Source organism: Ranitomeya imitator, chromosome 1 (genome assembly GCF_032444005.1).
Source record: "Ranitomeya imitator isolate aRanImi1 chromosome 1, aRanImi1.pri, whole genome shotgun sequence".
NCBI lineage: Eukaryota > Metazoa > Chordata > Amphibia > Anura > Dendrobatidae > Ranitomeya > Ranitomeya imitator.
In genome coordinates, this window is record NC_091282.1 from 1,248,585,697 (window position 1) to 1,248,646,644 (window position 60,948).

General features: G+C 42.2%; 1 protein-coding gene across 1 annotated transcript; it reads right to left on the minus strand.

The window, feature by feature from the left end:
* Positions 1–6,280: 6,280 nt before the first annotated feature.
* Positions 6,281–60,347, minus strand: LOC138657428 (vomeronasal type-2 receptor 26-like). The gene is made up of 6 exons (XM_069745217.1): positions 60,241–60,347; positions 58,462–58,732; positions 58,306–58,384; positions 54,747–54,907; positions 14,021–14,144; positions 6,281–7,342 (listed from the first exon to the last, which is right to left on the minus strand). Exons 1-6 carry the CDS (start codon positions 60,345–60,347, stop codon positions 6,423–6,425), a joined length of 1,662 nt encoding a protein of 553 aa, XP_069601318.1. The 3' UTR covers positions 6,281–6,422.
* Positions 60,348–60,948: the final 601 nt, after the last annotated feature.

The following is a 60,948-nucleotide window of genomic DNA, read 5'->3' on the forward strand; positions in this document are numbered from 1 at the left end:
CGCGAAAGTCGCGTACCGCATGGCCGACCCCGCACAGGGGTCGGATCGGGTTTCATGAAACCCGACTTTGCCAAAAGTCGGCGACTTTTGAAAATGAACGACCCGTTTCGCTCGACCCTAGTCACGACTGGTACAGGAGGAGAGAGGACCCTGCCTGCAAGGGTTCACAGTCTATAAGGGCTGGATGGGGATACAATAGGCAAGGGTAGAACTGGTCATGCAGCAGTTTGATTGATCGGTGGTTACTGCAGATTGTAGGTGTTTCAGAAAAGGTAGGTCTTCAGTAGTGTTGAGCATTCCGATACCGCAAGTATCGGGTATCGGCCGATACTTGCGGTATCGGAATTCCGATACCGAGATCCGATACTTTTGTGGTATCGGGTATCGGTATCGGATCCATAGGGATGTGTAAAATAAAGAATTAAAATAAAAAATATTGATATATTCACCTCTCCGGCGACCCCTGGACATCACGCTGGTAACCGGCTGGCTTCTTTGTTTAAAATGAGCGCCTTTAGGACCTGCGAATGACGTTGCGGCTTCTGATTGGTCGCGTGCCGCTCAAGTGACCGCCACGCGACCAATCAGAAGCCGCGACGTCATTCTCATTCACTAAACTCCTAATTCTAGGAATTAAGGACCTGCGAATGACGTCGCGGCTTCTGATTGGTCGCGTGGCGGTCACATGAGCGGCACGCGACCAATCAGAAGCCGCGACGTCATTCGCAGGTCCTAAAGGCGCTCATTTTAAACAAAGAAGCCTGCCGGTTACCAGCGTGATGTCCAGGGGCCGCCGGAGAGGTGAATATATCAATATTTTTTATTTTAATTCTTTATTTTACACATTAATATGGATCCCAGGGCCTGAAGGAGAGTTTCCTCTCCTTCAGACCCTGGGAACCATCAGGATACCTTCCGATACTTGGTGTCCCATTGACTTGTATTGGTATCGGATATCAGTATCGGCGATATCCGATATTTTTCGGGTATCGGCCGATACTATCCGATACCGATACTTTCAAGTATCGTACGGTATCGCTCAACACTAGTCTTCAGGTTCTTTTTGAAGGTTTCCATGTAGGCGAGAGTATGACATGTTGGGGTAGAGACTTCCAGAGTAGGGATGATGCGTGAGAGAAATCTTGTATGCGATTGTGGGAAGAGGAGATAATAGGGGAGTATAGAAGGAGATATTGTGATCATTGGAGGTTGCGTGCAGGTAAGTTCCCGGAGACGAGGTCACAGGTGTATGGAGGAGACAGGTTGTGGATGGCTTTGTATGTCATGGTTAGGGTTTTGAAATGGAGTCTTTGGGTAATGGGGAGTGACTGCAGGGATTGACAGAGGGGAATAGTGGGGTGACAGGTGGATTAGTCAGGCAGCAGAGTTTAGAATAGATTGGAGTGGTGTGAAAATGTTAGAGGGGAGGCCACAGAGCCGGAGGTTGTAGTAGTCAAGGTGTGAGACGATGAGGGCATGGACTAGGGCTTTTGAAAATTCTTGGTTTAGGAATGTACGGATCCGGAAAATATTTTTGAGTTGAAGTTATTATTATTACTATTATTTATTATTATAGCGCCATTTATTCCATGGTGCTTTACATGTCAGGAGGGGTATACATAATAAAAACAAGTACAGTAATCTTGAACAATACAAGTCATAACTGGTACAGGAGGAGAGAGGACCCTGCCCGCGAGGGCTCACAATCTACAAGTTGGCAGTAAGTGGAAATTGCTTGGATATGTGGTTTGAAGAAGAGATCAGTTTCAAGGATGACCCCAAGGCAGCAAGCTTTTGAGACTGGGGAGAGTGAGCAGCCATTTACTTTAATGGATAGGTCTGTTGGGGGAGTGTAGTGAGATGGGGAAAGATGATGAATTATGTTTTGTCCATTTTCAATTTTAGAAATCTAGCGTAGATGAAGGATGAAATATCAGACATACATTGTGGGATTCTCATTAGTAGGGAAGTGATATCTGGTCCAGAGATGTAGATCTGTGTGTCATCAATATAGTGATACTGAAAGCCGTGAAATTCTATGAGCTGTCTGAGGCTGAAGGTGTAGATGAAGAAGAGCAGAGGCCCTAGGACTGTACCTTGCAGGACTCCGACAGATAGGGGGCGAGGTGAGGAGGTGGTGTGTGAGTGGGAGACGCTGAATACTCAGTCTGTTAGGTATGACGAGATCCAAGATAGGGCCAAGTCTGTGATGTCAAGAGATGAGAGGGTTTGTAATAATAGGGAATGTTCCACTATGTCAAAGGCAGAGGACAGGTCTAGGAGTAGAAGGCTTGGTTTTTGCAGTTAATAGGTCATTGGTGACATTAGTTAGGGCAGTTTCAGTGGAGTGATGCGACCTGAAGCCAGAATATAAACGGTCAAAGAGGGAGCAAGAAGAGAGATGGGAGGACAGTTCAAGATGGACATGTTGTTCCAGTAGTTTTGAGGCATAGGGGAGAGGTGATACGGGGCGATAGCTAGATGCAGAGGATGGATCAAGGGAGGGCTTTTTGAGGATAGGTGTGATTGAGGCATGTTTAACGCTTGAGGAGAAAACACCAGTTGTTAGTGATAGGTGGAAGTGATTGGTTAGGGTTGGGATGAAGACTGTGGTGAGGTTTGGGATGAAGTGGGATGGATCAGGTCATGGGCATAGGTGGTGAGATGTGAGATGTGATGTTGAGAGTAGAGTGGAGAGTCCATGTTCTGTAATGGTGGAGAAGTTGGCTTAGGAGGGGAAGGCTGAGTAGTTAGGAGAAAGGGCTCTGGGGGTTGTCGACCAAAACTGTCTCTGATGTTATCAATGTTCTGCTTGAAAAATGAGGCAAAGGGTTCAGCTGAGATGAGCAGAGAGGGAGGGGGGTGCTTGGGGACGGAGGAGAGGATTGTAAGTGTTGAATAACTGTATAGAGCTGTGAGACAGGGAGGATATTAGAGATGAGACATAGGTTTGTTTTGCTGCAGCAAGTGTGGTTTTGAAATTAGTGAGGGACTGTTTGAATGCGGTGAAGTGCTAGTTGGAGTGGGATCTTTTCCATCTCCGCTCAGCAACCCTGGTAACCAGTCTCAGTTCTTTGGTCAGGCTAGTATGTGAGGGCTGTCTGTTAATTTTGTGAGCTTTGTTATGTGTGAGATGGGCAACTGATTCCAGAGCTACAGCTATTATGGTGTTATATAGAGCGGCAGCAGCATCCGCTGTGTGGAGCTTATGTCTGAAAGAGGAAGGAAGGATTCAGACAGTGAGAGTAGATCGAGGTGTTTAATATTTCTGCGAGGGTGTGCGAATTCATGGAGTGCAAATTGTGGTCAAGGAGTGGAGAGGGAAGATAATATAAGCAGGTTGTGGTCAAGAAGTGGTAAAGGTGAGTTAGAGAGGTTAGAGCAGAGGCGGGTGAAGATGAGGTCCAATGTGTGGCCATATTTGTGAGTGGCTGCCGAAGAACATTGAGTGAGGCCGAAGGAGGAAGAGAGAAATATTAGTTTCGTTGCAGCTGAGAGGGAAGTGTCAATGGGTATGTTGAAGTCACCCATGATGATAGTGGGGATGTCAGCGGAAAGTAAATTAACTAGCTGTTAGAATCTGTTTAGTTTGTGACTAGCAGCCATTTTCTTGTGGTGTTCTGGCTGCTGGTCTTTTTCCTCTGGTGCTGGGTTGGTCTTGGGTCAGGTGTTTGTATCACTCTTTATTAACCAGCTCCTGCTTCCCAGTCCTTGCTGGACAACAGTGTTAATTTGGACCATTCTGTGTCCATTAACTGATCCACATTTCTGCATTGATGTTAATTTATTTTCTTAACCTAAACCACATTTCGGAGGGTTTCAGCCTTCAAAAAAATAATTTATACAACCAAAGGATGAATTTAACATCAAGTTATAAGCTTTTATTTACATAATATGGATAAGCGCCATAACTTCTGTCAGGGAGTGTACTTATGCTGGCTAACAGATGTAAATCATTCAGCTGCGTCAAGAAAATCTCCGAGCACTAAAAAATACTCGGAGGACCCCCGAACATGCTCGGGAAATCTCGAGTAATGAGTATGTTCGCTCATCACTATTCTCCAGCCTTTCGTCAAAAAATGCTTTCCATTACAGACAGATATTTCAAGATTTGACAAAACAGTGAGAGCAACTGCTGAAATGTTTCTGCATCCAAGTTTTTATGTTTTCATGGATAATTCAGTCACTTGGTTTGGTTCCATATCAAAGATATGTATTTATGTTGCAATTACTGGCCAAACTTTATACAGTTGACAGGCAGAGATGAGTCTCATTGGTTGCTGCCAATTCTGAGCTGATGGCACTAGTCATATTTCAATTTCAAAGGGAAGTAATAAATATAATGCGCCTTTCAAATGTTACAATACATTTTCTAAGCCAACCACTACAACTACGGTTCTCCACATTCCCAATATTTTAGTGTCCTCAAAGCTGAAAAATGGAAGCAAATGCATATGTATCATTCATTCAATATCATAAAGGAGGCATATGACTGTCTTCAAATATATTATACAACAGGACAATGACCCCAAAGATACAGCCAATGTCATAAAGGTCTATCAACTTTGGAAAAAAGAACAAATAGTCCCAGAAGTGATGATATGGCTCCCACATGACCTCAATATCATAAAATCTGTCTGGGATTACATGACGAAACAAAAGCATTTTCACAAGCCAACGTCCACAGAAGATTTGTGGCTAGTTCTCACAATTATATGGAACAAGCTTCCAGCCGCATTCCTCCAAAAATTGTGATGGTTTTATGCAGTTTGGAAGGCAAAGTGTGGTCACACCCAAATGTTGAAATTATTTCAATTTCTCATTTGTTCACACACCTCAAAATGTTTTTAATTGACAAAAAATAAATGATAAACACTTGTATTTTTGAATGCATTCTTACGTTACAACATTTTTTCACAGCTATATAAAACAAATACACAGCAATGAACACATCAATTTACTCAGCTTCTCATGCTCAAAAATACACTATTTATGGATTGCACAGCATTTTCCATTAAAATAATGTCACGATTAATTTTTAGATTTGTGGCAGCTCTGGTTCCTATCAAGAACCCTGCTGCAGACTTTCAGTAGGAGACTGTGCACGAGATACAGATGGACAGAGGATGAGAGGGGAGCGCTGCATTGAGTTTACCTGCCAGAGCGCAGGACCTGAAACGAGTGACCACTGGGGGAGTGGCCGGAGGCAGAGCCAGACGCCGAGACCGGTGAAACTGGAGAGAGGTCTGAACATGCCAAAGATTGAGACGCTGAGAGTGGTCAAGACGTAGCAAAGCCAGAACAGATGTATCACTGACAAGAATCCCCAGACGAAGGCGGGTAAATAAAGTCCTCCCCAAACCGAAAGGAGGCCATACAAAATTATCTCTGAGAGGACAGGGAAGGAATGCTCCCCACAACCATGACAGTACTCCCCTCTTAACAGGGGGCCACTGGACCTTCAGGCTTCTCAGGATGTCTGGCATGAAAAGCCTGAACCAACCAGTCGGCATGCACTGAACTGGCCGAGACCCAAATCCGATCTTCTAGGCCATACCCCTTCCAGTGCACCAAATACTGCAGATTCCTGTGCACCCATCGAGAATCAACGATGTGTCCCACTTCATATTCCAGATAGCCCTCCTCCAATGCAGGAGGACTGACAGGCGAGGAGTCCTCCTCAACCGCTCCCAATGGTTTCAGAAGGGACCTGTGAAAAACAGACATTTTGAAAGAGGCAGGAAGTTGTAACCTAAAAGTTTATATATGATTATTTGAAATTTGTAATTGATTCACAGATGTATCTAATTGCTTTATTTGAAATTTCATATCTACCAAAGATGAATAAACAAGTCAATGTTGAACAAAGCAAAAAGTCAAACAATGTGTGATTAAATTTGCACAAATCTTCTGAAATTTTACACATCTCAAAGAATCGTGTAAAAAATAGAAAGCAAGAAAAACACTACAGAACCTGTACACATAGGCCATGATTCCTAAAGGGCAATGTTTTTTACAGCAGTTTTGATGAGGGATCATTGTGAAGTCATAGGTGCCTGAAATATAAAGATACACATGCCTCTTAATAAATCAGGACCATCTTAAAAGAGGATTTGTCTCACCACAAATGTTAGGGACTGCAGTAAGATTTCTAGAATAAAATATTCCACAAATTGTCAAATGAGCACAGAAATTTTGCATGCATAAACATTTAGCATCTTTTCAAAGTGTTTTATGGCAGAATTCTAGCTTAAACACTTTGATAAATCTACCAAAGGTGTATGGCATTGCAGCGGTGAAGAATGGTCACCATCTAGTTACCCATAGCCATGTAAGTTGGGGTTAATTTGACATGACTGAGGTCGCATTAATATTAAAAAGCTTCACAGGAGTTCAATACAGTCCTTCTTAAAACGCAGATCTTATTTTACTTTTCTTTTGTCATGTACGTGCCTTGCTAAATTACTTTTTGTGTTTAATTCTGATTTTAACACAATAATATAACATTTAGGGTAAAATATGCAGCCTAAAATTCCAACACATGATGATATTATGGAAAATATTTCTACAAGAACAGTATTTTTCCCAGTAACACTCATGTAGGATGGGATGAAAGCCACCCAGACACTGCAGACCACCAGCATGCTGAATGTGATGTTCTTAGCTTCATTAAAACTATCGGGTAAATTTCTGGCCAAGAATGCAATAACAAAACTGATGGCAGCGAGTAGTCCCATATAACCCAGGTGTATCGAAAAAGCCAACATTGACCCTTCATTACACTGAAATATGATTTTGTCCTGATATAAGTGAGTGTTCATCTCTGGGAATGGAGGAGAAGTAGATAACCAAATGATACTGAGTAACACTTGGATAAATGAGCAGAAGAAGACCACACAGTTCGTAATCCTCACGCCAATCAATCTTCTCCAGGAACTTCCAGGTTTGGTGGCTTTGAAGGCCATGTAGACCATGATGGTTTTAGCCAAAATAGAAGAAATAGCTACAGAGAAGATGATCCCAAACGAAGTCTGACGAAGCATGCAGGTGACATGTGTAGGACGATCCAAAAACAAAAATACACAGAGGAAACTCAACATGATGGAAACCAGGAGAATGAGGCTCAGGGTATGGTTATTGGCTCTGACAATTGGAGTGTCTCGAAACAAAATAAAGATGATCAAGATTAGTGTAGATTTAACAAAGAGTAATATAGAAATTATAGAGACAGCAAGAACTGTAGTGTCATCTGTGTAGGACAGAAACTCAATAAGTTTTGGGACACACTTATTCATATCATTTGGCCATAGATCTTCAGAACATCTTTGACATGTTAGGCTGTCTGCAAAAAAAACAAATGTGTGAAAATACACCTCTGCTTTACGGAACAATAAAAAAAGGATATAACAAACGCAAGCAATAATTCTTATTATATAAGATGGATTGGCTACAATCTATGCTGGCATCAATCAAGGCTTTTAACACATTGGATGCTGCTGTATAAAAGTGAAAGCAGCATTTTGATGACTACCAATATAATGGGCACAATCAAAATAATAAAATTAATGGGGACTTCCTCTAATCCTATCTTCACCCCCCTTAAATGCAATCTTGAGATGATGACACATGCCCTGCCAATAAAAAAAAACATGTACTGACCCCACGGTCTGCCAGCTGCAATGGCCTGTTACATCCTTTCTTGAGAAGGGTCTAACAGGTCAAGTGCTATTTTAACACTGAAAAGTCTAATGTACTGCAATACACTGTAGATCACAGGACCAGCAATCAGAATTTGAAATGTTTAAGTTTTACAATGGGACTAAGTAAAAAAATAACATAAAGTTCAACGATGTTTGAAAACATTTCAAAAGGTATAATTATATTTTATAATTTTATAATATACAGAAAAAAACATTATAATTAGTAAAAATGTTTCAGAATTAAAAATGCAAATTTTATGCAAAAACAAAAAAAAAAATAGTATACACAGTTGCTATCACTGTGTGTGGAACAACCTCAGCAAATAAACCTGTTATATTACTAATCCCATGCTGTGAGCATTGTATAAAATTAAAAAATGCCAAAAATGTAGAATTGTCATATTGAATCAAAAAAAAATGTAATGAAGAGATAATAAAAATTGATCTTAAAAACTCATAAAGCTAGCTCTCATTGTTTTCTGTCGGTTTCTAAATAAAACGGTTTTAGCCCTAAGTGCCACATATTTTAATTAAAAAACTAATCTTTTTGCAAATATATTGCTCTTAGTGCTCAAACCAAAAATTAAACTATATAAAATGTTGTATCCTTTTTTATCTTTCTTGTCGACCCAAGAATAAAGTTGTCTTAGATCTTTTACTAGACAGTAAACATTGTAAAAATAATAAATGCAATAAATTCTTGAAATGCAGGCTTTTGTTTATTCTGCTTCTCAAAAATACGAATGAGTTTAAAGGGAACCTGTCACCCCCCCGGGCGTTTTTAAGTAAAAGAACTTGTGCAGCACTAATGCTGCATTCTGCCAAAGTGGCTCTTTTAGTTCGGGGCCCTTCCACTGCTGAAAGAATCGTTTTTTATAATTTGTCCCTCATACCTCTAGTTTGTCAGGTGGGCAGGTCTTTCCCCCCTGACACAGACGCCTCACAGCCATCAATCATTTCCTCCTTTCTTCTGGGTGCCGCCTCCTCAGCGTTTAGTTATTTACAAGGCGCCTGCGCTGTAATCTTTTTTCTTGGGCATGCGCAGTTAGCGCTGCCCATTCACTGACATAACATGATGTCTTCCTTTTTGCGCCTGGGTGGACGCGCGGCCCAAGATCCTGCCCCGCAGTCTTTTCCAATTTATTCACACTGCGGGGCTGGGAATCTTGTGCATGCGCAGTAGTTCTCTGCGGCTCTCCCTCATCTCCCTCCGCCTCTTTCCTACTGTGCAGCATCATAGGAATCTGACGATATCTGATGATTAATCGTGACTTAATCGTTCACCACCTCGTCTTCCAATTCCGCAATCTGTCCTCCTACTGACATACTAACTTAACATCAAATGTTGTCAACTGTGTCTCATCATACAGTACAGACCAAAAGTTTGGACACACCTTCTCATTTAAAGATTTTTCTGTATTTTCCTGACTATGAAAATTGTATTCACACTGAAGGCATCAAAACTATGAATTAACCCATGTGGAATTATATACTTAACAAAAAAGTGTGAAACAACCGAAAAAATGTCTTATATTCTAGGTTCTTCAAAGTAGCCACCTTTTGCTTTGATCACTGCTTTGCACACTCTTGGCATTCTCTTGATGAGCTTCAAGAGGTAGACACGGGGAATGGTTTTCACTTCACAGGTGTGCCCTGTCTGGTTTAATAAGTGGGATTTCTTGCCTTATAAATGGGGTTGGGACCATCTGTTGTGTTGTGCAGAAGTCTGGTGGATACACTACTGAATAGACTGTTAGAATTTGTATTATGGCAAGAAAAAAGCAGCTAAGTAAAGAAAAATGAGTGGCCATCATTACTTTAAGAAATGAAGGTCAGTCAGTCCGAAAAATTGGTAAAATGTTGAAAGTGTCCCCAAGTGCAGTGGCAAAAACCATCAAGCGCTACAAAGAAACTGGCTCACATGAGGACCGCCCCAGGAAAGGAAGACCAAGAGTCACCTCTGCTTCTGAGGATAAGTTTATCCGAGTCCCCAGCATCAGAAATCGCAGGTTAACAGCAGCTCAGATTAGAGACCAGGTCAATGCCACACAGAGTTCTAGCAGCAGACACATCTCTACAACAACTGTTAAGAGGAGACTTTGTGCAGCAGGCCTTCATGGTAAAATAGCTGCTAGGAAACCGCTGCTAAGGACAGGCAACAAGCAGAAGAGACTTGTTTGGGCTAAAGAACACAAGGAATGGACATTAGAATAGTGGAAATCTGTGCTTTGGTCTGACGAGTCCAATTTTGAGATATTTGGTTCCAACCACCGTGTCTTTGTGCGACGAAGAAAAGGTGAACAGATGGACTATTTATGCCTGGTTCCCACCGTGAAGCATGGAGGAGGAGGTGTGATGGTGTGGGGTGCTTGCTGGTGACACTGTTAGGAATTTATTCAAAATTGAAGGCATACTGAACCAGCATGGCTACCACAGCATCTTGCAGCAGCATGCTATTCCATCCGGTTTGCATTTTATTTTTCAACAGGACAATGAACCAAAGCACACCTCCAGGCTATTTAAGGGCTATTTGACCAAGAAGGAGAGTGATGGGGTGCTATGCCAGATGACCTGGCCTCCACAGTCACCAGATCTGAACCCAATCGACATGGTTTGGGATGAGCTGGACCACAGAGGGAAGGCTAAAGGGCCAACAAGTGTTAAGCATCTCTGGGAACTCCTTCAAGATTGTTGGAAGACCATTCCCGGTGACTACCTCTGGAAGCTCATCAAGAGAATGCCAAGAGTGTGCAAAGCAGTCATCAAAGCAAAAGGTGGCTACTTTGTAGAACCTAGAATATAAGACATAATTTCAGTTGTTTCACACTTTTTTGTTAAGTATATAATTCCACATGTGTTAATTCATAGTTTTGATGCCTTCAGTGTGAATGTGCAATTACACAATACAATACAGAAAAATCTTTAAATGAGAAGGTGTGTCCAAACTTTTGGTCTGTACTGTATATATATACAGTACATATATATATGTTTGCATTCTTTTTTAGTTAGTTTTTCAGGAAGCACTCCTATTAAAATTGTTATTCTCCTAGTATATTGCAGTCATCATATTATATATTATTGTTTATGTACAATTTCACAATTTTTACATAGTAATGAACAAATAAGTGTAAGGTAAAAAATGCCGAGCATGATAATAATAATATATAATAATCTTTATTTTTATATAGCGCTAACATATTCCGCAGCGCTTTACAGGTTGCACACATTATCATCGCTGTCCTCGATGGGGCTCACATTCTAAATTCCCTATCAGTATGTCTTTGGAATGTGGGAGGAAATCGGAGTACCCGGAGGAAACCCACACAAACATGGGGAGAACATACAAACTCTTTGCAGATGTTGTCCTTGGTGGGGTTTGAACCCAGGACCCCAGTGCTGCAATGCTGACCACTGCGCCACTGTGCTGCCCGGGATGATATTGCATCAACCCAAATGAATTGCAATAAATGCGTGTATAACAAACACCTCTGAAAAAATATTGATAAGAAATTCAAATTGCCAGGATGTGAGCTATTAGAGATTAATCGCAAATATCATAAAAAAAACAACTAAGATCTCTGAGGAACACTCGACGTGTTTCCCCTTACAGATGTTCATCAGAAATGAATAAGATGTTAAGAGTTTACTTAGCTGATGGATGTTACAGTTCACTCAGCATGGTAACATGAGTTAAATCATTAGTATTGTTGTTTCTAAATGATAATGAACTTGTTTTCTTTGCATTATTTGAGGTCTAAAAGCACTGGACTTTTTTTAAAATTGTGACCATTTTTCTTTTTCAGAAAAAAATACAAATTTTATTGCTTGGAAATTCAGGGACATGTTGTCAGAAGTTTATAGAATAAAATAACAATTTACATTAAACTTAAAAAGATACTTGTAAAGAGAAAAATCAGAGAAACTGAAAATGTTGCAGTGGTCTCTTTATTTTTGCCATAGCTGTATAATGTTGAGTTCCCGCATGTGGGCAGATCACAAATCAGTCAGTGATCTGGCACTTGCAAATGTTGCTGCAGCACTGCCAGACAAGCGATAGCTGTAGTTGACTTGCCGAAATGGGTGCAATAGTTGGTCACCTTTTCCTTCTTTACACCCATTGCCTTTGATATCCCTCTAAAAATTGAGTGACGGCCACATGACGATTCTGTGGATATGGTGGAGGAGGAGGCCAAAAAAATAACCTCAATCGTATTCTCTTTTTGATTCGGGAAGGGGTGAGGAACACCTAACCCTTTTTGTGGGGCCTTTCCGTATGTGGGTACTCTGGGGAACAGTTGGCCGCCTTCTTCCTCTAGACACTCCACTGTCTCTGATGGACCTCTAAAAAGTGAGTTAGGGCTGCCTGATGACTGTGTGTATGGAGGAAGACAAAAAAATGAACCGTAAACTATTTTGGTTGGTAGCGATGCAATAGGAATAGGAATAGACCAACAAACAAGGAACATTTAAACGTTGACAAGGGAAATTGCCATGCATGGTTACTCTGGGGAACAGTTGCCCGCCTTTTCCCTCTAGCCTTCCCACTAGCCCTATAAAATTATTAACTATAGGAAGGATGACACTACAGCTATATATGCGACCGCCTGATAACTGAGCTTGACTACCCATCTATACAGAAGACCCTTTCAACGTTTTGAGAGATAGGTGGAGGACATCATCTCTGAAAATCGGAGGAGGTTGTTTTTTTTCGCTTTTATTTTGCCTTAAATTCAAGTCATTATATAGGAAAGAATGTTTCTTTTATGTTCAATTTTGTATGTTTTTTTTATCAGTCTGTAAAAGTGGCACCATACTCTGACAACATTGTTCCTAGAAGCAACGTGTGAGTGAGTCCCGGGAGAATTTCGCTGTGTCCTGGGACATAGTGTGCAGGCACATGCGCTGTAATGCTTTTTGACTTTGCCAGCAGTAGGGGCAAAGCATACTGCGCGTGCGCGACCGAAGATTGCATTGCGCACGCGCAAACTATGGAAGACAAGTACTCTAATTCTCAAACATATTGCGGACAACAGGGACGGATGGGGTGGAGAAATGAAGACGAAACGTCGCCCATTGCATTGGAAAAAAGGCGTTTACATTTCCCGCCAATTTGAGGTGACAGGTTCCCTTTAAAGTAAAGGGTTGCTGTAAATGTGGGTACAACATATGCAAATCATTGAAGAAAGGTAAACTGTGTCCTGTAAATCCTAACATTAATTTGTATCAGTAACTTGTTTCATTTCATGTAAAGTGCAATATGTGGGTTGCATGTCAGGACCTCTCAAGCCACGTTCTCACATTCAGTATTTGATCAGTATTTGACATCAGTATTTATAAACCAAAACCAGGAGAGGAAAAATCAGAGGAAAAGTATAATAGACACACCTCACCACTTTTGTAATTTTCCCTCACTCCTGTTTTGGCTCATAAATACTGATGTAAAATACTGAAAAAAATTACTGAACGTGTGAATGTGGCCTTAAGGTTAGGATTCATGAACATATTCCCAGTTGTGACAAAAAAATGGATAGACATTTTAGCTTTAGTTCTACATTTTGCTCGAGTTCATTCAGGTGATATATGTAGTTTGAGAGCTATGGGTTTCGAAAAAATAAAAGCAGATGCATGAGAAAAAGATCATAGGAGATTGATATTAAGTAGGGAAGCCCATTAGGCTTTTATTTGCAAACCAGACAGCCGTATGGTATGAAATCACATTATTAAATAATTTGTCACTAATTTTGTTTGTGTATTTGTGGGGTTCTTTTTTTATTATTATTTATTATTTTTGGATAAAATTCAAGAATAATACATCTGCCGAACAGTATACTAATTGAAAGAGGCAGGTTGGAAGGTTGCCTATTTAATTGTGACCGCAATGTATATCCAATAGCTATGAATAAGGAATCCTTTTTCGGAAATGCATCAGATGTTTCAACGCATTTGTTTTTAATGATCTCTAAGCACATGGGTTAGAAAAATAAAAAGTTTATTTTAAAGAAGACGGAGAGTAGGCTAATTTTTATTTGAGGTTCTACACTTACTCTTGTGTTGAGCACGCGGGATGAATTCATCGTCGGTGTGGTGAGCTGTTTGTATGCTTGTTTTGCTTATAGCACAACAGTCTTTCTGGAAATATATTAACATTAACACATTGAGTCCTAAACTGCTCACAAATGTTCCAATTTTGCCAAAGATTTTATGTAAAAAAGCCCATAACAATGAATGTATGCAACGATCTAAACTTTTGGATCCTGAAAATAACTGTAACCTATTTGATTTCAAAACACTCTTTTCATTTATAAGAAAGACAATATCACCTGTATCATTAGAAATTTCTCCCTTTGAACATTTCGCACAATCAAAACAACACTTATGAATTCCTCTCTTCATGACTCTTCTAAAACCTGGTGGACAATCTTTAGAACATTTAGAGACTGGAATCTATAAAATAAAGCAATAGAGAAATAAAATAATATAAACACCGTAATTCTAAAAAATGTTTTCTGGCCTCTATATAAAATGTACAAGTTTAAAGGATGATTTACAAAAAGTTACATCAAATATTTTAATTTGCTCTAAACCCAGGATTGGCAGAACATGTGATATCCATCTGGAAAAGATTACATGTGACAACTAGAAATGATCACAGCCAGGAGCTGTGACCGGCAGTAAAAAGTTTACTGCCGGTCACAGAGGCATCGGGTGAGGTGAGTGCTACTCCCATCAACATATGCCAGCGAGAGCAGGTGCTGTGGATGCCAGTATTCCATGAGCTATAAGTAAATAGATAAAAATAAATAAAAAAAGATGTGGGGGTCTGTTTTATCTTTAATAAACAGTGTAAGCAAAACTGACAGCTGTGGTTTACAACCCTTGGCTGTCAGCTTTACCATGGCTGGTTATCAAAAATAGATGGGTAATAAATTATTTTAAAAAATGTCGTGTGGTCCCCCCATTTTTGACAGCCAACCAAGCTAAAGCAGACAGCTGTGGGCTGGTCTTCAAAGACTGGTAAGGGGCCATGTATATTGCGCCCCCCAGCCTAAAAATAACAGCCCACAGCCACCCCAGATGATGTGCATTAATTAGATGCACCAATTCTGGTGCTTTGCCGTGCGCTTTTCACATGCCCTTTGGTGGTGGCAAGTGGGATAATATTTGTGTGGTCAATTTCACCTTTGCATGACATCAAGCCCAGGGGTTACTAACCCCATAGTCATGATGCAAATTAAGAACATCCAGAATAAAGTCCTTTATTTGACAAAAAATACACAGCCTGTTTAATTAAAAAGAAAAAACAAAGTTATACTCACCTTACACCCTTTTAATTCAAGCTGTTGTCACCTGTAGAAAACAGAAAGTACAACAACCCATGATACCTTATGCCCAATCCACTAAAGCCCATGTCCCCTGTAAAAAAAATGAAAATCTCATTCCCATATCTCTCACCTGTCCCAAAGTTGTCTCAAACCATAATCCATGTATGCTGAGATCAAGAGGGAGTTCCCACCCTACACTGACCAGTTGTCAGGACTAATTAAATATTTACTGCACAGAGTGCGTACAGCTCCACTTTGACGGACGCCACTAACCACCCTAACTAGGGCTAGGAAAGCGCACTGGTTGTGCACAGCGCTGCACTGGCGGTGGCTGCTAATTGATGCAGTAATTCGTGTCTAGTGCTGGATAGGGCACTAGGTAGCTCAATCACCCAAGTCCTTTCAACAATACTAGGGATGAGAATGATTAAGGAGCTTTCCCCAGTTACAGTCATACATCCCCACACACACACACGATTTCAGATTTATACTAGCGCATGGCCGAGCGGCCATGCAAACCTTTTATAGCTGCAGCCTTCCGGGACCTGGCTAGTGATCCAATCGGAGCTGCTGCAGGACCTGAGCATGTGACCCCCGACCTCCAATGAGAGGTTGTCCCGTGGGCATGATCAATAGAAGAAAAGCAGGACTTTGTCCCTGGAACGTCTGCTCGCCGCAAATCAATGCTTGTTACAAAGGCTGAGCCTGGAAAGGCAGCTGTAACCAAATGCCCAGTATCTGCTTGAGCAAGACACTAGGATAGATGTCTCCGCTGACCAGGCTCCACTGTGGCTGGAGGAGAATGGGAAACCGCAGCAGACATGGTTCAAGATTCCCCCTGTGCAGCGGTTGGAACTCAACACCTAACACATACCAGCTCTGGCTTGTCCATTTATGAAGTTATAACTCTGGAATGCTTCAACGGATCCCGGTGATTCTGACAATCTTTTCTCATGACATGTTGTACTTCATGATAGTGGTAAAATTTCTTTGATATGACTTGTGTTTATTTGTGAAAAATGGAAATTTGGCCAAAATTTTTAAAATGTATCAATTTTCCAAATTTGAATTTTCATGCCCTTAAATCACACAGATACGTCACACAAAATGCTTAATAAGTAACATTTCCCATATGTCTACTTTACTTCAGCACAACTTTGGAACCAAAATATTTTCTTACTAAATTTTAAGGGTTAAAGTTTGACCAGCGATTTCTAATGTTTACAACATCATTTTTTTGGGGACCACATCACAATTGAAGTCACTTTGAGGGTTCTATATGATAAAAAATACCTAAAAGTGACACCATTCTAAAAAATGCACCCCTCAAAACCAAATTCAAGAAGTTTATTAACCCTTCAGGTGCTTCACAGGAATTTTTGAAATGTTTAAAAAAAATGAACATTTAACTTTTTTCACAAAAAATTTACTCCAGATCCAATTTACTTAATTTTACCAAGGGTAAAAGGAGAAATTGGACCCGAAAAGTTGTTGTATATTTTGTCCTGAGTACGCCGATACCCCATTTGTGGAGGGAACCACTATTTGGTCGCATGGCAGAGCTCGGAAGGGAAAGAGCGCCGTTTGACTTTTCAATGCAAAACTGGTTGGATTTGAGTTCAGACACCATGTCGCGTTTGAAGGGCCCCTGATGTGCTTAAACAGTAGAAACCCCCCACAAGTGACCCCATATTGTAAACTAGACCCCCTCAAGGAGCTTATCTACACATATTGTGAGAACTTTGATGCCTCAAGTGATTCACTAAAGTTTATAATGCAGAACTATGAAAATAAAAAATCATTTTCTTCCACAAAAATGATTTTTTTAGCCCCTAATTTTGCATTTTTCCAAGGGTAACAGGAAAAATTGGACCCCAAAAGTTTTTGCCCAATTTGTCCTGAGTATGCTGATACCCCATATGTGGGAGAAAATTAATGTTTGGGCACACATCGGGGCTCAGAAGGGAAGTAGTGATGTTTTAGAATGCAGACTTTGATGGAAGGATCTGCAGGCATCATGTTGCATTTGCAGAGCCCCTGATGTGCCTAAACAGTAGAAACCCCCCACAAGTGACCCCATTTTGGAAACTAGACCCCCAAGGAACTTATCTAGATGTGTTGTAAGAACTTTGAACCCCCAAGTGTTTCACTAAAGTTTATAATTCTCCCTCGTCAAAGCTGAAGCGAAACGCGCGTTGGGCCGTGCGGGCTTATCATCAGGGTATGTCTGACCATGGAAACATTTCACATGATTACATTTTGGTGCACTTTGTAACTATTTGATTTTATTTATATCCTTGTTTCCCTCCTTTATTTACTGTGCACGGCACTTTACTATATCTATTTTTTGGGGTATATCATCTATTTATCTATATAGCTTACTCATGCACAGCGTTCACTTTAAATGGATACTTTCCTGACATATGCACTTTATATTGAATTATTAGCATGCAGTGCAATGCGATTTATTTGGTGCACTTTAGAGGTAGTTTATTATTATTTATTTATTTTTTTATTTAGCCTTTTGTGGGTAAATTTGACATTTTTGTCACTGCATGTATTTTTTGAGTATTTATTTGTAATATCAACTCTGCTACATGCACTATGTTCACTTTATCCCTTACTTTTCCATATGGAATATATTATGAAATGTGAACAGTGCAATATAAGCAAAAATACCTAAATTTTTGATCATTTATGGTGAGATTTCCATGCTCGTTACATTATCTGATTTCCTTAGAAATTAATTATTCAAAATTTATTGACATGCCCTTGTATGATAACCTGCATTCTACTGCCACCTGGAGGTCCTTTCCTGAATTTTAAACTGTTATTATTGTGTTTATAATAAAATTTATATTTTAATCTTAAATCATTAGTTGTCCTTTCATATCTATAGGTGTTATGTATTCATAAAGATACACGACCATACATATAGTTGTTTATTTGGTTGATTAAAGTTTATAAGGCAAAGCCGTAAAAATAAAAATCTTTTTTTCCCCACAAAAATGATATATTAGCCCCCCAAATATTTATTTTCACAAGGGTAACAGGAGAAATTGGACTGCAAAAGTTGTTGTCCAATATTTCCGAGTATGCTGATACCCCATATGTAGGGGTAGACCACTGTTTGGGCACACGGCAGAGCTCGGAAAGCAAGGAGCACCGTTTTACATTTCATGGAATTGAGATCGGATGCCATGTCGCTTTTGGAGAGCCCCTGATGTGCCTAAACAGCGGAAACGCCTCAATTCTAACTCCAACCCTAACCCCAACACACCCTTAACCCTAACCACAACACACCCCTAATCCTGACACACCCCTAACCCTAATCAAAACCCAAACCACACCCCAAACCCTGACACACCCCTAACCCTAATCCCAACCATAATACCAGCCTTAATTCCACTCATTTTGTGCAGGCTGATCACTTCTATAGCATGCAGACCTGCATGCTATAGATTCTGTCAGCACTGCAGCTTCTATTACACTGACCTAAGATACTTCCTGGTTAGGGTTGAGGGAAACTGGTCGTTCATTTTCAAAAGTCGCCGACTTTTGGCAAAGTCGGGTTTCATGAAACCCGATCCGACCCCTGTGCGTGGTCGGCCATGCGGTACGCGACTTTCGCGCCAAAGTCGCGTTTCAATGATGCGAAAAGCGCCATTTCTCAGCCAATGAAGGTAAACACAGAGTGTGGGCAGCGTGATGACATAGGTCCTGGTCCCCACCATCTTAGAGAAGGGCATTGCAGTGATTGGCTTGCTGTCCGCGGCGTCACAGGGGCTATAAAGGGGAGTTCCCGCCGACCGCCATGTTACTGCTGCTGATCTGAGCTTAGGGAGAGGTTGCTGCCGCTTCGTCAGAAGCAGGGATAGCGTTAGGCAGGGTCCATTAACCACCAAACCGCTTGTGCTGTAGCGATTTCCACAGCCCAACACCACCTTCGGTGTGCAGGGACAGTGGAAGCTCCTTTTTTTTTTTTTTTTCCCCTCAGCGCTGTAGCTCATTGGGCTGCCCTAGAAGGCTCCCTGATAGCTGCATTGCTGTGTGTACGCCGCTGTGCAAACCAACTGCTTTTTTCAAAGCACAAATCCTCTTGTTCCTTCCTTTCTGCACAGCTATCTTGTTTGTTTGTCCACACTTTTTATTTAATTTGTGCATCAGTCCACTCCTTATTGCTGCCTGCCATACCTGGCTGAGATTACTGCAGGGAGATAGTAATTGAAGGACACTCCCTGTTGTTTTTTTTTTTTTGTTTGTGGGAGATTAAGATTGGCATTTCTGCTAGAGTGCCATCCCTGTCTGTGTCATCTCTCACTCAGTGGGCCATAGAAAGCCTATTTATTTTTTTGCTTGATTTGGGTTCTAAAATCTACCTGAAAAAATCACAACATCAATCAGTGGGAGATTAATATTGGCCTTTGGGCTTGTGTGCCAGTCCTAAGCGTGCCATCTCTCTCTCTCAGATAGTGGGCCATAGAAAGCCTATTTATTATTTTTTTTATTGGGTTTATAAATTTTCCCTGGAAAAAAAAAAAAAGTGGGAGATTAATATTGGCCTCTGGGCTTGTGTGCCAGTCCTGAGCGTGCCATCTCTCTCACAAATAGTGGGCCATAGAAAGCCTATTTATTTTTTGGGTTGATTTGGGTTCTAAATTCTACCTGAAAAAATCAATAAATCAATCAGTGGGAGATTAATATTGGCCTTTGGGCTTGTGTGCCAGTCCTAAGCGTGCCATCACTCTCTCTCAGATAGTGGGCCATAGAAAGCCTATTTATTATTTTTTTTATTGGGTTTATAAATTTTCCCTGGAAAAAAAAAGTGGGAGATTAATATTGGCCTCTGGGCTTGTGTGCCAGTCCTGAGCGTGCCATCTCTCTCACAAATAGTGGGCCATAGAAAGCCTATTTATTTTTTGGGTTGATTTGGGTTCTAAATTCTACCTGAAAAAATCAATAAATCAATCAGTGGGAGATAAATATTGGCCTCTGGGCTTGTGTGCCACTCCTGACTCCTGTGTGCGTCATCTCTCACTCAGTGGGCCCTAGAAAGCCTATTTTTTGTTTTATTTGTTTTCTAAATTCTCCCTGAAAAAATCATTTTATTTTATTTGGTTTCTAAATTATTCCTGAAAAAATCATTTTTTTTGTATTTTTTTTTTCTAAAGTCTCCCTGAAAAAAAAAAAAATCAAATCAGTGGGAGATTAATATTGCCCTTTCTGCTTGTGTGCCAGTCTTGACTCCTGGGTGTGCCATCTCTCTCTCTCTCTCTCCAATTGTGGGCCATAGAAAGCCTATTTATTTTTTTGCTTGATTTGGGTTCCAAAATCTACCTGAAAAAATCCCTAAATCAATCAGTGGGAGATAAATATTGGCCTCTGGGCTTGTGTGCCACTCCTGACTCCTGTGTGCGTCATCTCTCACTCAGTGGGCCCTAGAAAGCCTATTTTTTGTTTTATTTGTTTTCTAAATTCTCCCTGAAAAAATCATTTTATTTTATTTGGTTTCTAAATTATTCCTGAAAAAATAATTTTTTTTGTATTTTTTTTTCTAAAGTCTCCCTGAAAAAAAAAAAAAAAAAATCAAATCAGTGGGAGATTAATATTGCCCTTTCTGCTTGTGTGCCAGTCTTGACTCCTGGGTGTGCCATCTCTCTCTCTCCAATTGTGGGCCATAGAAAGCCTATTAATTTTTTTGCTTGATTTGGGTTCCAAAATCTACCTGAAAAAATCCCTAAATCAATCAGTGGGAGATAAATATTGGCCTCTGGGCTTGTGTGCCACTCCTGACTCCTGTGTGCGTCATCTCTCACTCAGTGGGCCCTAGAAAGCCTATTTTTTGTTTTATTTGTTTTCTAAATTCTCCCTGAAAAAATCATTTTATTTTATTTGGTTTCTAAATTATTCCTGAAAAAATCATTTTTTTTGTATTTTTTTTTCTAAAGTCTCCCTGAAAAAAAAAAAAAAAAAATCAAATCAGTGGGAGATTAATATTGCCCTTTCTGCTTGTGTGCCAGTCTTGACTCCTGGGTGTGCCATCTCTCTCTCTCCAATTGTGGGCCATAGAAAGCCTATTAATTTTTTTGCTTGATTTGGGTTCCAAAATCTACCTGAAAAAATCACTAAATCAATCAGTGGGAGATAAATATTGGCCTCTGGGCTTGTGTGCCACTCCTGACTCCTGTGTGTGTCCTCTCTCACTCAGTGGGCCCTACAAAGCCTATTTTTTTTTATTTGTTTTCTATATTCTCCCTGAAACAATCATTTTATTTTATTTTGTTTCTAAATTCTTCCTGAAAAATTCATTTTTTTGTATTTTTTTTTTCTAAAGTCTCCCTGAAAAAAAAAAACATCAAATCAGTGGGAGATTAATATTGCCCTTTCTGCTTGTGTGCCAGTCTTGACTCCTGGGTGTGCCATCTCTCTCTCTCTCTCTCTCCAATTGTGGGCCATAGAAAGCCTATTTATTTTTTTGCTTGATTTGGGTTCCAAAATCTACCTGAAAAAATCACTAAATCAATCAGTGGGAGATAAATATTGGCCTCTGGGCTTGTGTGCCACTCCTGACTCCTGTGTGCGTCCTCTCTCACTCAGTCGGCCATAGAAAGCCTATTTTTTTTATTTGTTTTCTAAATCCTCCCTGAAACAATCATTTCATTTTATTTGGTTTATAAATTCTTCCTTAACCCCTTTACCCCCAAGGGTGGTTTGCACGTCAATGACCAGGCCAATTTTTACAATTCTGACCACTGTCCCTTTATGAGGTTATAACTCCGAAACGCTTCAACGGATCCTAGTGATTCTGACATTGTTTTCTCGTGACATATTGTACTTCATGATAGTGGTAAAATTTCTTTGATAGTACCTGCGTTTATTTGTGAAAAAAATGGAAATTTGGCGAAAATTTTGAAAATTTCGCAATTTTCAAACTTTGAATTTTTATGCAATTAAATCACAGAGATATGTCACACAAAATACTTAATATGTAACATTTCCCACATGTCTCCTTTACATCAGCATAATTTTGGAACCAATTTTTTTTTTTGTTAGGGAGTTATAAGGGTTAAAAGTTGACCAGCAATTTCTCATTTTTACAACACCATTTTTTTTTAGGGACCACGTCTCTTTTGAAGTCATTTTGAGGGGTCTATATGATAGAAAATGCCCAAGTGTGACACCATTCTAAAAACTGCACCCCTCAAGGTGCTCAAAACCACATTCAAGAAGTTTATTAACCCTTCAGGTGTTTAATAGGAATTTTTGGAATGTTTAAATAAAAATGAACATTTAACATTTTTACACAAAAAATTTACTTCAGCTCCAATTTGTTTTATTTTACCAAGGGTAACAGGAGAAAATGGACCCCAAAAGTTGTTGTCCAATTTGTCCTGAGTACGCTGATACCCCATATGTGGCAGTAAACCAATGTTTTGGCGCATGGGAGAGCCCGGAAGGGAAGGAGCGCCGTTTGACTTTTCAATGCAAAATTGACAGGAATTGAGATGGGACGCCATGTTGCGTTTGGAGAGCCACTGATGTGCCTAAACATTGAAACCCCCCACAAGTGACACCATTTTGGAAAGTAGACCCCCTAAGGAACTTATCTGGATGTGTGGTGAGCACTTTGACCCACCAAGGGCTTCACAGAAGTTTATAATGCAGAACCGTAAAAATAAAAAATCATATTTTTTCACAAAAATTATATTTTTGCCCCCAATTTTTTATTTTTCCAAGAGTAAGAGAAGAAATTGGACCTCAAAAGTTGTTGTCCAATTTGTCCTGAGTACGCTGATGCCCCATATGTGGCAGTAAACCACTGTTTGGGCGCATGGGAGAGCTCGGAAGGGAAGGAGCGCCGTTTGACTTTTCAATGCAAAATTGACAGAAATTGAGATGGGACGCCATGTTGCGTTTGGAGAGCCACTGATGTGCCTAAACATTGAAACCCCCCACAAGTGACACCATTTTGGAAAGTAGACCCCCTAAGGAACTTATCTAGAGGTGTGGTGAGCACTTTGACCCACCAAGTGCTTCACAGAAGTTTATAATGCAGAACCGTAAAAATAAAAAATCATATTTTTTCACAAAAATTATATTTTTGCCCCCAATTTTTTATTTTTCCAAGGGTAAGAGAAGAAATTGGACCTCAAAACTTGTTGTCCAATTTGTCCTGAGTACGCTGATACCCCATATGTGGCAGTAAACCAATGTTTGGGCGCATGGGAGAGCTCGGAAGGGAAGGAGCGCCGTTTGACTTTTCAATGCAAAATTGACAGGAATTGAGATGGGACGCCATGTTGCGTTTGGAGAGCCACTGATGTGCCTAAACATTGAAACCCCCCACAAGTGACACCATTTTGGAAAGTAGACCCCCTAAGGAACTTATCTGGATGTGTGGTGAGCACTTTGACCCACCAAGGGCTTCACAGAAGTTTATAATGCAGAGCCATAAAAATAAAACAAAATTTTTTTCCCACAAAAATTATTTTTTAGCCCCCAGTTTTGTATTTTCCCTAGGGTAACAGGAGAAATTGGACCCCAAAAGTTGTTGTCCAATTTGTCCTGAGTACGCTGATACCCCATATGTGGGGGGGAACCACCGTTTGGGCGCATGGGAGGGCTCGGAAGGGAAGGAGCGCCATTTGGAATGCAGACTTAGATGGAATGGTCTGCAGGCGTCACATTGCGTTTGCAGAGCCCCTAATGTACCTAAACAGTAGAAACCCCCCACAAGTGACACCATTTTGGAAAGTAGACCCCCTAAGGAACTCATCTTGATGTGTTGTGAGAGCTTTGAACCCCCAAGTATTTCACTACAGTTTATAACGCAGAGCCATGCAAATAAAAAATATTTTTTTTCCACAAAAATTATATTTTAGCCCCCAGTTTTGTATTTTTCCAAGGTTAGCAGGAGAAATTGGACCCTAAATGTTGTTGTCCAATTTGTCCTGAGTACGCTGATACTCGATATGTGGGGGGGAACCACCGTTTGGGCGCATGGGAGGGCTCGGAAGGGAAGGAGCATCATTTGGAATGCAGACTTAGATGGATTGGTCTGCAGGCGTCACATTGCGTTTGCAGAGCCCCTAATGTACCTAAACAGTAGAAACCCCCCACAAGTGACCCCATATTGGAAACTAGACCCCTCAATGAACTTATCTAGATGTGTTGTGAGAACTTTGAACCCCCAAGTGTTTCACTACAGTTTATAACGCAGAGCCGTGAAAATAAAAAATCTTTTTGTTTTCCCACAAAAATTATTTTTTAGCCCCCAGTTTTGTGTTTTCCCAAGGGTAACAGGAGAAATTGGTCCACAAAAGTTGTTGTCCAATTTGTCCTGAGTACGCTGATACCCCATATGTGAGGGTAAACCCCTGTTTGGGCACACAGGAGAGCTCGGAAGGGAAGGAGCACTGTTTTACTTTTTCAACGCAGAATTGGCTGGAATTGAGATCGGACGCCATGTCGTGTTTGGAGAGCCCCTGATGTGCCGAAACAGTGGAAACCCCCCAATTATAACTGAAACCCTAATCTAAACACACCCCTAACCCTAATTCCAACGGTAACCCTAACCACACCTCTAACCCTGACACACCCCTAACCCTAATCCCAACCCTATTCCCAACTGTAAATGTAATCTAAACCCTAACCCTAACTTTAGCCCCAACCCTAACTGTAGCCTCAACCCTAACCCTAACCCTAACCCTAGCCCTAACCCTAACCCTAACCCTAACCCTAGCCCTAACCCTAGCCCTAACCCTAGCCCTAGCCCTAACCCTAGCCCTAACCCTAACCCTAACCCTAGCCCTAACCCTAGCCCTAACCCTAGCCCTAGCCCTAACCCTAGCCCTAATCCTAGCCCTAACCCTAACCCTAGCCCTAGCCCTAACCCTAGCCCTAACGCTAGCCCTAACCCTAGCCCTAACCCTAGCCCTAGCCCTAACCCTAGCCCTAACCCTAGCCCTAATGGGAAAATGGAAATAAATACATTTTTTTTATTTTTCCCTAACTAAGGGGGTGATGAAGGGGGGTTTGATTTACTTTTATAGCGAGTTTTTTAGCGGATTTTTATGATTGGCAGCCGTCACACACTGAAAGACCCTTTTAATTGCAAAAAATATTTTTTGCAATACCACATTTTGAGAGCTATAATTTTTCCATATTTTGGTCCACAGAGTCATGTGAGGACTTGTTTTTTGCGGGACGAGTTGACGTTTTTATTGAAAACATTTTTGGGCACGTTACATTTTTTGATCGCTTTTTATTCCGATTTTTGTGAGGAAGAATGACCAAAAGCCAGCTATTCATGAATTTCTATTGGGGGAGGCGTTTATACCGTTCCACGTTTGGTAAAATTGATAAATCAGTTTTATTCTTCGGGTCAGTACGATTACAGCGATACCTCATTTATATCATTTTTTTATGGTTTGGCGCTTTTATACGATAAAAACTATTTTACAGAAAAAATAATTATTTTTGCATCGCTTTATTCTCAGGACTATAACTTTTTTATTTTTTTGCTGATGATGCTGTATGGCGGCTCGTTTTTTGCGGGACAATATGACGCTTTCAGCGGTACCATGGTTATTTATATCTGTCCTTTTGATCGCGTGTTATTCCACTTTTTGTTCGGCGGTATGATAATAAATCGTTGTTTTTTGCCTCGTTTTTTTTTCTTACGGTGTTTACTGAAGGGCTTAACTAGTGGGACAGTTTTATAGGTCGGGTCATTACGGACGCGGCGATACTAAATATGTGTACTTTTATTGGGTTTTTTTTTTTCATTTAGATGAAGAAATTTATTTATGGGAATAATATATATATTTTTTTTCATTATTTTTTTTACACATTTGGAAAATTTTTTTTTAACTTTTTTACTTTGTCCCAGGGGGGGACATCACAGATCAGTGATCTGACAGTTTGCACAGCACTCTGTCAGATCACTGATCTGACATGCAGCGCTGCAGCCTTCACAGTGCCTGCTCTGAGCAGGCTCTGTGAAGCCACCTCCCTCCCTGCAGGACCCGGATCCGCGGCCATCTTGGATCCGGGGCTGGAGGGAGCAGGGAGGGAGGTGAGACCCTCGCAGCAACGCGATCACATCGCGTTGCTCCGGGGGTCTCAGGGAAGCCCACAGGGAGCCCCCTCCCTGCGCGGTGCTTCCCTGCACCGCCGGCACATCGCGATCATCTTTGATCGCGGTGTGCCAGGGGTTAATGTGCCGGGGGCGGTCCGTGACCGCTCCTGACACATAGTGCCGGATGTCAGCTGCGATAAGCAGCTGACACCCGGCCGCGATCGGCCGCGCTCCCCCCGTGAGCGCGGCCGATCGGCTATGACGTACTATCCCGTCCAGGGTCAGATAAGCCCAGGGCACCTCGACGGGATAGTACGTCTAAGGTCACAGAGGGGTTAAAAAATCATTTTTTTTTATTATTTTTTTTTTCTAAAGTCTCCCTGTTAAAAAAAACAAAACAAATCAGTGGGAGATTAATGTTTACATTTGCGCTTCAGTTACAGTCCTGCGTGTGTGGCATCTCTCTCATTTGTTGCCACCAACAACAGAGTGTGTAACATTGTGCCTGATTTTCGTTGTGGTCTCACCCACCTGTAAAGGTGTAGCTAAATCATACTGAAGTTATAGCTCACCGTGTAACGTTTTTAAAAAAATGAGGAAGTCTGGTGGAAGAGGTCGTGGCCGGGGGCGTTCATTGTCAGCTGGTAATGAGGGTAGTGGTAGTGGTGGAGCATCAGGTGGTTGTGGGAAAAAAAATATTGCACCTAAGTCTGGAGCTGTGGAGCCAGGTTCGTCGTCTGGCTACACAAGGCCTCGAACGCTCCCTTTTCTGGGAGTAGGAAAACCGCTTTTAAAGCCGGAGCAGCAAGAGCAAGTTTTGGCTTATCTTGCTGACTCAGCCTCTAGCTCTTTTGCCTCCTCTCGTGAAACTGGTAAAAGTAAAAGCAGCGCGTCGTTAGTGGATGTTCACGGTCAGGGACAAGTTGCTTCCTTGTCCTCTTCAGCAAAAACAACAACAGAGAAGAATGCAGCAGGCGACACAACGGGTTACTCCATGGAGCTCTTTACACATACCGTCCCTGGCTTAGAAAGTGAAGCAGTTAACAGTCCATGCCCATTACAAGTTGAATCTGACATGGAGTGCACTGATGCACAGCCACAGCCAGACTACTATGCTGGTCCTTTGACTCAGACCACAACATTGCCCTCGCAGGGTGCTGATCAAGAATCAGACCCTGATGAGACTATGTTGCCCCATCACGAACGCTATACCACCGACCGACACGGTGACACAGACGAAGTTGCACACGAGCTACAAGAAGAGGTAATAGATGACCCAGTTCTTGACCCCGATTGGCAGCCATTGGGGGAACAGGGTGCAGGCGGCAGCAGTTCTGAAGCGGAGGAGGAGGGGCCGCAGCAGGCATCAACATCGCAACAGGTTCCATCTGCCGGGCCCGTATCTTGCCCAAAACGCGTGGCAAAGTCAAAACCTGTTGGAGGACAGCGTGGCCATCCGGTTAAAGCTCAGTCTGCAATGCCTGAAAAGGTATCCGATGCTAGAAAGAGTGCAGTCTGGCATTTTTTTTAAACAACATCCAATTGATCAGCGCAAAGTCTTCTGTCAAAAATGTTCAACTACCTTAAGCAGAGGGCAGAATCTGAAAAGTCTCAATACAAGTTGCATGCATAGACATTTAACCACCATGCATTTGCAAGCTTGGACTAACTACCAAACGTCCCTTAAGGTTGTAGCACCCTCGGCCAATGAAGCTAGTCATCAACGCAACATCCCTTCCGGCAGTGTAGGGCCACAATTTTCTGCACCACCTGCAGTATCTGTGCAGGTTTCTTTGCCAGGCCAAAGCAGTCAGGGTCAGGGAATCACCAGTTTCGTAGTAGGAAACACTGCATCTAGGGCACCGGCGGCAACAATACCATCTCCCACCGTCTCTCAGTCTGCCATGTCCACCGGCACCCCCGCTAGTTCCACGATCTCCAGCTCTCCAGTCCAGCTCACCCTACATGAGACTATGGTTAGAAAAAGGAAGTACTTAGCCTCGCATCCGCGTACACAGGATTTGAACGCCCACATAGCTAGACTAATCTCGTTAGAGATGATGCCCTACCGGTTAGTTGAAAGCGAAGCTTTCAAAGCCCTGATGGACTACGCTGTACCACGCTACGAGCTACCCAGTCGACACTTTTTTTCCAGAAAAGCCATCCCAGCCCTCCACCAGCATGTTAAAGAGCGCATCGTCCATGCACTCAGGCAATCTGTGAGCACAAAGGTGCACCTGACAACAGATGCATGGACCAGTAGGCATGGCCAGGGACGTTACGTGTCCATCACGGCACACTGGGTAAATGTGGTGGATGCAGGGTCCACAGGGGACAGCAAGTTTGGGACAGTTCTGCCTAGCCCACGGTCTAGGAAACAGTTGGCTGTAGCCGTTCGCACCCCCTCCTCCTCCTCCTCGTCCTCCTGCAGAAGCGAGACCTCGTCCACAGACCGAAGTCGCACAACCACTCCATCCGCAGCTGCCACTGTTGCACACCAGGTCTCCCATTATGGGGCAGCTACTGGCAAACGTCAGCAGGCTGTATTGGCTATGAAGTGTTTGGGCGACAACAGACACACCGCTGAAGTTCTGTCCGAGTTCTTGCAGAAAGAAACGCAGTCGTGGCTGGGCACTGTAGATCTTGAGGCAGGCAAGGTAGTGAGTGATAACGGAAGGAATTTCATGGCTGCCATCTCCCTATCCCAACTGAAACACATTCCTTGCCTGGCTCACACCTTAAACCTGGTGGTGCAGTGCTTCCTGAAAAGTTATCCGGGGTTATCCGACCTGCTCCTCAAAGTGCGTGGACTTTGCTCACATATCCGCCGTTCGCCCGTACACTCCAGCCGTATGCAGACCTATCAGCGTTCTTTGAACCTTCCCCAGCATCGCCTAATCATAGACGTTGCAACAAGGTGGAACTCAACACTGCACATGCTTCAGAGACTGTGTGAACAGAGGCGGGCTGTTATGTTTTTGTGGGAGGATACACATACACGGGCAGGCAGTAGGATGGCAGACATGGAGTTGTCAGGTGTGCAGTGGTCGAAGATTCAAGACATGTGTCAAGTCCGTCAGTGTTTTGAGGAATGCACACGGCTGGTTAGTGCAGACAACGCCATAATAAGCATGAGCATCCCCCTAATGCATCTGCTGATGCAAAGTTTGACGCACATAAAGGATCACGTGAGAGAAAACACCGTGTGCACAGCTATACTGTGGTGCTTAGACTAGGTTCCCAGACCTTCAATACAAATAGAAAGAAGTCTAGCACTCAACTTAAGCGGCAAAAGATTTGATTTATTTGTAGCACTCGAAACGTTTCAGTCCATAAGGACTTTCTTCAGTCACGTGCCGTTAGAAGCCCGTAGGGCTGGGTTCAGAAAGAGCAGGGATGCACAGAATGTGCAAAAAGCGCCGCCACAGCTTGCGTTATAGAGAATAGAGGTAAAATAGAGCTTAGTTAGAGTGCTGTAATGGTGGGGCAATGGCCGCACATCAGGATGTAGCACCCACAAGCTGAAAGCGCTTGTGTTCGGGGTGAGGGGCACTGCCTCCAGACATGGTATCCACCACTAGTCTCTATAACGCAAGCTGTGGCGGCGCTTTTTGCACATTCTGTGCATCCCCGCTTAAGTTGAGTGCTAGACTTCTTTCTTATTGCACATAAAGGATCAGGCGTCTGCAGCTGAGGAAGAGGAAAGCCTTGATGACAGTCAGCCATTGTCTGGCCAGGGCAGTGTACAGGACGAGGTAGCGGGCGAACAGGAGGAGGAGGACGAGGAGGATGATGGGGATGATTATATTTTTAATGAGGAAGCTTTTCCGGGGCCAGTGGAAATTGTTGGCGCGGCAAGGCCGGGTTCTGGTTTTTGGAGGGACACAAGTGACGTGGATTTGCCTGAAACTGCCCCTCAACCAAGCACAACCACAGATTTGAGAACTGGAACTTTGGGCCACATGGCGGATTATGCCTTACGTATCCTCAAAAGGGACACACGCATATCAAAAATGATGAACGATGACGATTACTGGTTGGCCTGCTTCCTTGATCCTCGCTATAAAGGCAAATTGCAAAATATAATGCCACATGAGAACTTGGAACTAATATTAGCAACCAAACAATCAACTCTTATTGACCGTTTGCTTCTGGCATTCCCAGCACACAGCGCCCGTGATCGTTCTAACACGAGCTGCAGGGGCCAGCAGACCAGAGGTGTTAGAGGGGCAGAAATCAGAAGTGGCGTTGGCCAGAGGGGTTTTCTGACCAGGTTGTGGAGTGATTTTGCTATGACCGGAGACAGGACAGGTACTGCAGCATCAATTCAAAGTGACAGGAGACAACATTTGTCCAGTATGGTTACTAACTATTTTTCATCCCTTACCGACGTTCTCCCTCAACCGTCATTCCCATTTGATTACTGGGCATCAAAATTAGACACCTGGCCAGAATTGGCAGAATATGCATTGCAGGAGCTTGCTTGCCCGGCAGCTAGTGTCCTATCAGAAAGAGTATTCAGTGCTGCAGGTTCAATACTAACAGAAAAAAGGACTCATCTGGCTACCCAAAATGTAGATGATCTAACCTTCATTAAAATGAACCACAACTGGATTTCGAAATCTTTTGCCCCACCTTGCCCGGCTGACACCTAGCTTTCCTATGAAAAGGTCTTGCCTGTGGACTATTCTGAACGACTTTTCCAATCTCGTAATTTGCAGCACCTGATTGTCCAGCATCCGACATGTTAACACCTCCCTAAATGGCCAAAGTCCCCACACGGGGCCGTGGTATCGCCACTTGGCGCCAGCACCCGTGAGAGTACTGTTTGTCTGAAGAGGTGGGTGTGCCCGCTTTTGGTCGACGGCACTGCCACTAGGTCCCTCATAGTACAATAAAGTGTCTGGCGGTGGTGGTGCGCACCCAACGTCAGACACACCGTTGTAATATGAGGGGCCCTGGGCCTGTACCGCCGGCCACAAGACAGTCCCCCCCCCCAGGTCAAACAGTGCTCTACCACTTGCAAAATTTTCTCTCACAGCTCCACCAATGTTTAGTCTATGCGCTGACATCCTTCAATGCCTGGCACTGTCAATACCATTGTATTGACATTTTTCTTATGTTAGGCCTTCGAAGCCTGTCTGCGGTCACTCCTTCCACTAGGCCTCCACTGACCTGTCTACTGCTGCCCGTGTTCCCCTGGAACCAATTTTAAATTGCCTACAGCCAGCCCAATTTATTATGTTAGGGCTTCGAAGCCTGTCTGCGGTCCCTCCTTCCACTAGGCCTCCACTGACCTGTCTACTGCCGCCCGTGTTCCCCTGGAACCAATTTTAAATTGCCTACAGCCCAATTTTTGTTATGTTAGGCCTTCGAAGCCTGTCTGCGGCCCGTTCTTTCCACTACTACTACACTGACCTGGCTACTGCCGCCCGTGTTCCCCTGGAACCAATTTTAAATTGCCTACAGCCAGCCCAATTTATTATGTTAGGGCTTCGAAGCCTGTCTGCGGTCCCTCCTTCCACTAGGCCTCCACTGACCTGTCTACTGCTGCCCGTGTTCCCCTGGAACCAATTTTAAATTGCCTACAGCCAGCCCAATTTATTATGTTAGGGCTTCGAAGCCTGTCTGCGGTCCCTCCTTCCACTAGGCCTCCACTGACCTGTCTACTGCCGCCCGTGTTCCCCTGGAACCAATTTTAAATTGCCTACAGCCCAATTTTTGTTATGTTAGGCCTTCGAAGCCTGTCTGCGGCCCGTTCTTTCCACTACTACTACACTGACCTGGCTACTGCCGCCCGTGTTCCCTTGGAACCAATTTTAAATTGCCTACAGCCAGCCCAATTTATTATGTTAGGGCTTCGAAGCCTCTCTGCGGTCCCTCCTTCCACTAGGCCTCCACTGACCTGTCTACTGCTGCCCGGGTTCCCCTGGAACCAATTTTAAATTGCCTACAGCCAGCCCAATTTATTATGTTAGGGCTTCGAAGCCTGTCTGCGGTCCCTCCTTCCACTAGGCCTCCACTGACCTGTCTACTGCTGTCCGTGTTCCCCTGGAACCAATTGTAAATTGCCTACATCCCAATTTTTGTTATGTTAGGCCTTCGAAGCCTGTCTGCGGCCCGTTCTTTCCACTACTACTACACTGACCAGGCCACTGCTGCCCGTGTTCCCCTGGAACCAATTTTAAATTGCCTACAGCCAGCCCAATTTATTATGTTAGGCCTTCAAAGCCTGTCTGCGGTTCCTCCTTCCACTAGGCCTCCACTGACCTGTCTACTGCTGCCCGTGTACCCCTTGAACCAACATCAGAAAATATAAAAATAAGTATTTTGCTTATTAAAAAGAAAATACTGGAGAGATATCAAATGCAGACATTTTAACATTAAAAACAAACACATACAACAAAAATCTGGTACAGTACTAAAAATGGCCACCAGCTACAATAACTTTCTCCTGCAAGTAGTTAACTGAAAGTTTTTTTCAATTTAAAACACAGATATGGCATCCACCGAGTGTTGTCCTGTCGCGTCTTCTTTATATTATTGCCAAGAAGATGCAAAACAATGAAAATAATAAAATCATTATTTACCAAAAAAATAGAGTAAGTCGAAACCACATTGCAAATAAACATTCATTACAAATAAAGAAGCAGGGCGCGTCCGAGGGTGAGTATATACCTAATAAGAATATAATCACCCTCGGACGCACCCTGCGTCTTTCCGACAGCCTTCCTTCCTAAGAATCAGCCCTTCCGTGGTGTAGAGAGAGGGTGTGTTACACTCCAAGGTGTTCCCCAGGTTGCCTTTCCTGAGCTTCGATCTTCATGCTCTCGTTTAGTAGTTGTCGGAAAGTAGGCTGCATTAGGCCTACAAATTGGGTATGGGGTGGAGAGAGATGGTGTGTTACACTCCAAGGTGTTCCCCAGGTTTCCTTGCCATTGCTTCGGTCTTCCGACTCTCGTTTAGTAGTTGTAGAAAACTACACTGCATTAGGCCTACAAAATGGGTATCGGGTGGAGAGAGATGGTGTGTTACACTCCAAGGTGTTCCCCAGGTTTCCTTGCCATTGCTTCGGTCTTCCGACTCTCGTTTAGTAGTTGTAGAAAACTACACTGCATTAGGCCTACAAATTGGGTATCGGGTGGAGAGAGATGGTGTGTTACACTCCAAGGTGTTCCCCAGGTTTCCTTGCCATTGCTTCGGTCTTCCGACTCTCGTTTAGTAGTTGTAGAAAACTACACTGCATTAGGCCTACAAAATGGGTATCGGGTGGAGAAAGATGGTGTGTTACACTCCAAGGTGTTCCCCAGGTTTCCTTGCCATTGCTTCTGTCTTCCGACTCTCGTTTAGTAGTTGTAGAAAACTACACTGCATTAGGCCTACAAATTGGGTATCGGGTGGAGAGAGATGGTGTGTTACACTCCAAGGTGTTCCCCAGGTTTGCTTGCCATTGCTTCGGTCTTCCGACTCTCGTTTAGTAGTTGTAGAAAACTACACTGCATTAGGCCTACAAAATGGGTATCGGGTGGAGAGAGATGGTGTGTTACACTCCAAGGTGTTCCCCAGGTTTCCTTGCCATTGCTTCGGTCTTCCGACTCTCGTTTAGTAGTTGTAGAAAACTACACTGCATTAGGCCTACAAAATGGGTATCGGGTGGAGAGAGATGGTGTGTTACACTCCAAGGTGTTCCCCAGGTTTCCTTGCCATTGCTTCGGTCTTCCGACTCTCGTTTAGTAGTTGTAGAAAACTACACTGCATTAGGCCTACAAATTGGGTATCGGGTGGAGAGAGATGGTGTGTTACACTCCAAGGTGTTCCCCAGGTTTCCTTGCCATTGCTTCGGTCTTCCGACTCTCGTTTAGTAGTTGTAGAAAACTACACTGCATTAGGCCTACAAATTGGGTATCGGGTGGAGAGAGATGGTGTGTTACACTCCAAGGTGTTCCCCAGGTTTCCTTGCCATTGCTTCGGTCTTCCGACTCTCGTTTAGTAGTTGTAGAAAACTACACTGCATTAGGCCTACAAAATGGGTATCGGGTGGAGAGAGATGGTGTGTTACACTCCAAGGTGTTCCCCAGGTTTCCTTGCCATTGCTTCGGTCTTCCGACTCTCGTTTAGTAGTTGTAGAAAACTACACTGCATTATTCCTACAAAATGGGTATGGGGTGGAGAGAGATGGTGTGTTCCACTCCAAGGTGTTCTCTAGGTTGCCTTTCCTGAGCTTTTATCTTCAGGCTCTCGTTAAATTGTGGTTAAATGGAACAACTGCATTTGGCGTACTAGTTGGTTTGGGGCCTACTAACAGTGTCTGCCACTCCTTGCTGTTCTCCTGGTTTCCTGTCCTGAAATTCCGTTTTCAGGCGCTCGTTAAGTAGTTGTTAATGTTAGACTGCATTTGGCCTACTAGTTGGGTTGGGGCCTACTATCGGTGTCTGCCACTCCTTGCTGTTCTCCTCCACTGAACAAAGCTGTGCCGCCTGTTTACTACGGTTGCCAATTTTGAACTGCATTTCGACTACTTACTGATTTGGGCCTACTCTCTGTGTCAGCCTCTCATTCCAGTTGTCCTCCACTGCAATGCCCCCTGGTTATTCCTGTGTTACCAATTTTGAACTGCATTTAGCCAACTTTATTCTTTGGGCCTATATCTGTGTTTCCTCCTCATCCTGCCCATTGCCCAGCCAGTGATAGATGAGTCTGCTGGTACATTGACCCATAACGCAACATTCCCCGTGCACGCTACACAACAACATTGTGACCCTGCTGAAAGTCAGGTTGCTCTTCCCGCATACCATACCACCTTACACGGGGACAAAGAGGAAGGTGCAGATGAAAGTGCAGGTTCCTTCATCAGGTGGGGGGAGGAATACTAGTTGGCGACGTCACTGGCACAGGGCCTCTCATAGTACGCAAAAGTGTTGCTGCCGGTGGGAGGCGCCCCCGCCGTGCAAACACACCGCTGTACTTTGAGGGGCCCTGTGCCAGTGCCAATGCCAACGAGTGGGCCCCCCCTGCTTGCTCAGGTTCACAGCACTTGCAAAGTTGAAATACTTACCTCTCCCTGCTCCACTGCCGTGACGTGGTCCAGATTTCCTGGGCCCACTAATTACTTGAACCAGCCCTACCCACCACAACTTTAGCCAAATGACCCCCTATTTCAAATGCCTTCCAATTATTATAAGGTAAATTACGCTTGACAAGCTTCATTAAGAAGAATGGATGGTTTTGACATTAAAATGGGCACTCTAGGTGTTTTCCTGGCCCCCACTCACTGCCGACTATGCTGCCCCATTGACTTGCATTGGGTTTCGTGTTTCGGTCGATCCCGACTTTACGTCATAATCGGCCGATTTCACTCGACCCGACTTTTGAGATAGTCGGGTTTCGCGAAACCCGGCTCGACTCTAAAAAAGTCAAGGTCGCTCAACTCTATTCCTGGTCATCACTGCGCATGACAGGAAGTCTCTGAGGTCTGGAGACCCGGATGTCATCATAATGACATCGGGTATCCATGTCAGCCCCTCTGCCGGCTCTGGAACACTGTGATGTTCCGGGGGTTAAAGTGCTGGAAGCGGTCCGTGACGACTTCTGGCACGTAGTGCCTGGTATCAGCTGTTAGAATCAGCTGACACCCGGCCACAATCACCCACGCTGCCCCCGGGAGCGCGACTGATCGCATTGGACATACTATTCCTTCCATGGGTATTAAGTCCCAGGTCACCTGGACAGAGTAGTACGTACAATGCCAGAAAGGAGTTAATAAAAATACATTGTTTTATCCTGAATTGTTTGGATTCTCTTTTTATCGGATGGAATGATTTTTCACCTGTTTTTGTGGTAAGTCATTCCACCCAATAGGTGTTTTTATTTTAACCCCTTTACCCCGGAGGGTGGTTTGCACGTTAATGACCGGGCCAATTTTTACAATTCTGACCACTGTCCCTTTATGAGGTTATAACTCTGGAACGCTTCAACGGATCCCAGTGATTCTGACATTGTTTTCTCATGACATATTGTACTTCATGATAGTGGTAAAAATTATTTGATAGTACCTGCGTTTATTTGTGAAAAAAACAGAAATTTGGCGAATATTATGAAAATTTCGCAATTTTCCAACTTTGAATTTTTATGCAATTAAATCACAGAGATATGTCACACAAAAAACTTAATAAGTAATATTTCCCACATGTCTACTTTACATCAGCACAATTTTGGAACCAACATTTTTTTTTTTAGGGAGTTATAAGGGTTAAAAGTTGACCAGCAAATTCTCATTTTTACAACACCATTTTATTTTAGGGACCACATCTCATTTGAAGTCAATTTGAGGGGTCTATATGATAGAAAATACCCAAGTGTGACACCATTCTAAAAACTGCACCCCTCATGGTGCTCAAAACCATATTCAAGAAGTTTATTAACCCTTCTGGTGCTTCACAGGAATTTTTGGAATGTTTAAATAAAAATGAACATTTAACTTTTTTTCACAAAAAATTTACTTCAGCTCCAATTTGTTTTATTTTACCAAGGGTAACAGGAGAAAATGGACCCCAAAAGTTGTTGTCCAATTTGTCCTGAGTACAATGATACCCAATATGTGGGGGTAAACCACTGTTTGGACGCATGACAGAGCTCGGAAGCGAAGGAGCGCCATTTGATTTTTCAATGCAAAATTGACTGGAATCGAGATGGGACACCATGTTGCGTTTGGAGAGCCCCTGATGTGCCTAAACATTGAAACCCCCCACAAGTGACACCATTTTGGAAAGTAGACCCCCTAAGGAACTTATCTAGAGGTGTGGTGAGCACTTTGACCCACCAAGTGCTTCACAGAAGTTTATAATGCAGAACCGTAAAAATAAAAAATCATATTTTTTCACAAAAATTATCTTTTCGCCCCCAATTTTTTCTTTTCCCAAGGGTAAGAGAATAAATTGGACCCCAAAAGGTGTTGTACAATTTGTCCTGAGTACGTTGATACCCCATATGTGGGGGTAAACCACTGTTTGGGCGCATGGGAGAGCTCGGAAGAGAAGGAGCGCCGTTTGACTTTTCAATGCAAAATTGACAGGAATTGAGATGGGACGCCATGTTACGTTTGGAGAGCCACTGATGTGCCTAAACATTGAAATTCCCCACAAGTGACACCATTTTGGAAAGTAGACCCCCTAAGGAACTTATCTAGAGGTGTGGTGAGCACTTTGACCCACCAAGTGCTTCACAGAAGTTTATAATGCAGAACCGTAAAAATAAAAAATCATATTTTTTCACAAAAATTATATTTTTGCCCCCTTTTATTTTCCCAAGGGTAAGAGAAGAAATTGGACCACAAAAGTTGTTGTACAATTTGTCCTGAGTACGCTGATACCCCATATGTGGGGGTAAACCACTGTTTGGGCGCATGGGAGAGCTCGGAAGAGAAGGAGCGCCGTTTGACTTTTCAATGCAAAATTGACAGGAATTGAGATGGGACGCCATGTTGCGTTTAGAGAGCCACTGATGTGCCTAAACATTGAAACCCCCCACAAGTGACACCATTTTGGAAAGTAGACCCCATAAGGAACTTATCTTGATGTGTTTTGAGCGCTTTGACCCAACAAGGGCTTCACAGAAGTTTATAATGCAGAGCCGTAAAAATAAAACAAAAATTTTTTCCCACAAAAATAATTTTTTAGCCCCCAGTTTTGTATTTTCCCGAGGGTAACAGGAGAAATTGGACCACAAAATTTGTTGTCCAATTTGTCCTGAGTGCGCTGATACCCCATAAGTGGGGGGGAACCACTGTTTGGGCGCATGGGAGGGCTCGGAAGGAAGGAGCTCCATTTGGAATGCAAACTTAGCTGGAATGGTCTGCAGGTGTCACATTGCGTTTGCAGAGCCCCTAATGTACCTAAACAATAGAAACCTTCCACAAGTGACACCATTTTAAAAAAGTAGACCCCCTAAGGAACTTATCTAGATGTGTGGTGAGAGCTTTGACCCACCAAGGGCTTCACAGAAGTTTATAATGCAGAGCCGTAAAAATAAAACAAAAATTTTTTCCCACAAAAATTATTTTTTAGCCCCCAGTTTTGTATTTTCCCGAGGGTAACAGGAGAAATTGGATCCCAAAATTTGTTGTCCAATTTGTCCTGAGTGCGATGATACCCCATAAGTGGGGGGGAACCACTGTTTGGGCGCATGGGAGGGCTCAGAATGGAAGGAGCTCCATTTGGAATGCAGACTTAAATGGAATGGTCTGCAGGTGTCACATTGTGTTTGCAGAGCCCCCAATGTACCTAAACAGTAGAAACCCCCCACAAGTGACACCATTTTGGAAACTAGACACCCTAAGGAACTCATCTAGATGTGTTGTTAGAGCTTTGAACCCCCAAGTGTTTTACTACAGTTTGTAACGCAGAACCGTGAAAAAAAAAAAAAAAACTTTCACCAAAAAATTATTTTTTAGCCCCCAGTTTTGTATTTTCCCGAGGGTAAGAGGAGAAATTCGACCCCAAAAGTTGTTGTCCAATTTGTCTTGAGTACGCTAATAACCCCATATGTGGGGGGAACCACCGTTTGGGCGCATGAGAGGGCTCGGAAGGGAAGGAGTGCCATTTGGAATGCAGACTTAGATGGAATAGTCTGCAGGCGTCACATTGCGTTTGCAGAGCCCCTAATGAACCTAAACAGTAGAAACCCCCCACAAGTGACCCCATATTGGAAACTAGACCCCCCAGGGTACTTATCTAGATGTGTTGTGAGAACTTTGAACCCCCAAGTGTTTCACTACAGTTTATAACGCAGTGCCGTGAAAATAAAAAATCTTTTTTTTTCCCACAAAAATTATTTTTTAGCCCCCAGTTTTGTATTTTCCCAAAGGTAACAGGAGAAATTGGACCCCAAAAGTTGTTGTCCTATTTGTCCTGAGTACTCTGATACCCCATATGTTGGGGTAAACCCCTGTTTGGGCACACGGGAGAGCTTTGAAGGGAAGGAGCACTGTTTTACTTTTTCAACGCAGAATTGGCTGGAATTGAGATCGGATGCCATGTCGTGTTTGGAGAGCCCCGATGTGCCTAAACAATGGAAACCCCCCAATTATAACTGAAACCCTAATCCAAACACACCCCTAACCCTAATTCCAACAGTAACCCTAACCACACCTCTAACCCTGACACACCCCTAACCCTAATCCCAACCCTATTCTCAACTGTAAATGTAATCTAAACCCTAACCCCAACTTTAACCCCAACCCTAACTGTAGCCCCAACCCTAACCCTAACCCTAGCCCTAACATTAACCCTAGCCCTAACCCTAGCCCTAACCCTAGCCCTAAACCTAACCCTAGCCCTAGCCCTAACCCTAACCCTAGCCCTAACTCTAACCCTAGCCCTAACCCTAGCCCTAACCCTAACCCTAAACCTAGCCCTAGCCCTAACCCTAACCCTAGCCCTAACCCTAACACTAGCCCTAGCGGGAAAATGGAAATAAATACATTTTTTTAATTTTTCCCTAACTAAGGGGGTGATGAAGGGGGGTTTGATTTACTTTTATAGCGGGTTTTTTAGCAGATTTTTATGATTGGCAGCCGTCACACACTGAAAGACGCTTTTTATTGCAAAAAATATTTTTTGCGTTACCACATTTTGAGAGCTATAATTTTTCCATATTTTGGTCCACAGAGTCATGTGAGGTCTTGTTTTTTGCGGGACGAGTTGACGTTTTTATTGGTAACATTTTCGGGCACGTGACATTTTTTGATCGCTTTTTATTCCGATTTTTGTGAGGAAGAATGACCAAAAACCAGCTATTCATGAATTTCTTTTGGGGGAGGCGTTTATACCGTTCCGCGTTTGGTAAAATTGATAAAGCAGTTTTATTCTTCGGGTCAGTACGATTACAGCGTCACCTCATTTATATCATTTTTTAATGTTTTGGCGCTTTTATACAATAAAAGCTATTTTACAGAAAAAATAATTATTTTGGCATCGCTTTATTCTCAGGACTATAACTTTTTTATTTTTTTGCTGATGATGCTGTATGGCGGCTCGTTTTTTGCGGGACAAGATGACGTTTTCAGCAGTACCATGGTTATTTATATCTGTCTTTTTTATCGCGTGTTATTCCACTTTTTGTTCGGCGGTATGATAATAAAGCGTTGTTTTTTGCCTCGTTTTTTTTTTTTCTTACGGTGTTTACTGAAGGGGTTAACTAGTGCGCCAGTTTTATGGGTTGGGTCGTTACGGATGCGGCGATACTAAATATGTGTACTTTTATTGTTTTTTTTTTTTTTTATTTAGATGAAGAAATGTATTTATGGGAATAATATTTTTTTTTTCATTATTTAGGAATATTTTTTTTTATTTTTTTTTTTACACATTTGGAAAAATTTTTTTTACTTTTTTATTTTGTCCCGGGGGGACAACACAGATCAATGATCTGACAGTTTGCATAGCACTCTGTCAGATCACTGATCTGACTTACACTGCTGCAGGCTTCACAGTGCCTGCTCTGAGCAGGCTCTGTGAAGCCACCTCCCTCCCTGCAGGACCCGGATCAGCGACCATCTTGGATCCGGGGCTGGAGCAGGCAGGGAGGGAGGTAAGACCCTCGCAGCAACGCGATCACATCGCGTTGCTGCGGGGGGCCCAGGGAAGCCCGCAGGGAGCCCCCTCCCTGCGGGAAGCTTCCCAATACCGCCGGCACATCGCGATCATCTTTGATCGCGGTGTGCCAGGGGTTAATGTGCCGGGGGCGGTCCGTGACCGCTCCTGGCACATAGTGCCGGATGTCAGCTGCGATAAACAGCTGACACCTGGCCGCGATCTGCGGCGCTCCCCCGTGAGCGCTGCCGATCGCATATGACGTACTATTCCGTCGGTGGTCATAGGGGCCCACCCCACCTCGACGGGATAGTACGTCTAATGTCAGAAAGGGGTTAATGGGGGGCAAACATTTATCATAAGAAAAGGTTGTCCTAGTAGTGGACAACTTCTTTAAGAGTTACTCCCCTTACTTTAGCATTGGGAGGTGAGCATTGCAAGCGATGTCATATTTAGAGATACATGTCAAGAAAGTTCATTGTGCATTGCAATGTAAATATAGTTTCTATTTCTATTTCAAACTTAATTAATTTAGACTTTTTTATTTTCAGATTTCACTTTTTTATTTTAATTTCTGTAGTATGGGTTAATATGCTAATACTTACTTACCTTACCATGCTTCCAAAATAGACGTGTCTGAGAGATATTAAGCTGTTTCTCTTCTGTTGATGATGTAATGAATTTTCCAAAATTTATAAAAGCATATGAGTTATCATTTGCATAATTTAGAACAGCAAAATTCCTAATAAGATAGTTTGTGGCCATTTCTCCTTTCTCATTGAAATAGACTTCATCTCCCATTGGATCTCGGAAGTGAATTCTTTTAAAAAAGTACTGAAAAAAAATTATGTTTTCCTATCAATATTGTGTAGTAAAAATAAAAAGTTACTTAAAGGTGTTGTCCTGTTGAAACATATATAGGTTAGATGATACCGTTTTCATTGATGGGGTCCAACCTTTGGATCCTACACTGATTGCCAGAAAGTAGACCATTTATTCCAGAATGGATCATCAGCGTACTCTAACTGCCAGCCATTCATTCCCGATGGGGCTGCAAGTTCAGTTAGCTTTATCCTGAGGCCTCATGGAGAATGAGTGGAGCAATGTTTGGGCATTTGACGTACTGCTGTCAGCGCTAGATGTTGGGTAAAAGACTCCATGTTTCATACACAGCAGCCAAGACAGGATAGCAAGATAACACTACTCTAGATTTCCCTCTATTAAGCTTGCCATATCTCAGCTTGGAGTAAGACTAACCTGTGCTCACTAAATACCAGTTCTATGCCACTCTCAGGACCTCAATATAAATATACAGCTCTGGCAAAAATTAAGAGACCACTACATCAAACCCTGTCATGGCAGCCCAATCTCCAGACCTGAACTCCATTGAAAACCTCTGGAATGTAATCAAGAGGAAGATGGATAGTCAAAAGCCATCAAACAAAGAAGAACTGCTGACATTTTGGAGCCAGAAGCATTGGGAAACACTGGTGGAAAGCTGCCAAGACGCATGAAAGCTGTGATAAAAAATCATGGTTATTCCACCAAATATTGATTTCTGAACTCTTCCTGAGTTCAAACATTAATATTGTTGTTTCAAAATGACTATTATCTTGTTTTCTTTGCATTATTTGAGGTCTGAAAGCACCTTTTTTTGTTTTGACCATTTTTCATTGTCAGAAAAAAATAAAAAATGTATTGCTTAGAAAACTGACACATGTTGTCAGAAGTTTATAGAATAAAACAACAATTTACATTTTACTCAAAAATATACCTATAAAGAGAATAATCAGACAAACTGAACATTTTGCAGTGGTCTCTTAATTTTTTCCAGAGCTGTATAGTGGCTGCCAAAAGTTTTACATTTTTTTTTAAAGTTTGACTACTTCTGTCTGGTTGATGGGACGCCATTTTAATTTTTCTGCCCCATCTGTCTCCTTCCTGCCTCGTGATCCTTCACCATGTGGCATGGTGAAGGATGGAGACACATGGTGCAGGGTCATGGGGCAGGATGGAGACAGATGGTGCCAGATAATGGGCCAGGATGGATACAGATGGGACAAAATGGAGACAGATGGGGCAGGATGGAGACACATGGTGCAGGATCATGGGGCAGGATGGAGACTTGGGGCAGGAACACGGGGCAGGATGGAGACAGATGGTGCAAGATAATGGGGCAGGATGGATACAGATGGGACAGAATGGAGACAGATGGGGCAGGATGGAGACACATGGTGGAGGATCATAGTGCAGGATGTATCTCACGTGGATCATCTTTATTGAACCTCATTTTATATGGACTGGAGACACACTTGCAAGAGCAATGCGAGAAATGTGCGCGAGTCTCTCGCCTCAATACCCGACACTATCTCTGGTACTCGGGATTTATTTCTACGCAGTTGAACGCTCTGGTCCTGAGTGCCGGTGGCAATGCCGGGTATTGAGGAGAGAGACTCACGCCCTTTTCTCGCATTGCACTCGCAAGTGTGACCCCGGCCATACATTGCAATTCACAACTTGGGGAGCTGTTATTGATGATGCAGCCAAGTGAATTTTAAACTATTTATGTAAAAATATGGATGTCACACCAATGTAAAGGACACATGGATGGCACATGGACAACAATATTAATGAAAGTCGACTTTTCTTGATTAAAATCAGATTATTTCAGCTCATCTGAAACCAGGACCAAAAGTAGAGTTTAGAATGCCCTTACCTTTAAAATGTGTCTATAGTTTTCTTTGCTTTGATCATGATTCTTAAGCATGTACATTTGCATTTCATGGATGGCTTGTGCCATGGCATACACAGACTTATATATTAGATATGTAGTTCCAAATTTAGAAGTGTCAAATTTATTTTTTCCTAGTGTTCTTAATTGCATACTTCTACTACAGTTGTACAATTTGGAGTTAGAAGTTGCTTCTTGCACAAGATTCAGTGCAGGATTTGAGGTTAAACACTTGAAATATGTTGCAAGTATATGTTCTAATAATAAATCATTCGGACGATTTACCAGACTAACTTCTTCTAGAAATCTGCTCAATTCTGGTATATTTACAATAGGCGGAGAAAACACCAGACTGCAATTGATAGAAACTAGATATTTTGAAGATGAAAAAACTTGAAAATTTGAGCCTGCAGTTATAACTAATGTCTTCTCATGACCAACACTTGTTTCCAATTCAATAAAACTTATTGTAAGAAATGAAACAGTACCGCAAAGCACAATAATTTTTGAGGTTGATTCGTTAATGATCCTTTTGCTTTTGTCGGAAATGATTTTTTCTCCTGTATAATCAGAGCTAATTTTAATGGTAAACTCGATGCAGATATCATGAATTTCTGCTGCATATTTCAATGCTTCACTTTGTGAATGTCCTCCATCATCACCAGATGCAATAATACCAAACCACGTAAAACCAAAATAATGCAGAAGCTTGACAATTGCCAAATATTGTGTTTGATCACTTGGGAGTGTTTGAAAGAAAGATGGATAGATTTTCTTATTGGTCAAAATGGTATCTGTGGCTCCATAGCTGATCTAAAAGAGTGTAATAATACAAAATACAATAAATTTCCAATCTACTACATTTAGCTGTTGATCGAGGGAAATAAGAAAGCAGGGTGTTGAGTTCCCACCTCTGCACAGGACGAATCTCAAACCATGCCCGCTGCGGTCTCCCACTCTTCTCCAGCCACAGTGGAGTCTGCTCAGCAGAGACTTTGGTCCCAGCGTCTAGCTCAGGCTGATACTGGATGACTGGTTACTACTACTCTTCAAGGCTCTGTCCTTGTAGCCAGCAATGTTCAGCAGCGAGCAGGTCTTTCTGGGACTAAGTCCTGCTTTTCCCTTACTGAGCATGCCCACGGAACGACCTCCCATGGGAGGTTGGGGGTCACATGCTCAGGTCCTGTTGCGGCTCCTATTGGTCCATCTGGAAGGTCATGCGATAGTGTACTCTTGAAATCGCGTGTGTGTTGATGAGTGAAAGTCATTAATTAATCCCCTCCCTTGTGTATGACTGCTCGTGTAAGGTGGATGTCTGCTATACAGCGACCGGCTGAGCCATCAGCAATAAACACACGAAACAGCGTCTAATTGCTGTGACCGCCAGTGCGGCGCCATGCGCAATTAGAGCACTTTCCTATCCCAAGCCTGCATGGTTAGTGGCATCCGCCAGTGTGGCACTGCATTCCTTCTTGTGCATTTAAGTTATTTTTGCAGTTGCTCTGACACCCCAGTTGCAGTGTCGAGCGCAAGAGGTCTAGACAAACTCTAATCCTTTGTCTTGGGATTGACTTCTGAGACTCCTTGCTTGCGCTCCTGGTGCGGTACTGTGGCCCTGTGATTGGGGTTGAGTGACTTTTCTTTTTATAGGATCAGGTCGGATTTCACGAAACCCGACTTTTTCAAAAGTCGGGTCAAGTGAAATCGGCCGATTTTATAGAAAAGTCGGGGTCGGGGTCGGCCGAAACAGGAAACCCAATGCAGTGCATTGGGTTTCTAATGGTTACCAGGGTCTGAAGGAGCGGAAACTCTCCTTCAGGCCCTGGGATCCATATTTAAGTGTAAAATAAAGAATCAAAATAAAAAATATTGCTATACTCACCCTCGGACGCGCCCTGGTTCTTACCGGCAGCCTTCCTACCTAAGAATCAGCGCCTGAAGGACCTTTGATGACGTCGCGGCTTGTGATTGGTCGCATGAGCGGTCACATGGGCGTCACGCGACCAATCACAAGCTGCGACGTCATCTAAGGTCCTTCTGGCGCTGATTCTTAGGAAGGAAGGCTGCGGGTTAGAACCAGGGCACGTCCGAGGGTGAGTGTATACCTATTAGGAATATACTCACCCTCGGACGCGCCCTCGGACGCTTCCTTCCTAAGAATTAGCGCCTGAAGGACCTTAGATGACGTCGCGGCTTGTGATTGGCCGCGTGACCGCCCATGTGACCGCTCACGCGACCAATCACAAGCCGCGATGTCATCGAAGGCCGTTCAGGCGCTCATTCTTAGGATGGAAGGCTGCCGGTGAGAACCAGGGCGCGTACGAGGGTGAGTATAGCAATATTTTTTTATTTTTATTCTTTATTTTACACTTAAATATGAATTCCGATACCAATTCCCGATATCTTAAACATATCGGAACTCGGTATAGGAATTCCGATTCCAGATCAGAAGATTGCCGACCTCATGGCCGACCCCATACAGGGGTCGGGTCGGGTTTCATGAAACCCGACTTTGCCAAAAGTCCGCCACTTCTGAATCTGGCCGACCCATTTCGCTCAACCCTACCTGTGATGCAACAGGGTACACTTCCTTCACACAGGGTGAAGTTAACCAGTGTGTGTATCCACATTGTATTGCTATATAGTCTGTCATTATTCAGCAGCAGGTTCCATCTCTGCACGGTGGACCCCGGCCTGCGAACGCACCTTACCCTATCTTTCTAATTATTTGGTGTGTTCCGCTAGCCCTAGCACAAGGTTTTTCTTGAAGTGAGCTAAGCTAATAAATAATTTAGATTTTTTTTCACTGTCGACTATCATCATTAGGAAAGGCCAGGTGATGCAAATTTCCCAGGTTTATGAAAACCAGCCTCCTCTAACCTTGTGCCAAAACGGCAGCCGTGGGTTCTTCTAAGCAGCTGCATAGAACTCTGAAAATGAAATGGTGGAGGCCCACAAAGCAGGAGAAGGCTGTACGAAGATGGCAAAGCATTTTCAAGTTGCCCTTTCCTCATTTCAAAATATAATTAAAAAATGGCAGTAAACAGTTAGAGTGAAGGACAGGACAGGGTCTAGAAATCCAAGCAAATTTTCTACTCGTAGATTTGCTAGAGAGACAAATCAGAACTCCCGCTTGACTGCAAATGACCTTCAGAAAGATTTAGTAGACTCTGGAGTTGAGGTACATTGTTATACTGTTCAGAGACACATGTTCAAATATTGTCTTCATGGAAGGGTTTTCAGAAGAAAACCTCCCCTGCATCCTCATCTTAAAATTCAGTATTAGAAGCATACAAAGGAACATGTAAACAAGTGTGATGTATTTTGGGAATAAGTCATATAGTAAAAAATCACATTGAATAAATTATATAAATGTATGTGCATTTTGCAGTGAAAAATAAGTATTTGATATCTCTGGCAAACAAGACTTAATACTTGGTGGCAAAACACTTGATAGCAAGCATAGCAGTCAGACAATTTTTGTAGTTTATGATTTATGTTTGTGCACATTTCAGGAGGAATTTTAGTTCACCCCTTTGCAGATCATCTCTAAATCATTAAGATTTTGAGGCTGTCGCTTTGCAACTCAGAGCTCCAACTCACTATATAAGTTTTCTATGGGATTAAGGTCTGGAGACTGGCTAGGCCACTCCATGACCTTAATGTGCTTTTTTTGCCACTCCTTTGTTGCCTTGACTGTATATTTTGGATCATTGTCTTGCTGGAAGACTCATCCATGACCCATTTTTAATGCCCTAGCGGAGGGAAGAAGGTTGTCACTCAAGATTTTACGGTACAAGGCTCCATCCATTCTTCTATTGATGCGGTGAAGTAGTCCTGTGCTTTAACCCTGCTGTTCTCTTTGGTCAAAAACGACCGATTTTGAACTTAACTTTAATATTTTTTCAAATATTCAAGATGCGGTTCTGAAACTTGTAGTTGATTGACTTATCCTTATTTGAGGGGTTCTTACTATGCGTATTGTTATATACATTTTTTTATGTTTACTTTTTGCTCCACAATTTTTTATACACTTGTACTCTTTGGTCAAAAATGACCGTTAGCCTTTTATAGTGATCTCCAGCCATTTTACGGGTAAAATAAAGGAGCTATAATCTCATTTTGGACTATATATTACATCTACTACTATTTATCAATTTATTTAGGCAGGCAGTATATTCCAATTAAGCCAGCAAAGTACGGCATCAAAATTTGAACTCTGTGCGACAGCAAAAGTGCATACACTCTAAATGCACAGGTATACATAGGAGAACAAGCTGGAGAAAGAGCCCAAAAAAATCAAGGCATGCGAGTAGTCTTGGATTTGCCCCAGGGACTCAAAGGACAAAATGTCACATGCGGCAATTTTTTTACATCATATCAATTAGGGCAGATGTTGATGAAAAGAAAAATGACCATGTTGGGTACTATTAGAAAAAATAAGCCAAAACCGCAGCAAGGTATTCCCAGTAAGAGAGACATTTATAGTTCTATGTTTTATTTTACTAAGGATACCACAGTAGTTTCTTACGTCCCAAAGAAACACAAGCAGGTGATTCTGATGAGCACAATTCATCATGATAGTGAAATCAGTAATAAAGATGACAGAAAACCGGACATCAGCTATATATATAATTGTCTAAGGGTTTTTCCGTCTTTCTGTCTGTCTGTTTGTCTGTCCTGGAAATCCCGCGTCTCTGATTGGTCGAGGCCGCCAGCGACGATGATGTCATAAAGGACGTAGACATCCCGCGTCTCTGATTCAGCGACGGGCACAGTATCGACGTAGATGTCATAATGGTTGCCATGGCGACGATGATGTCATAAAGGTTGCCTCGACCAATCAACGACGGGCACAGTGTGCCGCAAATTCTGGAATCATCATTGTCCATATACTACGGGGACATGCATATTCTAAAATACCCGATGCGTTAGAATCGGGCCACAATCTAGTTTTAGAATATAATGCTACAAAAGGGGCTGTTGATACTCTAGATCAACTGATAGGCACTTACACCTGTAAGCACAAAACAAATCGGTGGCCAATGGTGAGTTTTTACAATATGCGTGATGTGTCAGCATACAATGCATTCCTGCTATGGAAGGAAATAGACCCAAATTTGAACAAAAATAAACTATGTAAGAGAAGACTTTTTATAGAGGAGTTGGGAAAATCACTGGTTAGCCGATATATTGAAGAACGAAGGGTAACACCCAGAGCTGATGGAGCGGCAGCCATTGTCCACAGGATCCAACAGCAAGATAAAGAAAGTGAACCAACAGCTTCCGCCAGCACTGTTACACTACACACAGACGCCACCAGCAACGCAACTAACCTAAAACGGAAACGATGCGACTTCTGTCCAACGTCAAGCAATCACAAATCAAATGTGATATGTTACAGATGTGAAAAACATTTCTGCAAAAGACATGTCAATTATACCTGTGACAATTGCAAACAGTAAATTTTGCACCGTGTGACTTATTTATCATTTTACATAAAAAAACTGAAGTGTTAATTTTTTTTGTTTTTTTTTTGTTGGAAAATAATATAATTACATTTACTTTATTGTCATTAGTTATAGTTTACAGTTGGATGAATAATTATTTTTGTATGTGCAAATATGCAATATGCATAAATATTCCAATAAAGCCATGTTAAATGTTTTGACACACAAAAATAAAATAAAAAAGTAAGTTTTTCTTTCCATTTTTCATTTGTTTATAAACAACCAGGTTCACATACAATATAATACTGCAAAAATTATTCAATTAAAACACTTAAATTAGCTAAAAATCAAGACTTTATTAGGTCCGGTCAAAAATGATCAGAAGATAACAAGTGTATAGTGGTAACCAGGAGAATAGCAGGGATAAGGAGAGATATACCCCCAAAACATAATGCTTCCACCTCCATGCTTGACAGTGGGGACAGTAGCTATTGCCAAAGAGCTAAATTTTTGTCTCATCTGACCACAGCACCTTCTCCCAATCACTCACAGAATCATCCAGGTGTTCATTGGCAAACTTCAGATGGGCCTTCACATGTGATTTCTTGAGCAGGGGGACCTTGGATTTTAAACCTCTAACCCCTTAACGACCGCCGATACGCCTTTTAACGGCGGCCACTAAGGGTAATTAAACCACAGCGCCGTTAATTAACGGCGCTGTGGAAAAAGTAAATAGCGCCCCCCAGAGTCGGATTTTCTCTGGGGTCTCGGTTGCCAGGGGTAGCCGAGACCCCAGAGAACATGATTCGGGGGTTTTTTTACCGACCTCGCTTTTGCGATCGCCGGTAATTAACCGTTTACCGGCAATCACAAAAAAAAACGCGATGTCTTTTTAATTTCTCTGTCCTCCGATGTGATCGCACATCAGAGGACAGAGAAATGGGGTCCCAGGTAGCCCCCCCAATACTTACCTGTCTCCCCCGGTGCTCCTCGTGGCTCCCAATGGGCGCCGCCATCTTCAAAATGCCGGGCGCATGCGCAGTGCGCCCGCCGGCCGGCCCCGAGAGAATCTTTGGGGTCTCGGCTGGCGGGGGTAGCCGAGACCACAAAGACATGATCGGGGTCGGTTTTACCGACCCCTGTTTTGCGATCGCCGGTAATTAACTGTTTACCAGCGACCGCAAAAAAAAAAAAAAGCAAAGTGTAATTCTCTGTCCTCTGATGTGATCGCACATCAGAGGACAGAGAAATAGGGGGATTCGGGGACCCTATTATACTTACCGGTGTCCCTGGGTCCTCCTGCTGCTCCTCCTGGCCGCCGGCGTCTTCTGGGGAAAAGAAAATGGCGGGCGCATGCACAGTGCGACCGCCATCTGTCTCCATCTGCCGGCCGGCAGGAGAACAGCAGTTGGGGCTAAAATTAGGGTTAGGGCTAGGGTTAGGGTTAGGATTAGGGCTAGGGTTAGGGTTAGGGTTAGGGCTAGGGTTAGGGTTAGGATTAGGGCTAGGGTTAGGGTTAGGGGTAGGGATAGGGCTAGGGTTAGGGTTAGGGCTAAATTTAGGGTTAGGGTTGGGGCTAAATTTAGGGTTAGGGTTGGGGCTAAATTTAGGGTAAGGGTTGGCACTAAATTTAGAGTTAGGCTTCTTTCACACTTACGTCGGTACGGGGCCGTCGCAATGTGTCGGCCCGACATACCGACGCACGTTGTGAAAATTGTGCACAACGTGGGAAGCGGATGTAGTTTTTCAATGCATCCGCTGCCCAATCTATGTCCTGGGGAGGAGGGGACGGAGTTACGGCCACGCATGCGCGGTCAGAAATGGCGGATGCGACGTACAAAAAAAGTTACATTGAACGTTTTTTTTGTGCAGACGGTCCGCCAAAACACAACTGATCCAGTGCACGACGGAGGCGACGTGTGGCCATCTGTCACGATCCGTCGGCAATACAAGTCTATGGGCAAAAAATGCATCCTGTGGGCATATTTGCAGGATTCGTTTCTTGTCCAAAACGATGGATTGCGACAGATGTCAAACGACGCAAGTGTGAAAGTAGCCTTAGGGCTAGGGTTAGGGTTGGGGCTAAAGTTAGGGCTAGGGTTGGGGGGGCTAAAGTTAGGGTTAGAGTTGGGATTAGGGTTAGGGTTTGGATTAGGGTTGGTATTAGGGTTAGGGTTGGCATTAGGGTTACGCTTGGGATTAGGGTTAGGTTTGGGATTAGGGTTAAGGTTAGGGTTGTGATTAGGGGTGTATTGGGATTAGGGTTAGGTTTGAGGTTAGGGTTGAGATTAGGATTAGGGGTGTGTTGGATTTAGGGTTTTGATTAGGGTTATGGATAGGGTTGACATTAGGGTTGTTTTGGGGTAAGGGTTGTGATTATCGTTAGGGTTAGTGATTAGGATTATGGATCAGGATGGGATTAGGGTTAGGGGTGTTTGTCGGGGTTAGGGTTGGAGCTAGAATTGGGGGGTTTCCACTGTTTAGGTACATCACGGGGTCTCCAAACACGACAGCCAATTTTGCGCTCAAAAAGTCAAATGGTGCTCCCTCCCTTCTGTGCGCCCAAACAGTGGGTTACCCCCACATATGGGGCATCAGCGTACTCGGGATAAATTGGACAACAACTTCTGGGGTCCAATTTCTCCAGTTACCCTTGTGAAAATAAAAACTTGGGGGCTACAATATCTTTTTTGTGGAAAAAAAATATTTTTTATTTTCACGACTCTGCATTCTAAACTTCTGTGAAGCACTTGGGCATTCAAAGTTCTCACCACACATCTAGATAAGTTCCTTGGGGGGTATAGTTTCCAAAATGGGGTCACTTGTGGGGGGTTACTACTGTTTAGGTACATCAGGGGCTCTGCAATCGCAACATAACGCCCACAGACCATTCTATCAAAGTCTGCATTCCAAAACGGCGCTCCTTCCCTTCTGAGCTCTGCCGTGCGCCCAAACAGTGGGTTACCCCCACATATCGGGCATCAGCGTACTCGGGATAAATTGGACAACAACTTCTGGGGTCCAATTTCTCCTGTTACCCTTGTGAAAATAAAAACTTGGGGGCTACAATATCTTTTTTGTGGAAAAAAAAAATATTATTTATTTTCACAACTCTGCATTCTAAACTTCTGTGAAGCACTTGGGCATTCAAAGTTCTCACCACACATCTAGATAAGTTCCTTGGGGGGTCTAGTTTCCAAAATGTGGTCACTTGTGGAGGGTTTCTACTGGTTAGGTACATCAGGGGCTCTGCAAACGCAACATAACGCCCGCAGACCATTCTATCAAAGTCTGCATTCCAAAACGGCGCTCCTTCCTTCCGAGCTCTGCCGTGCGCCCAAACAGTGGTTTAACCCCACATATGGGGTACCAGCATACTCAGGACAAATTGGACAACAACTTTTGGGGTCCAATTTCTCTTGTCACCCTTGTGAAAATGAAAACTTCGGGGCTAAAAAATCTTTTTTGTCGAAAAAAAAAATATTTTTTATTTTCACGACTCTGCATTATAAACTTCTGTGAAGCACTTGGGCATTCAAAGTTCTCACCACACATCGAGATAAGTTCCATGGTGGTCTATTTTCCAAAATGGGGTCACTTGTGGGGGATTTCTACTGTTTAGGCACATCAGAGGCTCTCCAAACGCGACATGGCGTCCGATCTCAATTCCAGACAATTCTACAATGAAAAAGTAAAACGCCACTCCTTCTCTTCCAAGCTCTGCGGTGCGCCCAAACAGTGGTTTACCCCCACATATTGGGTATCGACGTACTCAGGAGAAATCGCACAACAACTTTTGTGGTCTAATTTCTCCTGTTACCCTTGTGAAAATAAGAATTTGTGGGTGAAAAGATCATTTTTGTGTAAACAAAAGCGACTTTTTATTTTCACGGCTCTACGTTATAAACTTCCGTGAAGCACTTGGGGGTTCAAAGTTCTCACCACACATCGAGATAAGTTCCATGGTGGTCTATTTTCCAAAATGGGGTCACTTGTGGGGGATTTCCACTGTTTAGGCACATCAGGGGCTCTCTAAACGTGACATGGCGTCCGTTCTCAATTCCAGCCAATTCTGCATTGAAAAAGTCAAACGGCGCTCCTTCAATTCCAAGTTCTGCGGTGCGCCCAAAAAGTGGTTTACCCCCAAATATGGGGTCTTGGCGTATTCAGGAGAAATTGTATAACAACATTTATGGTTACATTTCTGTTTTTACACATGTGAAAATAAAAAAAATGGTTCTGAATTTAGATGTTTGCAAAAAATAGTTAAATGTTCATTTTTTCCTTCCACATTGTTTCAGTTCCTGTGAAGCACGCAAAGGGTTAATAAACTTCTTCAATGTGGTTTTGAGAACCATGAGGGGTGTAGGTTTTAGAATTGTGTCACACTTCATTATTTTCTATCATATAGACCCCTCAAAATGACTTCAAATGTGATGTGGTCCCTAAAAAAAATGGTGTTGTAAAAATGAGAAATTGCTGGTCAACTTTTAACCCTTATAACTCTCTAACAAAATAGAAATTGTTTCCAAAATTGTGCTGATGTAAAGTAGACATGTGGGAAATGTTATTTGTTAACTATTTTTCGTGACATATCTCTCTGATTTAAGGGCATAAAAATACAAAGTTGGAAAATTGCAAAATTGTAAAAATTTTCGCCATATTTCCGTTTTTTTCATAAATAATCGCAAGTAATATCGAAGAAATGTTATCACTAGCATGAAGTACAATATGTCACAAAAAACAATCTCAGAATCAGTGGGATCTGTTGAAGCATTCCAGAGTTATAACCTCATAAAATGACAGTGGTCAGAATTGTAAAAATTGGCTCGGTCATTAAGTACCAAATTGGCTCTGTCACTAAGGGGTTAAGGCATAATGTGTTACTGTTAGGGTTGGCGGAACGCACTGAGTATATACAGTATATGTATGAATAGGTGTGTTTGCAACCCGGGGCCCACCGTGCAGGAGAGGAACCTGCTGCTGGCAAATGGCGGCGCTATATCGCGTTATAAGCGTACTCTATTAACTCCACAGATTCGCTAGAAACAAGATGCTGTGCCCTGTTAACCTCACAGAGGTACACAGCTACCAAACAGAGCTAAACTGTGGTCATCCAGTCAGAGAAACAGGCAAACAACTCCTCACCGGAGGTGCTGATATTCTAGCGGCTTATTTCAGCAAAGGCCCTGATTACACACATACAAACTCCTCACCGGAGGTGTCGGTATTCTAGGGGCTTATTTCAGCCAAACCCTAACCACATCGAGACATGATTACAGTGGCGCTGAGCTCATAGATTTTGGTTTAATACTAGCGCATGCCATGCGGCCATGCAAACCTTTTATAGCTGTAGCAGACAAGGACCTTCCAAGTGGTCCAATAGGAGCTGCTACAGGGCCTGAGCATGTGACACCAACCTCCAATAAGAGGACCTCCCGTGGGCATGCTTAGTGTGTGCAAAGCAGAACTTAGTCCCATAAAAGCCTGCACACTGATGACCAGTGCTGGCTACAAACGCAGAACCTGGAAAGGCAGCAGTAACCCTTTGCACAGTATCAGGCTGAGCAAGATGCTGGGACCGACATCTCCGCTGAGCAGGCTCCACTGCAGCTGAAGCAGAATGGGAGACCACAGCAGATATGGCTCGAGATTATCCCTGCGCAGTGGCGAGAACTCGACTCCTAACAGTTACTAGTGGTCTTCTTGGTGACTGTGGTCCCAGCTGCCTCGAGATCTTTAATAATTTTCCCCGGTGTACTTTAAGGCTGATGCCTCATCTTCCTCATGATCATGGATACCCCATGAGTGAGATTCTGCATGGTGCTCCAGATCGATATCAATTGACAGTCATTTGCTATTCCTTCCATTTTCTTACTATTGCACCAACAGTTGTCTCCTTCTCACCCAGCGTCTTACTTATGGTTTTGTAGCCCATTCCAGCTTCGTGCAGGTCTATGATCTTGTCCCTGACATCTTTATAACGCTCTTTGGTATTGCCCATGTTGTAGAGGTTAGAGTCTGACTGATTAATTGAGTCTGTGGACAGGAGTCTTTTATAAAGGTGACTATGTAAGACAGCTGTCTTTAATGCAGGTAATGAGTTAATTAGGAACGTCTAACTGGTCTGTAGGAGCCAGAATTCTTAATGGTTGGTAGGGGATCAAATACTTACAGTGGGGAAAAAAGTTGTGCAAGTTCTCCCACTTAAAAAGATGGGAGAGGCCTGTAATTGACATCATAGGTAAACTACAACTATGAGAGTCAACATGAGAAAACAAATACAGAATATCACCTTGTCTGAATTGGCAAGATTTATTTAGCAAATTATGGTGGAAAATAAGTATTTGACCTTTCTGATCTTTTTAAGTGGAGGAACTTGCACAATTGGTCGCTGACAAAATACTTTTTTGCCCCGTTGTATTTCTCACTGCAAAATGCAAATAAATTTATCTAATTTACAATGTGATTTTCTGGATTTTATTTTTGATATTCTATCTCTCAATGTTAAAATTAACCTACGCTTTAAATTATAGACAAAATCAGCAAGGAATCAAATACTTATTTCCCTCCACTGTATGTCACAAGCACAGTAAGAAGGCTGGACGTAAAGAAAACAGGTGAGCGGTGTAGTGCATTCATCAATTTAAAAATATAACAAGTAAATACACACATGAGAAGTAGGAATGATCACAGGTTGGGAAAAGCTTGGTGACATACCTGCTGGATTATTCAGTTATTAATATAGGTGTGGAAGATTTGGTTTTCAAATTGGACTGGTAAATCAGATGTGCAAAAGCTGACGTGTGTCATGCACAGGTAAATGTCTACATTTGTTTGTCCTTTACGAAATTGTCCCCCTTCCACAAAAATCCCACAATACAAATTGCTAGGCAGATGCATGACTAAAAGCCCGCATCCATAAAGGAATTCAGCAGAAAAAAGGTCAATGCCACATAAGATGATAATGTTGGGAAATGATACAAATAACCTATAAAAAGTTTATCACCTTGCATAGTTGTTAAGGAAGTCACAGCAATTTAATCTGGATATCCAGTGTTGCCAATGAGAAGTATAGGGTTCACATCATGTGTAAATGATGGAAGGTATTTATTTGTATTTAAGACAAATACTTAAAAAAAATCAAGGGTCAAAATAAAAAAAACATACTTGATTGTCTAAGATATAAAGCATTTCATGTATGAGCAAACCCCTTCATCAGATAATTATAGAGAGTGAAAGACAATGGTAAAAAGGCAGATTTAAATAACAAGGGAATTGGTGCCAAAAAAAGATCTGTGACCCCGATCTATGCTACGTCGAGCAATCTATTTGATGGATAGCTGTCAGTTTCAAAAGAAAGAATCCATTATGTAGCATATATCAAACATGACAAATAAGGAAATATTGATAGCAACAAAAAGATGGCATACAAAAAAGTGTAATGTGATTAAATGCTCTTTTGATGGACTACTGTCTTGAGATACAGTCAATATAATTGGGTGTTAACTTAAAAAAGCTGACAACTTAGTGGGCTTTTAAAGTAAAATACTTTTTATTTTAAATAGTGCACATATGCATGTTGAACAGCCAAAGTCGTTTGACACAAAGTAAAGTTTAATACTAGAGACAGGATAGGACTATCGCGATGGGTATACCTTATTGCAGTGGGATGACTTTTTATGCTTTTTTGATAAAAAAAATAGCATTAACTAAGTACCCTATATCATTTACATGCACTGTATTACTATTTACTTATTTGCTTCTTATGGGCTACTTGCTCATTTTTGTTCTTTTGCATTTCTTGGCTTTCATTTGCTGTTTACATAGATTTTCTCTGGAAATTCGATTTATAGAGAACTCATTTCAATTAAATTTAATGTCTCTTATTATGCTCTGGGTCTCTCGATACTCTAGAGTACAATAAATATAATAAAACATGTAAAAAATACATTAATCCTTATACCCATCTCACCACTCACTTCTCCGGCCATTTTATTCTTGACCATCACGTGTGTGGCCCTTGCAGCATCATTTTATGACCACCCGTTTGAACACACTTATGAAATTATGAAAACATTTTGATATCAATCTCAAATGCAAACTAGGGTACACTGGATGGCCAAAAACTGTGAATGCAGCAATAACATGCTCTTAGTGTGGCTTGTATGTGTCTCCAATTGTTGGTGTGCCAAATCATACGTGCAAAGAAAAATATTTAGATTTAGAGTAAGTAGTTTTTTAGTTATTTTTCAAAACTCTCAAGTTTTTACCATAAAGGGATTTCTCTCACTTCCTGTAGATTACTTATATGTCCGAAGGCGAGGACAGTGACGCCAGCGTTAATTGGGTACAGGGCTCACATGATGTAACAATCTTATGTCAGCCCTGACAAGACAGTAATGACACCAGCATGTGAGATGAGAAAAGGTGTTTTTATTTCATTGAGGGTAAACATTCAGATTGAACAAAAAAAACTTCATCTTGAGAAGGGGTTGTCCTAGTCATGGACCAATTTGCCCCAGATTTGCTTCATGGGTAAATATAGAACTTTGGAAGATTTGACCCTGGATTTCAGTTCTCTAGAGCCTAACCTTAGCAACATATTCACATAACAATATAGAGTTAAATAGTAAATATTAATTTACAGTCAAATGACTTTGCCAATCTGCCAAAAATTTGCCAAAAATAAGGAACTTTGGACAGTTTTATACTGGGGTTCAGCCCTTTAAGACCTAATGATCTGTATTTATTTACTACATAATGGAACTCAAAAGAATTTTCAAAACACTTACCAAAAAAACAGAAGACAAATGCAAATATTCTATGGCCAAACGACTTGACCAATTAGCACCAAATTTAGCAGATATGTGCTTCTGAAAGTTTTATACTAGAAATCAAATCTCTAAGACTTAGTGTTCTCAATATTTGTACCAAAAATGGTACACAAAGGCAAATAATTTTTAGCCAAACGACCAACTGAATTTCACCCAAGTTTGCTAAAATGGCAAATGAGTCACTTTGGATTGTTTTACACTTAGTTTTAGCTCTCTAAGACATGCCATTCTCAATATGTTTATTTTTTTTTAAAAAAAGGAACACAAAAGCAAATGTTGATTTAAGACCAAATGACTAACACAATTTGCCCCAAATTTTCAATATACGGTAGACAAATCAGGTGCATAGGGAGGTTTCAGACCAAGTTTCAGCTCTCTAGGACCTACAGTATATTCACAAAAAGGTGGAATACAAATGCAATCGTAATTCAGATGTATGGGACCTATCATTCTGGGACCCCTACACTGAGTGTCAGTATAGGTGCATGTCTCCTATCCCACAGTCACACCATGACATTGTGTGAATCTTGGGAATTATCCTAGTGTGTGCATATACTGACATCCTTGACATTCTTTATTTTGTAATGTTTAAATGCATACTTGCAACGTTGTGTTTGCCTGAGACAGATGCTTTAGAAGCAGCTCTTGAAAGGTATGGTCTTTTATACCGGAAGTCAAGCTAATGTAAGAAATCATACAGAATATAATTGTAATATTTTAGAAAATTAAAAATATAGACTGCTTCATTTCTCTTACCTGTAGGTAACCATAAATATTCAAAATGTTTGATATTTGTAAAGATGTCTTTGAAGACTGATCTCCAATAATACCGGCTAATTTATAATTATCTGCGCAGGAATAGTTAGGAATTATGTCCCCAGGACCAGATAAAATCTTTAATACACTCTCTACAGCTTTATTTACACTGTTGCATGAATCGGTCACATGATATCCAAGAGTCACATTGGGTAAAATATCAGGCTTATTGTTAATCTCGTCTATGGCAAATATTAAAGCTAGAACATATCTGTAATAGGAAGGTAAAGGTCTGTGTAGAGATAAAACAGAAATAATAAACTTAAGGAGGTTGTCCTGTCCTGATTTATAAATGGAATCTGTTAGGCAAATCATTCTGACCAAACAAAGGGCAGCACAAATCGCAGCCAGGTATACTATTCTCTTAAATGTTCCAGTGTTTCAGACATGATATACTTTGAAGATTTGTCCAGGGACCAAAGCCAGCAGTGAGACTTATCCTGCTCCTCATCAATGCCACAGCAGGTGATTGACAGGTCTCTCCCTATGTGTCATGGCTCGGTTTGGGGATTTAATCTGGTGACTTCTTGCTCTTTTGGTCGATTCTTCTGCCTTCTGATATACAGTGGGGCAAAAAAGTATTTAGTCAGTCAACAATAGTGCAAGTTCCACCGCTTAAAAAGATGAAAGGCGTCTGTAATTTACATCATAGGTAGACCTCAACTATGGGAGACAAACTGAGAAAAAAAAATCCAGAAAATCACATTGTCTGTTTTTTTAACATTTTATTTGCATATTATGGTGGAAAATAAGTATTTGGTCAGAAACAAACAATCCAGATTTCTGGCTCTCACAGACCTGTAACTTCTTCTTTAAGAGTCTCCTCTTTCCTCCACTCATTACCTGTAGTAATGGCACCTGTTTAAACTTGTTATCAGTATAAAAAGACACCTGTGCACACTCTTTTTCCCTGTCTTTCTGTTGTTAGTTTTTATTGCTTTTATTTTTCCTTTCTGGGTTCTCTCCTTTTCAGGTGTTTCCTATTGTCCTGTTTTGGTTGCCCTATCACATTCTGGGTCGGGCTATATATATTCTCCCTTCACTACACTTCCTTGCTGGCTATATTTCTAGGGGAATTACCAGCTCTTCAGCAATGGAATTTTCCCTGTTATTCAAACAACATTTGTATTTCTGTTGTGTGTTTGTTTCCCTGCCTTCCCTTCACCTTTACTTTATCCTCAATTAGGTTGGTGGGAAATTATTCTTGTTTCATTTATTATTCTCCTTAGTTCTCCTTATTCCCCTTTTGGGTACATGATTTAGGTATCGTTGTTCTGGGTCACTGTATCCTGCTGCACACTTTCTCTCTCCTGGTTAACTGTGCACAATAGCCTGGACTCTTGTTCCACAGGACTAACGAGAAACCCCTCAACATATTCAGGTCCGATGTGTTTTCAGTTGTGCAGCTAGGAATTGTTTAGCCTTTAGAAGCTTGTCGAGGATTGGGCCGAATTAGTCTAATCTCTGGCGATGGTCCCTTGCTAGAACTTCAAAGTACATTATCTCTGGAATGACCAAGCATTTCAGATATTAATAGACCTGGCTGCAATCATACAGCCATTCTATAATTCATGCTGCCTTCTGTTTGGGCCACAGGAATCCCCCTACAAGTACATTTAAATGGTTCACTATGCTTGGTGTAAATTTGCAACATTACAAATTATAAGCTTAATTTAACCAATGAACCTTTGTATTACAGCTTGATACATTTCTCCTTACCTGCTCCTAGTGAGAGATATGTAAGCAGGAAAATACTTTATGCTCAAGAGGATCAGCTGGGGAACAGCTACCGATCCAACTAGTCTCCCATTCGGTTTGGTCTCCATTGGCTTTTGTAGTATGTTTTTTCTTTTAGAATGTCTGATACATGCCGCTCTTGGAAAGGGCAGCTTGCAGCATGTATCAGCTGCCAAGTTCCCTTTAAAATATTTCCAGCAATTCTTCCTGTAGTCATCGGGGCAATGGAATTGAAAGTATTAACATTCCTGATGCAGCCTGCATTATTATTTATTCTGGACAGCTTTTAAAGTTTTCGTTGCAGAGGAGGGTGGGAGGAAGTGGCTTCAACAGGCAATTTCGAAAATTTCACAGGAATCTTTTTTTTTTAATTATTTTAGCAATGTATTGCAATACCATTGTAAAGTAACATATAGAATAAGAAACCAGATAAATAAAGATTTTAATCCCCAAATGGGACTAAAAATAGTAAGGAGCAAAAGAAAAAGTTGAACAAATACTAAAAATTAAAATCCCCACCTTCTCCTCATTCAAAATAAAGATACAAAAAAATAAACCTATTCAGTATTTCCACATCCGTAAAAGTCCAATATATTAAAATCTAACATTATTTGTCCCATATAATAATTGCCATAAAGCAAAAAAAAAATGAATTTTCATTTGTCAGTTACCGATTTTGGATGATGTCCA

What these genes read in the sequence shown, in the direction of transcription:
- LOC138657428 (XM_069745217.1), bottom strand. Translation starts at nt 60,347, where the DNA reads ATGGAGACCAAACCGAATGGGAGACTAGTTGGATCGGTAGCTGTTCCC. An exon ending in AGGCAAACACAACGTTGCAA is followed by an intron (nt 54,908 to 58,305) that starts GTATGCATTTAA and finishes TCCTGTCCACAG; the next exon opens with ACTCAATTAATCAGTCAGAC. An exon ending in AGACAACTGTTGGTGCAATA is followed by an intron (nt 14,145 to 54,746) that starts GTAAGAAAATGG and finishes TTTATTTTATAG; the next exon opens with ATTCCAGTCTCTAAATGTTC.